Source organism: Zootoca vivipara, chromosome Z1 (genome assembly GCF_965207765.1).
Source record: "Zootoca vivipara chromosome Z1, rZooViv2.hap1.1, whole genome shotgun sequence".
In the NCBI taxonomy this organism is placed as follows: Eukaryota; Metazoa; Chordata; class Lepidosauria; order Squamata; family Lacertidae; genus Zootoca; species Zootoca vivipara.
The window spans coordinates 45,833,320-45,902,976 of record NC_142583.1 but is presented as its reverse complement, the minus strand read 5'-3'; the positions used below and the strand labels follow the sequence as shown (position 1 = coordinate 45,902,976).

Here is a 69,657-nt window from a genome sequence, read left to right as displayed (position 1 = left end):
CAAACCTGTGCATAGGAAAGAGGGATGAAGAAATAGAAGGAAACCACATGTGGGTGCTGTGCTTGAGGTAGATTGAGCCCTTAGAATTTAAGGGTCTATTCCACATGGTTGCAATCCAATGTCTCCTGCTTTGATGACTCAACAGTATTTCGCCCAGCTGATATCACAGCAAGCAAATAGGACTGAAACAAATATTCAGAATTCACCAGCAATCTCACCACTCAAATTGCGAATGTGACACTTTGAATTTCAAACTTAAATTTACATTCTAAATATGAAATGCCTCCAAATAACAGAGTTCCGTGCATGCTAGTTATCAAATACAGTGAAACACTGGATACTAATTGTTATGAAAAATGTACCCCAAAATGCGTTGCCTTTTAAGAAGGACAGACGCGGGTCGGAAGCTCCAAAATTTGCACTAAGTTCAGCTCCGCCGGGAAAATGACAGAGACCACACGATGCTGTCAGGAAAAACAAACTGATCCCTTTATTGCAGAATGCAAAGCTACAGCTGTAGGGTCCCTGCCTCTGGAAAGAATGAAGGAACCCCGGGAAATGGTAAAGTCCCCTTATATACCCTCCTGTTCCTGCATGGAAATCTCTGGACTGGGACCATTTGCAGTCGTTTGCGGTCATCAACAGCTATCAGTCAGTCAATCACCCATTTCCACCACCCTTCTGAGTGATCCCCCCTCCCCATCCCCACCCCTTCTCTACATAAGTGCCTGGAAACTTCCATTTCACTGTATCTGAAGAAGTGTGCATGCACACGAAAGCTCATACCAAAATAAAAACTTAGTTGGTCTTTAAGGTGCTACTGAAGGAATTTTTTTATTTTACTTCGATCCAGACCAACACGGCTACCTACCTGTAACCTTTCAGATGGGGAGATGTCAATCGCTCTTCCCCTGTCGTTGATGGCATTTCCCTTTGTTTGGCAGGAGGGGCAATCAGTCGAGATGGGTGCAGAGGTGGGGCAGTTCCTGGCAATTTCCGTGGGGTGGAAGTCCACCCGGCAGGTGTTTTCCTCCAGGCCATGGAAGGGTGGGCTACGTTGAGGATGGCAATTTATTTGAATAAAGTTGTTCCAGCTAATCCCTCTATTGTCCATGTGTCCTTGAATGGGTATAGGGTGGTAGTAGGGCAAGGTTCAGGTGGGTTGGGATCATACAGGGTTCATACAGAAAATATACCTGGAAAACATACCTGTTTGGGCGGAAAATATACCTGGAAAACATACATGTTCTGGGCGGAGGGGAGGTGGAGAGGGGAAATGTGTGAGTTTATGCTAACTGTTGTGCATATGCAGATCCTTAAGCCTTCCTTCAGGCAGGGTCGCGTCCTAGCGGGAGGGGTGGGGAGACAGGGAAGATGGCATTGAACAGGATTCTGGGTATTGCAGCTGTCAAATTCTGTCACCCCTCTCTGTTCATTAATAATGGTGTCCTGCAATCCCCCCCAATATGATTTTATAACACTAATAATAATAATAATAATAATAATAATAATAATAATAATAATAAATTTATTATTTATACCCCGCCCATCTGGTTGGGTTCCCCCAGCCACTCTGGGCGGCTTCCAACAAAACATTAAAATACAGAAATCCATCAAACATTAAAAGCTTCCCTAAACAGGGCTGCCTTAAGATGCCTTCTAAAGGTCTGGTAATTGTTATTCTCTTTGACCTCTAGTGGGAGGGCATTCCACAGGGTGGGTGCCACTACCGAGAAGGCCCTCTGCCTGGTTCCCTGTAACTTGGCTTCTCGTAGCGAGGGAACCGCCAGAAGGCCCTCGGTGCTAGATCTCAGTGTCCGGGCAGAACGATGGGGGAGGAGACGCTCCTTCAGGTATACTGGACCGAGGCCGTTTAGGGCTTTAAAGGTCAGCACCAACACTTTGAATTGTGCTCGGAAACGTACTGGGAGCCAATGAAGGTCTTTCAGGACCGGTGTTATGTGGTCTCGGCCACTCCCAGTCACCAGTCTAGCTGCCGCATTCTGGATTAATTGCAGTTTCCGGGTCACCTTCAAAGGTAGCCCCATGTAGAGTGCATTACAGTAGTCCAAGCGGGAGATAACCAGAGCATGCACTACTCTGGTGAGACAGTCCGCGGGCAGGTAGGGTCTCAGCCTGCGTACCAGATGGAGCTGATAAACATCTGCCCTGGACACAGAATTGACCTGCGCCTCCATGGACAGCTGTGAGTCCAGAATGACTCCCAGGCTGCGCACCTGGTCCTTCAGGGGCACAGTTACCCCATTCAGGACCAGGGAGTCCTCCACGCCTGCCCGCCTCCTATCCCCCAAGAACAGTACTTCTGTCTTGTCAGGATTCAACCTCAATCTGTTAGCCGCCATCCAACCTCCGACCGCCTCCAAGCACTCACACAGGACCTTCACCGCCTTCACTGGTTCTGATTTGAAAGAGAGGTAGTACATTCCAACAACCATGTTAATGCCATTGTATGTCAACCAGCAATGACTTGTGATGGGGACAGAAGGGTAGAAGCAGTGGCATCCTCCTGGCAGTGATCAGGATGAGGTCAGGTAATGATAGCAAGATCAGAGTAGCTTTGGGGTGGCAGTGGTGACCAACCTGGGACTCAGTGGTGTCCAAGCTTTTTCAGAGAGGGCCAGATTTGATGAAGAGGCTTGACAGGCATATGTCAAGAATGCTTTGATGGTGTTTCCTGCTTGGCAGGGGGTTGGACTGGATGGCCCTTGTGGTCTCTTCCAACTCTATGATTCTAAATGAAGGGCCGTGAAGGCCGACCAAAGGGTCGGATTGAAGTTGTTGAGTCATAGGGGCTGGATTAAATTGACCGGCGGGCCGGATTAGGCCCCCAAAACAGACTTTGGACATGCCTGCCTTAGACAGATCTCCCCAACCTAGTACTGCTTCACACTGCCCCATGCCTTTTCTGATGAACACACCTAAATAAAACTTCAACCAGCAAAGACGGTTGAAGGTTTACCTAACAAGTAAACTAAACTACAACTCTCATTTAATGCTGAGCCAAAGTAGCTGAACAAAGTGTATGAAAAGCTTTCCTTTTCTGAGAACTCCCCACCCCCACCCTGCACACAGGGACTGTAACAGCTGCTTACTATTCTAAGCAGCAATCAATAGTATTACCCTGGGTTTGTTTTCAAGAAAAATAATCTCTGCCTTTACTGCAAACATGACTTTGAACAGATCTCTCAGGATTAAACTGGCATTTTGAAAGGTGTACATGCCTTGGTTTGGTTCCTCCAAAACAACATAATGACAGGGGAAATGTTGCCAAAAGTTGATAGCTAGCTATCCTCAAAAGAACACAGAGAGAACCATAGTACACACCTGTCTTCAGAGATACAGTAGAGAAGAGCTAGTTCAAAGTCACTCTTTCTCAGTGGTTGCTGTGTTTTTTGATCATGTGACTACCGTAAGTATTTTTGCCCAAGGCCAAGCGCATGATTGAACCCTGCTGGATCAGAGCAAAAGCCCATCTAGACTGGCATCCTGTTTTGACCCTGGCTGATGACATGCCTATGAAAATCTCATAAGCACAAGAACACTCATCTCACATCTGAACCCAGTAATTCATTTTTCATTTGTCACTGAGGCCTAGAACTTCATCTCTTGCATCCACTGTTTCGTCCAATTCTTCAGACTCTCTTCCTGAGAAACTTAACTCAGGTGCAGGGATCTGTCTTACTCAGCAAAAAAACAGATGCAAAGAATGAACATGAATGTATGAAGTTACTTTACCCTGAGTAAGAACATGGGAACATTAACTCTTACTGGCAACAACTTCCTAAACCTACAAGCAGGGTTCCCTTCCATCACCTACTACTTGTGATTTTTAACTGGAAATGCTAAGGGTTGAATCCAAGACATACTACATGAAAAACATATGCTATGTTAATGAGTTATTGCTTTTCTGGGATTCTTCATGAGGTTGTGAGGATGAAATGGGGAAGGGGGGGGAGGAAAACAGCAACAACTATGTATGCCACCTTAAGCTCCTTGGCCAAGCTAGCATGGCCAAGGGCCAGAAACTATGAGAGTTGTAGGCCCGCAGTATCTGGACAGGCCACAGGTTCACTGCCCTTGTTCTAGACCAGGGGTAGGCAATCTAAGGCCCAGGGGCTGGATGCGGCCCAATCGCCTTCTCAATCTGGCCCGTGGACGATCCGGGAATCAGCGTGTTTTTACATGAGTAGAATTTGTCCTTTTATTTAAAATGAATCTTTGGGTTATTTGTGGGGCCTGCCTGGTGTTTTTACATGAGTAGAATGTGTGCTTTTATTTAAAATGCATCTCTGGGCTATTTGTGGGGCAAAGGAATTCGTATATCTTCTTTTTCAAAATATAGTCCGGCCCACCACATGGTGTCTGAGGGACGGTGGGCTGCCCCACGGCTGAAAAAGGTTGCTGACCCCTGTTCTAGACTATCCCAATTACAGCAAAGGTACAATATGATAGACTAGGCAGGATGACGGGAATCAGAGCTTTCTTTTTCTGCTATTTCATGGATCAAATTTCCCCGTCCCATTATGGTTTTTTTTGGGGGGGGGGATATGAAAGAAAAAAGATAGACCTGTTGCACTGGTTTTGTTTCCCTCATGGAGGTAACAGCAACTTGGTCAGGAAAATGGTGTGGGGGAAAAGTTCAGTGTTTCCATTGAAACATGTAGTTTGGCCCCATCATCCTGTGGTTCAAAATCATGTCCTCTTATCCAGTCTTGCCCTTATGATACCTTTCGTAAACCTTCAATGCACCCTACTTTACAGGGCTACCCTATTCAAGAAATATGGCCCACTGACTTCAATGAGAGCTCCTCATAGATAAGTGAGTATATGATTGCAGCCTAAATATTTTTCATTTCTGACCTGGTGGATGATTTCTTATATGAAAGAACTACCGTAAATCATGTCACAAGAACATCAAGGGGCTCACATGAACTGGCAAATTTTGTGCCCCATAATCATTTCCAAAGCCCAGGCAGCTTGGAATAAAATGGAAATATTAAAAGCTATCAAAGGAGATTATGTGGACTAGAGAGAGCTTTCATGGCAAAATGGGAGCTCAGAAAATGAAGAATATCATAAATCTTGCAGACAACTACCTCCCCCCCCCAAATCCCGTGTGTAAGGTGGAAAGGACTCCCTTGTTCCATTTGCATCTGCACACCGGTCTCCATACAGAATTGCACCTAGAAGTCAATTTCCCACACTGTGAAGGCTGGTGTTGCATATCAGGTAATTTAAAATAAACAAGAAGTGAATGAAGCAGAACTTACATTTACCCCCAGTTTGTCCCTCCACCGCTATCATTGCTTGGCTCCGTTTAAAGGGAATGATAGCTATGGAACATGCAAGCAGCAAATAACAGCTAAGGAATGTTTAGAAACAGTATATAAAACAAAGCAGAAAAGAACCTGATGTAGCCACAGCTAGGGTGGCCACTTGTGCAGCACCAAAAAGGAAGAGAGGCATCACCCTCAAAGGACAAAAAGGGCACATAAGATCCTATATGATGAATATGTAGATCCTATATGATGAGTATGGTCGCCGATTTAAGGGGAAGGAATGGGCATCATTGAAATATAAATTATACAGTATTGTTTTATTGGATGGTGTTTTGTTTTTAATATTGTGGGCACCCCTTTGGTATTCGTTTTTGTACATGAAAAGCAGTACATAAATATTTTAATGAAATAGTGGTAATTAATCAATCAATCAATCAATTAATTTGTATTGCTATCACAGGGAAGGCTAACCAGTCTCCTCTCCAGATGTGAACTTTGGATGTGTGGCATCAAGACTCCTGCTCTCTCTTTTAAGGATTCTTTAAGACAGACCTCTATTGAGTCTGGCAACCCTAAACACCTTCCATCTCTAGTTGATGAATATATAGAATTATTTTTCCTTTGAAGTTGGGGCATATCTTTGCTGTGCGTTAATAAGGTAGAAAGCCAGTGTGGTATAGTAGTTAGAGCTTTAGACCAGGGCCTGGAGACAGGGTTCAAATCCTCAGCCATCCATAAAACTCACTAGGTGACCTTGGGGCAGCCACTGTCTGATCTACCTCATAGGGTTGGTGTGGGAATTAAACAAGAAGGGGGAGAACCATGTATGCCACCTCTCCTTGGAGGAAAATATTATTTGGTGCTACCATTACAACCACAACATTCCTGTTCTCCTAGGAACCTAATAAACTGCACTTGATAGGTCAAAATATCTAATTAATGGAAAAATCATGCTAAAGAAGTTCAGGTGGGCAAGTGAGAAGAAAGCAGTGTAAGTGCAGTGCAAAGGTTTAAAAAAATCCAATTACTGCAGGAATAAAGAGGCAGTAGAGAAGAAGCAATGTGATCCAGTCATTAAAGATCTAAAAGGCTGCATAGTAAAAAAAAGAAAGAAAGAAAGAAAAGTAAATTGGATTTGGTTGCACTTTTTATTGATTTTGTTTTGCTGAAGTCATCCTGCAGAGCTTGGCTTCAGTTGGGGAAGAAAAGCAGAAAACAAAACATTTTGACTGGTTTTACTCGGGCAAGTACTTACCTGGAAGAGTGTTATACTCTGAAAGCAGCCTGACCAGCCATTTCTTGAACATGTGAGGGAATTATTTACCTTTAGATGCTGTTGCAGCTGAAGTACACAAAGAAAAAGAAAGGTCGAGCCCAAGTGGTAATAAAGTGTGAAATACTAGCAAATTGCAGAACATATCGCAAAACATTAAAATCCACTGACAAACTTGGATCTCACATACATCTGAGACACATGCATCAGTTACCTACCTTTTACCTATACTCACAAAAGAATTTTACATATGGAATTCAAGAGTTTGTCACTCCTTTTTTATGGCATTGCAATGATATGTTCCACATGTTTATCAATACAATTTGTATCCTCCTCATCCTTCAACTATTAGTGAACACTGACCTGCAGCATCCCATTTTAGCTTCATTATAGCCCTGTTAAGACAGTTAAGGCTGAGAGAGTGTGACTGATAGAATATCACCCAACAGGCTTCATGGCTGAGTTGAGATTTGAGCTCTGATTTCCCCAGCCAGGTCCATCACCTGAGTCATTCCATCACACTGACTCTTGGTGTCCCAAGTTTTAGTCTCAATCTGTGGTTTCTACTTTTCATTTGTGTATCAGAACTATGATTTAACCACACACAGCCTCATTAGTCCCACTGAAATCAGGTACTACTACTACTACTACTAAGAATGCTGTATTTTAAGTATAGATCACCCTTCATTTAAAATCACAGAACAGTTTACAGGGCATATGTCAATAGTTGGGTCATTTCCCACTTGGACTTCTGGGATAGGGTTCTTGAACGGATAAATTTATATCCATTTTAAAACACAAGACTCCAAAAATACCTTCTCCCATGCAAGTCATAATGGCTGTGAACTATCTCCAGTATCAGAAGTTCTGATATACCAGTTGTTGAGAAGCATGAGTGGAGTGACTGCTCATATATATTCTCTTAAATTGTCAGCAAAATCAGAAAATGTGAGTGAGGAGACATCTGTTAGTAGATTTCCCTCACTGGTAGCTCCAAAGAGTTCTTGAGATTAGTTGTATTGGTATAAATCATAAAGTCCCACAACACATTGCGAAAAAGTTCTGGATCTTCCAAGCCTCTGGAAACTTTTATATATTGTGGGTTATCTTTTCTGGAACTGCAAGGTCCACACAGACTATTTACAAATCTGACTTCAGCCCAAATCTGCCAGCTTCCAAATGAGAAGGTCTGATCAAGTGCCTATTTGAGAGGTTAAAATTTTCCTTGGAAAACAGTCCTTGTTGAAATTTGAAACACAAAAAGAACAAGTTAAAGAATGAATAAATGGACAAAATCAACAAACAAAACCCAATTGGTTATAATATGCGGGTGGAGCAGCGGAACATCTGTGAGAAAGGGGTTAAAATACACATTGTACTATGATTTAAAAGAGAATTTTTACAAAATGATTTATCATTGATACCTAACTCCTGAGAAGATATTTAGAATGTATTAAAATGCTCCAAATGCTTGTTGGAAGTGTCAAGAGCCTGAAGGAACATTATATCATGCCTGGTGGATGTGTAAAAAAGCTAAGAGATATTGGATACAAATACATACACTGAAACAGAGGATTTTGAAGGTTAATGTTCAACTGAACTGTTCCTGCTGAGACTTATGGATATATAGTTAGAAAGATTATGGGACTTTATTTCAAGATATGATTACAGCACAAAGATGAAGAGATTCATCATTACCTACCATGGATGAATGGTTGTTGGTGAAGTTGACGTGTTTAATCAGAGAAAAATCATTGTCAACTTTTACTAAAGATTGGAGGCTGCTTAGAGACCTTTTGTGTGAAAAAGAAAATGAACATAATACAGTATTTGGGTTTGAGGATTGAAGATAATATTGGTTTATAGAAAGTGGATCTGTGGGTGTTATCTTGGAGTGGATGTGTTGAATAATTTTTTACATATGGCTGACAGATGAAGAATGGGAAGTTCTTTTTCTTTTGTCTTAATCTGCTCCCCTCTTTCTGCTCTATGTTTTTATTTAGTTTTTTTTAGCCTTGATAAAAAATATATCTGATCTTAATCTTTTCATTCCCTCCAAACTTCAGCAACATTTCCAAACTACAGTACCTGCTGTAATACGTATTCCAGAGGAATTCATAACTATGCAAGGCAGGTTAATGCAACCATTTCTCCACCACTTTTCACCTTTTCCTATCACATTATGTATTTGTCATCTACAGCAATTTCCATTTTTAATGAGCACCACTTCTGGAAAGGGCAGATAGTGAACTGAATTTTAAAATATTGTGACTATGACAAGGAGTGAAGCTTCCAGGCTACCTGCTCAGCCTGGATTTCTTGGTGGTGGTAGTTTTCAATACCCTTCACAACAGATCACCAGATTAGCTATTTAATTTTCTTGGCACACACCATTTCCCAGCAAATTGTTCTGTTCTGCCAAGTCTCTGCAAGATTGAGTATGCATTTAGATGAATAATTTACAAGTCACCTCAATCAATATAAAAAAATTAAGTGCAGAGTACTCAAGTCCCCACAAGCAAAACTACCTCACCAAAGAAAATTATTAGCACACCTCTAGAGTCAACCATATAGATATTGATTATTTAATTATGTAAATAAAGCACAGCACACAAGTGAAGTTTAAAAATTAATCAGTGCAAATATTGTAGCTCACCGAGCTGCACATTTAAATATGTCATGGTACAACAAAAAATCATGTAGCTAGGGCAAGCTACTCAAAAAGGATTTGTGCAGCACTTGGACAACAGGCTAGTGACAAAGTTACGTTACCCTCTGCCATTCAGGATATACAGTTGTAGCTTGGTTTTCGAACAGCTTAAGTTTTCAAACATTTTGGCTCCCGAATCAGCAGGAGCTTCCTGTAGCCAATCAGAAACTGCGCTTTGGTTTCCGAATGTTTTGGAAGTCGAATGGATTCCGACTGCACTGGCTGCCAATTAGCTTGTGGGCCTAATTCAAAGTGCTGGTTTTGACATATAAAGCCTTAAATGGCTCAGGATTGCAATACCTCAAGAACTGCCTCTTTCCATATGAGCCAACCCAGACCTTGTGATCATCACTCAAGGCCCTTCTTCATGTGCCTCCTCCACTTGAGGTCCCTGAGGGTGGAAACACAATAATGGGCCTTGTCTGTTGTGGCTTTCCATTTGTGGAATGTTCTCCCCAGGGAGGTTGGCCTGGTGCCTTCAATATATATTTTAGGCACCAAGCAAAAACAGTCCTCTTCAACCGGACCTTGGGCTGATTAATATTCTACAGCCTTTTAAATGTGTCTGCAGAAAGGGGGAGTTATTGTTTTACTGTCTTAATTATTTACTTGTTTTTATCCTGTATTTTATTCTGTGAACCGCCCTGAGATCTTGTGATGAAGGGCCTTATATAAATCTAATAATAATAAGATACCACATTGCATGTCCACATCCCTAACAGCATCCCATTTCCAAGCATGTTGGTACCTTTGTACCGAATATCGTTTTGCAGAGGATGGGAAAGGAGCAAGCAAATTGAAAACAAGTGTCTGCTTGAAAAGCAAATATATTTATTATGCACTTTCATATACATAAGGATTTTTGCTTAATATAATACAAGAAATAAAATAAAAATTTTACAATGTGAAATTCAATGTACATTATAGGCTATTTACAATCCAATCCAGAAAAAAGTCTTAGCTGTGCACCATGTTATTTGAAGAGTTTCAATGGAGGATAACGAGCATGGACAGACATTTGCATAGCAGCATAGTTGACAAGAGAAAACGATGCTTTTAAGTAAAAACAAAGCCATTTCCCAATACTGATCATGACAAGGGTATCACTATAGTGTAAGATGTTAAGGTTTTGACAGGTAAATTTGCCATTCAATTCCCTTTTCAGGTGACTTTCCTGGCACACATATGGTGCAGATATTAATGCTCATCAGCCTTTTCCCTAGTCTCCAATTATGAATTGCGACACTTTCTTTAGTTTCCTCTAGGGATGACTTTGGATAATATAGGGAAAAGAAAGATGAAAGTAGGACCAGAGATACAGAGATTTGTGAAACGAGAAAAAAGGTAAGAAGTCTTGAATTCTGCTGCATTACAGCTGATCAGCCCTGCCAAGTCATGGCTTAGCAGAACTGAGCCACACACATCAATTCACAATTGCAAAGACACACAGACCTGCCAATAATTCAGGGTGCTTAGTTTTACCTTTTTTTGGGAGAGAGGCCACAAAAGCCAATATTATTATTTTTTTAAATCATACATTAAAGCAATGCGGAACAATCTCACACTCTTGTCAAATGGATATTTTTAAAGAGAGAAGAAACACATGCTGCATTCCTAAGCATTTCTGAAAATGTGCAGGAACTTTTATTTTGATTATCTGAAAGGTAGCACTTTTCAGCTGACCTTCCTATAGCTGGTGTCTGCGTTTGGGCATGTTACCACCAGCAGCTCTTTTAGAGACATTAAGATTATAGTCTGCTGAAAATCATGAAGACTTCTGCAATGCGTAGCCTTCTTGTGAAAGTGGCCAGAAATATCACCATCTAGTCACAAGGTACATACTGTAATTTAAAAACACACAAATAAACAAATAAATATAATCTCAGCAACAGCCGAGATCCAGAGAGAAAGACAGCCTTTAGGGATGTCTTTCTACAGATCAATACATCTAACATGAAAGAGCAGCCATATTCTTGTGCAGTGTTGAAAATATCCAGTACTTATGTTCAGAGCAAGTTGGGAGTAATGATTTGACACACTTACCAATCAACATTTTTACCTCTGTACTTAAGGTCAAGAATGGGGAACCTTTGGCTCTCCAGATATTAAGACTGCAACTCCCATCATTCCTGACCAAGATAGGCCTGATGGAGTGGGGGAGATAAAAGATCTGGCCTGCCAGACGCTAACAGTTCCCCACTCCTGTTTTACATGTAGAAGGGTCCATATCCAATCCCTTGTATTTTTAGAGAGGGGATGGGGAAACTTGGCTTCCATATGTTCTTGGACTACACACCATTGGCCGTGCTGACTGGGACTGATGAGAATGGGACATCTGAAGGACCAGAGGCTCCCCACCCCTGAGTTAAAGGATCTCTGTTACAGGGCTGGGAACATACAGTGCTGGACTTAAGGGACCTAAGACCCGATTCCATCTAGAGCTGTTTCATATGCTCATAAGCAAAACCAGATAAGTCACTTTGGGTTGCCCTGGGCAAGAGAAAGCGGCTAACAAATTTAAATAGTTACCATCATTTAAGTGGGAAGTATGAAAACTTGATGCTAAAGAACTGTTCCTTCATAAACCACCTCTAAAACAAGTAGCGGAGACAGGGCCCAATAAATGGCACCCCACCCCAGGCTGAAGGGAAGTACTGAAGTTAGCCAATACTGTCACAAGTTGCTCTTCTTATGAGAAACATTTGAACAACACAGAAAACCAACTGTACATTACAGCAATGCAAATGTGATGTTACGTGTACAGAAGAGTAGCTTGTGTTTTGAGTCAGTTTACATATTCAAAATCAGCCCTACATTACATGTTTGCTGTGGCTTCTGTTGCTTTACGCTCCCACGAGCAGATACAGAATGCAATGCATAAACCAGATTCTTCAGACTCAGACACTGATGTCTGGGACTGCAGTTGTGATTTCTGAGCTACCACAGGTGGTATCGATAACTGCTATGGCTGTTATCTGGGGATGGGCCAATTCACATTATCTATTCTCCATGCAGGAACGTGGGTGGCACTGTGGTCTAAACCACTGAGCCTAGGGCTTGCCGATCGGAAGGTTGGCAGTTCGAATTACAGCGACGGGGTGAGCTCCCGTTGCTCAGTCCCAGCTCCTGCCAACCTAGCAGTTCGAAAGCACACCAGTGCAAATAGATAAATAGGTACCGCTCCAGCGGAAAGGTAAACAGCATTTCTGTGTGCTGCTCTGGTTTTGCCAGAAGCGGCTTTGTCATGCTGGCCACATGACCCAGAAAAACTGTCTGCGGACAAACGCCGGCTCCCTCAGCCAGTAAAGCGAGATAAGCGCCGCAACCCCAGAGTCGTTCGTGACTGGACTTAACTGTCAGGGGTCCCTTTCCCTTTACTCTCCATGCAAATAGTACTCTCTGAGGATAGATGGGGTCTTTTATGTGGATTTTGATCATGGTGGACCCTGCAGCAAAATAAAAAAGTCTAAGGGCACCTAAAGTCCTACATCAAAAGTATGCCGCAACACTTCTAGAAGTGGGTTCAAATAATTAACAGGAACTCTAACTTGGGTCAATGGTGGAGGTGTTCCCTTAGTCTTTGAGGTGATATTGAAAACTCCTTGTCTGTTCGACTGTGGGCAGAGTTTCTTTTGCACATGAATGTAAAATAAATACAAGAAAGCATTGCTGTTTGTCACAAAGTCCACTGTGGCACATTTACACTGATCAAGCCTTCTGGAACCGAACTCAAATTTCTAGCTCTTAACAACTTTCCAGCTGTGTAAGTGGAAATACAATGTATCTTGTTCTGCTACTGAGGAAGAAAAGAAAGTGCTTATTCTGTGTAGTAAGTACAAAGTACACAAAATATTTTTTTTCTGAAGCACAGGAGGTTACATTTAAGAAGGCAGCCTTAATTTTTTTTCTTTAGGCACATTACAGTAATCAAGGTAACTGTACTGCAGTGATCACATTCGTAATTTTCAATGTGGTTCAACAGGCAAGACATGCTTTGATTCCAGCCCGGGTGACAAAACATTCCAGGCAGAAACTCTTCATTTTATTCATGGTGTCATGGAGCTGCCTTAAAAACAAAAACGAAACAAAACATAACATCGTTACATTCTAAGTAGATCATCTCAAAACTATGAATAAGCTGCTGTATGTGGCAATCTATGTGATGTACAGTCGTGATCACCGAAAATCTTGTACCTTAAATTTGCTAATGCATTTTCTTTTGCAGGGATCAAGTTTGAAATGATACACACTCAGGGTCCGATAGCATGTTATTATGCTGCTTCCAGAAACAGCACCATGCCAAGCGGTACAGCTTCATTAAGAATGGTAGCTTGGTCATTCAATATGAGATAAAATTCATTTTCTTAAAAAATATATGTGAAGCATACACACCAAATAACTCGTTAATTAATAATAATATTAATAATTATTATAATTTAAATGTACACATAGCATCCAGAAATTGGTCAGAGGTGGTTGACAAATTGGTGTGCCAGGCAGTTATCAGCCCTTGAGCGGAAACTGAGCTACAGGACCCCACACTTATTGTTGGGAGTTGTGCAGAGGCATTGGAGAGAAGACTACTGATATCAATGTGGATGTGATATGATGAGACTTACATGGGACGCCTCTGGCCTATTAACCCCATGAACATGTAAGGTAATTATTTGGCTGCCCCCTGCCTCCAATCCTATTTCACAATGTTGATTGGTAAGGACATGAGGTCTTCTCCCCCTTGGCTTTTGATGCCCACCTGCATTGCCACCCTGTTGAAAGTGCCTCACCTCTTACAATGGTGTTTCCTTCTTATAGTTGAAGCTTGGGTCATTCCCCTCAATTTGAAGTTTTAAGGCTTGCTTAAGGCTCAGCTCCGTCTCTGCAGAAGGATAGCCTTCCAAAACCTCCTGATGCCCTCGATCCTGTACTGTTCGTGGGACAGAAACTCTGCCAAGAAAAACCTGATTGTTCTGAAGGTGGTATTTTGGATTAGTCATTATTCCATTTCTCTTTTTCTGCTCCCCACTTTGTTGGTGGATCAGGAACTGCTGTTGAGATCGGCAAACTTCCTGATGGGCTGGAGGGACTAAAATTTTACACTGAGTGTCACTAGGCATTGATTTAAGGGGCACGCCGGCCCCACATTTGGCAACAGGTATCCTTTTATCAAACTGAGTCATTTCATATTCAAGGACTTTTGGTTGAGAGGAGGTGCTCTGTTTCACCTTTTTCCCAGCAGACCCGGATTTGTTGGAATTCTCCGTTTTCCCCGTTTTGCTGGCTTTTGTAGATTTCAAGCTGGGCTTCACCTGGCTCCATTCAAATTCACTGTTTGGCGAACTATGATTCTGACTTAAGGAATGAGTTGTGGAGGAAGGAGAAACAATAGACTGCCTACTTCTACTGCGGGGTAACGAATGCTGCTGTATTTGTTCCGTAAAGGACATACTGTGGAAGCTGTCGATCGGTACCGTCTGGGCAGTTGCTGTAGATGAAGTTGTGCGTAGAGAAGAGTTTTTTGAGCTTTTTAATGAATTATTGGATAAGGAGGACTTTTGCCGATCAACTGTCGAATCGGGAGATTCAGAAGGAGAACTAAAAGCATGAGCTGGCCCATTAGACAAGCCACGCAAAGCAGGCTGCATATCTCCCCCACCAGTGCTCCCCGAACTATTGGATTTTATGGTTAAGGATTGCATCTTTGAAGATGCCGATTGCAAAGGTTTTTGTTCCATTGTATGGACCGGAGAAGGAGTGCAGCCATTTAGAGTAGAAGCACCGTATTTTTCCAGTAATTTAATTATCTGCGTGTGTCCATTTTTTGCAGCTACGCGCATAGCTGTGCGCCCAAATTGATCCGCATGATTAGGATCAGCACCGTGCTCCAGTAATATCTGCACAACATCAATGTGCCCTTCTTGGGCTGCAATGCAGAGTGCAGTAGCACCCTGATTGCACGTATGGTCCACTAGGGCCCCACGCTCTATCAAAAGCTGAACTACTTTGACATGGCCCTGCCACGCGGCAGACTGCAAAGCTGAGCGTTTCTCATTGTCTGCGGCATTCACATCAGCATGGTACGTTATCAGCACCTGTACCATCTCCACATGGCCCTGCCAGCAGGAAACATGGAGCGCTGTCCTTCCTTCAGCATCACTGGCTTCGACATTTGCACCATTTTCTAAAAAATACTCAGCCATCGTTAGCTGGTTTTCTAGAGCCAAGATATAAAGCGTTGGCCGGCCATCAGCATCTTTGTAATTCACATCAGCTCCATGACTGAAGAGTAGCTCGACAATGTCTCTATGGCCTTCTAAAGCAGCAACACGGAGAGCATTTCTCCCATCATAGCCCCTGTGATCAATGTTAGATTTGTTTTCCAGCAAGGTCTGCACACAATCATAGTGACCTTCCTGGGCAGCCAATATGAAGGCTATGCGCCCGTCATTATCAATTTCATTTGTTCGAGCACCTTGTTCTATAAGTGCTTCACATATCAACCTGTGTCCTTCAAAAGCTGCCATGTGCAAAGGTGTCCATCCTGCATCGTCTCTATGATTCTCATCCAGCCCTCTATCCAGCAGAGTCCGTACTACTTCAACATTGCCTTGTGCAGAGGCTATACTAAGAACCGTCCGTCCTTCACTATCAATGCTATCCACAGCTGCCCCCCAAAACAACAGAGTATTTACAACTGATGCGTGGCCCATGGAAGCTGCAGCAAGAAGAGGGGTGCGGCCATTGTTGTCCGTATGGTCTACATCTGCTCCGCCTTCCAGAAGCAAATCAACAACATCTACATGTCCTTCGTAGGCTGCCACTAGCAGTGGAGTCATGCCATCTTTGTCACAATGGTCCACCTCGGCGCCCCGCTCAATTAAAAGGCTCACAACTGAAGCATGTCCTTTACTGGCAGGTACACAAAGAGCAGCAACGGAGAGGGCAGTCCTTCCATCCACATCCTCATGGTTTACCTCTGCTCCGTGGTCCAACAGATGCTCCACAATCTCTTTATGCCCCATGTATGCTGCTGCAATTAAAGCAGTTCTACCTTCATTATCTGCTTTGTTGACCTCAGCCCCATGTTGCAACAGATTCAGCACAATATCTTCATGGCCTCCCCAAGCTGCTGCTCTCAAGGCTGTCCGACTGTCAGCATCTGCACAGTCTACTTTTACTCCAGCATAGAGGAGTGCAGAAACCACCTCGGTATGCCCACCCCAAGCTGCCGATCGCAGGGCCGTCCACCCATCATGGTCCGTGTGATTTATGTTAGCACCACACCCAATCAAACAGTTGACAACTTTGGTGTGGCCCTGCCGAGCAGCTAGAGTAAGTGCCGTCTGCCCATGCGTGTCTTCAATCTCTAAATCTGCTCCTCTGGAAACTAGCAGATTGACTACATCAAGATTGCCACTATATGCAGCGTTAGCCAAGAGTGTTCTACCATTCGAGTCACACTGGTTTACCGAAGCACCATTATCCAATAGAGTTCGAATGGAATCCTCTCTTTCCAAAGCCTGCCGTACGATGCAAGATGTCCGATCATCCTCACTGTTGACATGAGCACCGGCTTTTACCAGCAACTGTAAAACTTCTTGTTCTTTGGGGATCAACGTTGACAAAGAGTCTTTGACAGGCGTACCATTCCAGATCATCCACAAAGCCAGTTCAGAGGTCTCCAGTTGCAAGTTGGAATCAATTAGGTGCAAAGCAAATTCTTGAGCCTCCAGAGGCGATAAATCCTTGGCTCGACAGGTGTAACTCATTGCAAGCATTCTGTGCCCTTCTGCTGCGTTGCACAAATATTTTTGTGTACAGTGCTTTACATCCAACAGCCATTCTGCAAAGCTGTAGTGAAAAAGGATCTTTGTGTTTCCGAGACCATCGACAAGAACCTTTGACAGAACATCTAGCTTGCGCTGGAAGTCCTCCATAGATAATGCCATGTTTTTGGTCCATACTGCATGGAACAATTCAACTGTAGTTAGTGGCCTGCAAGCAGCAAGGATTACATTCAGAATGGGTTGGACCTTTGCAAACTGTTTTCTCACAAAAAGTCTTTGACAAAGCCAAAGATAGAGGCCGTTGAGTGTCCCAGGGATATCACGGATTTCTCTTAACATGATAAAGTTTTCCACCACTCCATCTAGGACACGCTCGAGATACAGAAAACATCCACTGCTTTTAATGTGAAGCTGATTCAACATTTCTGCAGTTTCTTTTGTGAGATGTTGTCTCAGTGCTTCTTCTTGATCTAAGCGATGGAGAATATACTGTTGGACATCTTTCACGATGTAAGCCTTTCGGAGATCATCAAGGCTTATCTTTCGAAAGCCTATAAGAAAAAAGGATAGAGGGGAGGAAAGTAAGTTTTTCTGAAATTTAATTGCAAACAAGCTTACAATCACTCATTTTGTTTTTGTTTTTCTTAAGAGGGTCAAAACGTTATTCTCCTAAGAAAGTGATAGGGAGATGCCACTGAAAAGGTCTACCTAGTCACAAGAATGTAGTACATGTGTGTCATCTACATGTTGCTGAACCACTGCTCCCATCAGGCTCTACAAGCATGGACAATGACCAGGAATTATGTGAATTGTAGTTCACCAACATCTGGAGGGCCAAAGATTTCCCATATTTGATGTAGCAGAAGGACAGAATATGGTGTTTGATTTGAAGATATGAGCTCAGTGTTGCTGTTTGCCCTTGGAAATAGTGTCTGGTTTTGGCATTCCTCCCAGAACTTTTTTTTTTTCAGACTTAGAAAACATTACACAGTCTGCACGTACTTTTCTGGAACCAGTTTCAGAAGTAACAGCAAAATTTCAAGTGGATGAATTTAAGACTGCTTTTATATAGCTACTGCAATCTCAGCTCTCTTTTTGCAATCAACTAACTTCAGCTGTTCTGGTTAGTAATTTGCATACTGTTCCTGAGAGCCACCTAATCGCTAACGATCTGTGGGTTTCAACTTACGATGGTCAATAAGGCCAAATTATATTGTGGGTGAAAGCTGTTAAATGATCAACAGTCCACCCCAGTTTAAACCATGTATCCAGGGGGCTATAATAGTTGGGTTGCAATTGTTTTGAGTCACGTTTATTGTCTTTACAGCACTCTGGGATCAAAGTGCTCCACTTTCCAATAAACCTTCTTTTGGGGTATAATAGGGATGAGGGAATCCAGCTGGAACGCTCAAGTCCTATGGGCAAGAGTGCTGCAGTAATACTAAGGGACACAAGAGATTTTTACAGCTGTTGTGCTGACTGCTGGAATTTACAGTGTCCAAACACAGCAGAGGTCCAAGGCTAGTCATACACTGGGTGGATTCACAAACATGCAGCAAACAAGTTATGAAGTGACTATTTGATTCTGGATAGAAACAGGCAATCACTCCAAAATCTTGAGAGAGATTATCAGCCACACGTGTCCACTGTCAGCTGCCCTCTGATAAGCACTTGCTACCTGATAACCACAGCTACTGTACATGGTCTTCAGAGCAGCCCTGTAAGTAGCAATACCTGAGGCAGGTTTTCAGTGTGTGCATTTGGTCAAAGGTTGGGGAACGTCTGGACCACAGGCCAATATGGGCCTGGCAGCCTCCCCAGTTTGGGTAAGCCATGACCACCTACCCTACATGTGACTTCACACAAGTAAGAGAGGGGCTTGCCCCAAACCTAAATCTGTAGCCTAATCTTCCCCTGACTGTGCAACACAAATCGACTCCAGCTTTTATTCTGTTAACTATGATCATGCCAGAAGTGAAATGCAATTAAGCATTTGATTTTGAAAATGAAGATGCACAACACGGGCTACTTATGCAATTTTAATGGCACTAAAGTAGCACTCCGGCATAGCAGAACCATGCTATCACGACCACATTCCAAGAGAAGTCACCGAATCCAGGAGTGGAAGGGGGTCCTTTGAAGATTTATCATTTCTCCCAAGCCCTTTAGTGTTCAATACTCCAAGGACAAGATCATAAATCTAATACCTTACATTAATCATCTAAAGACAAGATAATTTGCTAACCTACTTTACGTTGTTGGCTACTGGAAATCCTTAACAATGTGTGGACAAGCAAAGTGACAGAATGGGCACGTACGATTCATAAGACATTTTCCACGGCATGGAATAGCAAACAGCCACTCCATCACTAAATACTTCTCGGGAAGCACGAGAACTCTCTAACTGATAAATATTCACAAACTGTTTGCCAAGGGCTACTCTGTATACAGCAGGGATGGAGATGCAGCTCTCAGACTCCTGGGATACGCCTGAGGCCACATCCTCTCCCTCTTCTAGGCTGCACACCCCTAACCAGCCTACTCTGCACTCTCAAGTTTCTGCCAGTCTGGAGAATGCCATTGAACTGTGAAAACACTTCTTGCTTGGCAGGAATGTAGCTTATTGAACAAAGTTAAGAGTCACAGCTTTTGTTTCTTTTCCTTTTCAGTAATACAGTTGTACCTTGGAAGTTGAACAGAATCCATTCCGGAAGTCTTTTTGACTTCCAAAATGTTCGAAAACCAAAGTGCATCTTCCTGCAGCCAATCAGAAGCTGCGGAAGCCCTGTCGGATGTTCGGCTTCCAAAAATAGTTTGCAGACCAGATCAGTTACTTTGGAGTTTGCAACGTTAAGAAGCCAAAACATTCGGGAACTAAGCTGTTCGACTTCCAAGGCTCGACTGTACAGACAAGTCACTTTGTTCATGACAGCTAACGGACAGCAAAACCAGAAAACAATAAGGTAACAAGTAGGAGTTGCTGGATGTGTGTGTGTGTGTATTCCAATACTTGATTTGGACTTCACCACCCACGCTAAACCAGCTAGCCACCAGTTTGCCACCGTGATTCAGCAACAGTCAGCATTGGCATTATCCCTATATGGTTTGGCACTCAGATCTAGTATACCTGGAAAACTGAAAATGTGTCCACCTGGAAGCATCCTGAAAATGTATCTTAACATACTGAAATAAAATTGCTTGGTATACACATGCAAAGGCACACAGTCTCTCTCCTACGCCCAGCCACACCTAGCTGTTCTCATGTCACTCAACCCAGTTGATAGCCAGGCAGATTTGAACTCTGAATCAATCTTACATTTTGTTGAATGATCTAGACGCTAAACAAGTCTAAACAAAATTATGCAAGATTCCTTGCCAACTGCTTCTGACTAACTCATAAAACACACACAAAAACACACACACTTATATTAGGCTTGCATGGACAATAAAGATAAAATATTATGGGAAAACTCATTTATGTTACAAAGCCTGTCTCACGAATTCCTGAACTCAGCAAGTCAGGAACAGCAGAGACAACTTACAATCTCATGACCCAACTTCTGCATTGTTTAGATTTTTCCTACAGCACATCATCTTTTCCCCAATAGGAGCTCAAAAATCCATTTCCTTGATTTATTAAATTTGCTTCCAGCTCTGTAAACAAATCAATACCAAATTTAGCTTCTGGCATCTCACAGGGGTCTTGGGTCGTTGTAAGAAGTATATGGGCAGTATGCATTCTATGAAGAACAAAATACCTCCTTTGGTCCTTAATCTAACAAAAATGCTTTACCACTGAAAACAAAACAGGAGCCTTGTGGCACCTTGAAGACACACAAATTTATAGCAGCATAAGCTTTTGAGGACATGATAAATCTGTGTGTCTTCAATGTGCCACAAAGCTGTTTTCCTTTTTACAACAGACTAACAAGGCTACTTTTGGGAACTACAATGCTGAATTTTATTATCTTGGATCTGTTTGCCTCTTAATCCTATGCATTATGGAAAATTCCAAAACAACCTTTGTTCCTATTTCTCCTTCACTCAATGCATCTTAAATATGTAATCTAAATGATGAGGCAATATTCCAGTGCCTTAAGTATGAATAATTTACATTGCCAAGCTAAGCTGATCTAAGTAGAATTAGACATTCATAATAACATTTTATGCATACCTACTCATAAGGAACTAATCTCTCAGCAGTGAAATATTAATCAGAAAACCAAAGCCCCTCCTTACACGAGGCCATCTGAGTGACAACTGAAGTTAAAACTGCCTGAGCACAGAGAACATTCACAGAAGCAGAATACGAGAGAATTTAATAGAACAGGGTTAACTGAGTTTTTGAATTGTGTACAGAGGCTGACATTTATACCTGGCACAAAACAATTAGAATGCAATTCCTTTGAAATATGGTGCACTTCCCAGCCTGCTATAACTTCTAAAAACCAATTCAAACACAATTTTTTGAATATACAAAATGGCTGCTTGGAATGCATTTATCTGTAAAGTTTCATTGGAGGCAACATTTCATCGGATGAGGCATCCATGCAACTTGTTCACCAAAGGAGAAGGCTGGTGTTCTATCTGTTTTGAGGGTGCTAAAGGGACTTATCGTAGCCCAGTGTTATATTTCATATACACTGGTTGGATAATTTGTCATTTAAGGTAAGAGTGAGCTTCACAACTCAAAGCAGCCAGGCTGCCACTTTCAAAAACAAGCATCCTGTTTTAAAGCCCTTGTTATTAAGATCTTCATGTGTTCTTCATGTGAAACAGAGTTTATCCAACTGGAGCTTGCATTTCAGCAAAACATTGTAAATCAAAGTATCTCTATCTATATATTTACAATACATGCCTACTCTGAAAAAAAAGTTCCGGGGCAGAGCAATGCAAAGAGCATAAACCTCTTCCGCTGCACATCAATACTTCCATTCTAGAGGTCGAATGCACAAGCCTATGGAAGTAAGTTTCGGGAACTCTTTTCCCTCCACCAACCTAAGTACACAAGAAACCTGGTGGACCAGACTCAAAGTCCATCAAACCAGCATCTTGTTCTCACAGTGGTCAGCCAGATTCCTGCAAGCAGGACATGAGTGCAACAGCACTCCCCCCATTTGTGATTCCCAAAAGCCGGTATTTAAAAGCATATCAACTGACATGGCAGGTAATACATAGCTGTTACGGCTAGTAGCCATTAATAGCCTGATCCACTGAGCGTTCTCTATATGTACATTTAGTGGCATTCTAATCAAAACAGCTGCAAACAGAATGAAGGCTACTCCAGTACACAAATGTTCAGTGCAACTTAAGGCCACACAGTTTAAGATAACAGTGACCCACAACTAATATACAGTGGTACCTCGGTTTAAGTACACAATTGGTTCCGGAAGTCTGTACTTAACCTGAAGCGTACTTAACCTGAAGCGAACTTTCCCATTGAAAGTACAGTAATGGAAAGTGGATTAATCCGTTCCAGACGGTCCGCAGAGTACTTAAACTGAAAGTACTCAAACCAAAGCTTACTTAAACTGAGGTATGACTGTACCTCTAAAATAGATACTGTTCTGCAAGGAGAACAGAGTGCGGTATCAATTATCTTGGGGAAGGAGTCACCGTTCAAGGGCAGAGCACATGTGCTTTGTGTAAAAGGTCCCAGGATCCATGTTTGGCACTTCCCAGTAATGTGACAAGCTTGGAGAGCCACTGTCAATCAGAGCAGACCAACACTTTAAGCAAACAGTCTGGGTTGATATAAGACCCTTTTGCTTTGTGCTTTCGAAATAAAGTGAGCCAATATGATTTAATGCAGGATGTTGTTTCTGGGATCCTTATTAATGGTAGCACTTGATTCACCTATCAATAGTTAATCTTTCCAATGAAAAGAAAAGGGATGTGTGGAAGGATTTGCACCGTCTTAAAACATTCCACTGGTGAGAAACTATATTTGCCCTTCAGCCCTGGAGATGTGCCAGTTAGATTAGATACACATTAGTGAGGAAATTGCTGCCGTTTTAATGTTACAGCCAGAATAATACGGAACACTTCAGGCAATAGTGCTGTTTTCAAAGTTTGTCATTGTCATAATTGAATTGCAAAATTTTAGCCTTCTCCTACAGTAAGCTTTAACTTGGAAAATCTCCTCTTGGCTTCCGTAACCATTCTGTTTAATGCATCACAAAACCTCCAAGAACCGTCTGTCTACATTTGCAATTTTAATTTGCGTTCTTTTCTGGGTAGATTAGATATATTGCTCTTCAAGCAATGTTGCTACCATGCTTTCTTATGTCTTTGTTTTCATCTTCCAGTTTATCTACTTAGCTCCTGCCATTGTCTGAACCAAACAATGCAGCTGGCTGGAACAAATTTCTATGTTATGACTTTTGTGTAGCCAAATCACATTTAACTGGTGATCAGCTACCCACGTCTACTATTGCTCTCTGTAATTAAGATGTAAAGAGAACCATATATGTAGTTCTTGAACATATGTGCTTTATTATGCATACCCCAATGACAAACCTTTCCCCTTCCTGCAGAAAAAAGCATTGAGGTTGTATCCAATTGTGTGTGGCCTTCCCTTTGAAGAAAGCAAAGGCTGGACATTTTACAAGAACTCTGGGGAGGGAGGGAAATCACATGGGGGAGCATAGTCCTATTGTCTGTAGAGGTCATCCACCAGGGCAACCAAAGCTGACTCAGTCCCATGGCCAGGTCTGAACCCAGATAATAACAGACCTAAATAATTATTTTCAAATAATTAAAAATGTTTTGACATTAAACACATCAACATATTTAATGTATCATCTAGACCAGGTCTACAGGAGAAAAATATGCAGCACCACACCGTTTCCCCACAAAGGTGCCAGAAACTCAACCACAGCAGCAATCCTATGCATCTGAGATTTAAGTTTATCTCATATAATTTGGCTGCAGTGAGCCAAGGCATAGTCCTAGTTCCTGCAATAATTCCACATTTGTGCTTTGCACTTCTCCTTTTTGAAATCCAACTGTTTTGAATGCAACTGATCAAAACCTGAACACAGTACAGTAGTCTTAAAAATGACCATCAATATTTCCTATTGTTGAGGGACTCTATCAACCTGATTTCATGACATCATCCTGTTTGTCTCATGTTTGTCGCATGATCCTTCTGAACTGATACTGCAATGCAACTTTGATGGATAACATATCCCTCCCTGCCTCCCTCCCAAAATAGTAATGAAAATTTTGAGTGAAAGAGTTTCAAAGAGCCTGTGGGACCCTATTAATAACTTCTCTCAAATGTGAATGTTTGCCATTTAGCAACATTCTTTGTCCTCCCTGCTTTATTTACATGAGATCTTATCTTGGGATAACAGCCTCTGACCTTGCTTCAAGTCAGCCTAACTTGATTAGGAGATGCAGACACCATCCTGAAGCCAAGAATTCAAAGCAAAAAGATCAACTTGGAAATAATCAAAGTCTCTTGATTGGCCTTGCTGTTCATCTCAAGATAAGTGAGTATGTAAACAACAGCAGAGTTTATCTCTGGTAGAGGGAGCATGCATTTCCACAGGGATCTGGGAATGACCCAAGAGAGTCTGCAAACAGCACACAGTAATGTTTTGTTTGCATAACAGCCTTAAATTCTGTACTGTGTGCTATACTTGCCCTGGAGACTTGCTCACAAATCTTACCTCCATCCTAAGTGCAGTTGTGTAGCAAAGGGCAGCTGAATGAGAAGGATGGAACCCCTTCCTGGCTCAAAACAGTTTTTACACCAGTGTTGGCAGATCATCATTTGTCACTTACAAAGAAAAATGTAACTTACCAAGGATTAAGGTAAAGGTAAAGGGACCCCTGACCATTAGGTCCAGTCATGACCGACTCTGGGGTTGCGCGCTCATCTTGCATTATTGGCCGAGGTAGCCGGCGTATAGCTTCCAGGTCATGTGGCCAGCATGACAAAGCCGCTTCTGGCAAACCAGAGCAGCACATGGAAACGCCGTTTACCGGATTCTCACAGTAGCGGTTCCTATTTATCTACTTGCATTTTGACGTGCTTTCGAACTGCTAGGTTGGCAGGAGCTGGGACCAAGCAACGGGAGCTCACCCCGTCACAGGGATTAAGAGCCACAGGCAAAGTATAAACTCAAGAAAGCCCATGATAATGGCCCATAAACATACTAGCAAAAACAATGGACAGGAAAAAAAAGTTTCTCATATAGTATGTCAAATGCCTGGGAAACGTTTTGTGTTTTAGCCTGGCACCAAATTGTGAATATTTCACAAATGGAGAGCCACAACAGAAAAAGTCTCTCACCCCGCTTTCTTTCCCTCAGGTGGGGCACCCAGAGGACAGCTTCATGTGAAGACCAAAGAGTTCATATCTGAAGTTCTCCCAATATACTAGAAACCTCTACCACACCACCATTCTTAAAAACGGTCAACCCTGAAGTAAGTGCCCCATTAAAACAGCCAGGATTTCTGGTATATGGGCAAAGGAATGAAAAAGGTCTTATAAGTCATGTAAAGTGGAACCCTTTGATACATGTACACATAAGAGAATGCTCACTTCCTCTCTTCTATACAGCTTTGACAAACACCCTACCCACTCGAACTCAGGACACAAGGGAGAAACTTGCTAAGAGGAAGGCATGCTTGGCAAATCCACACCGTGATCAACTCCTGCCCAGAAACCAATCTCCCCACTATGGAAGGATTTGTGGATCCAGAATTGGCCGCCAAAGTCACCTACGGACTCATTGTTAAAGCCGTGTTTATGGAAGACAATCTTACTTGGCTACGAGTGATCGCCGAAAAAGAAGAAGACAATCCACATGATGGTTTTGTAGGTTGGCTAATTTGCTCCCATGAAGCTCCTGTAGATCAGCTGAATGAATTACACAGAGGACCACATGACTGCATCACACTGAACAAGCCCCTGAAAAATACCTGTATTGCTGTCTCTCCTCCCCATTCTGGAATTTAACAGTTACCAACATAGTGGAACAGTACCAATGCTTTACTAAAATGTTTTGTCTTGCTTCCCAATACAGTGCTAGCTAGTTTTAACTGTTAAATCTTTTTACCGTATATTCCGGCGTATAAGACGACTCCCGACTTTTGAAAAGATTTTCATGGGTTAAAAAGTAGTCTTATACGCAGAAATTACTGTACTTATCAGGAAAGTTGTTAAACATCATTTGTTGCCACTGCTAAGAAAGATTTATTTTAAGTTGCTAACACGCAGCATATTTTATGATGTCCCTATTAGTACGGCTGAAATGTGAAAATAACAATAGTTTTTTAAAAATGCATCTGGACAGTTTAGAAATAGTCTAGATGCAACTTTGATTATTTTTCCAAAATACAAGGCAAGCTAATAACAGAAATATTGTAAAAATGAATTTGCCTGCTAAAAATGTGTTGCATGAACATCTAAAAATAACTTCCTTTGAGAAACCTGACACTTGGCAAGCAAGCAAGTATACCATGATAAATTAACAGCTTCAGGTATTTTAGAATCAGACGCTTATTGAAGCTACTTGGCTTTGAGGCACAGGTGGTATTTTAATGCCTTCTTTAAAAAAATGTAACTGTTTATAAACACAGTCAAGTACAAAATGCTTTTTCTAGCATTCATTTCAATGGACATATTTTGAACTTAATCATTTTTTATTCATAACGATCACAATTTGGAACAAAATTGTTACCAAGGGTTACAGATGTTAATTGCATAATCTCAAATTGAATTTGCTGCATTCATAGTACAGTACGTAATTTTTTAATAAGAATGCAAAATCAAGGAAAGATAAAACACTCAAGCCCCACTGATATCAAATGGACAGTAAAGTGCAAATCCTTCAATATAACTTCTAAAAAATTTTAACATTGGCTATAGCTAATGTTATTAATGAATTCCATAATAATTTTAATGTAGGAAGTGTCTTCACTTGGAATCCCATGCATTGCCATAAAACTCAGGGGGGAATTGTGCTTCTCAGTCCATCCATAGTGGTAGTTCATATGCTTTCTGTACCTGAGACACTGAATAACACTTGTCAGTCAGAGCAGATGATACCATGCTCAGTGGGCAGATGTTCCAATTTGATATGACAGCTTTTTTTATGTTCACATCATAGGTGCTTGGGTTTACATCCCAAATACTGAGAATGTGTCGTCTAAAACTGTCACTTCTTGTACATAGCTATCTTCCTATTTGTAGGTGACTTTTCAGCCCACAGGTTGTTTTGATTTTGATTTTTGTTTGTCTGTACATTTCCAACATTTAGGCAGTGTTTTATGGTGGTGACAAGAATCTGGGAAATCTAGGGGTAAAGTAAGTGGAGCTGTACAGGCCACTCTGTTCCATTTGGTCTCACGGGCACTCAATAGTAGCTTCATTGTGTTCTTTTTCAGATTCCACAAATGGCATGCATTTTGTAAGGACTTTCCCCCCCAGAAAATATGCACCTTTCAATGCTTTGAAAATAAATAAAATGCATCTACTTGCATGCACTTTTTGCACACCAAAACTGCATTGCAAAAATGAGAGAAAGAAGAGAGCAAGGTGAATAGGAGTTGCATTCCGACCCACAAGCAAATTCAGCACCATCATATCAGACTGGTCTTCTGAGAAAAACAGACCAAATTAATCCCTCCCTCCTCCTCCTCCTCCTCCTCCTCTGTTGCTGAACTATGATCCTTTCCTCTTGCAGGGGACAAAATGCATGCATGCTGTGAAATACATGCTATGAAAACTATGCAAAAGTTATATTTCAAATTGCTTTTGCTCTGCAATTTGCTCACTACTCAAAATTATGAGCATAGGTTCCAACTCCCAGATTGAAAAATCCGGGATTGGCAGCAGCGTGGCACCGAAAGTCATGCTGCGGCCATTTTGGAACTGGGCAGAGCAGCACCGGAAGTCGCTTCTACGCAGGCTCTGCCCATTTCCAAAATGGCCACAGTGCCAGAAATCGCTTCTGCACATGTCCAGAGACTCCAGACATGCGCAGAAGGAGCCTCCCCGGGCCGGTAAGAATCCAGAGGATTTACGGGGGGGGGGGGTTTAAAATCCGGGCTGCCAGCAGGAAACGGCTGGAAAAACGGGGGTTTCCCGGGGAACACGGGAGACTTGGCAGCTATGATTATGTGTTTTATTTGCCTATAAAGAAGGGGAACCTTCCCTTTCCATCTTCTGAAAATAAACTGCTCCGCCCAGTAACCAACTACATACTAACATACATACTTCTGGAAAGTTCTCAACCTTCAGTTGTCTTAAACAAAGACACGTGTACACACTGGATGGAAGAAGCAACCTAACTGAAATGTTACCTACTTTTTTGTATCTAGGAAGGGGATGGATCGAGGGAAGGCAGGAGAGTTATGCAATACGGGAGCAGCAGCAGGAAGAAAACAAAAAAGAAAACATTGGAAAGAGGAGAGGACAGTGCAAATGCATGTATTTATTCTCAGGCTACAGAGGAAAGCAATCATGGCTGCTGCAGCTCCTTACAAGAAAAAGCCTATTGTGTATGTATAAAATTATACACAAGACACTGCACATGCTCCATTAACTTGTAAATTAAATTAAGTGAATCAACCAAATTCGCATGCCTCATTTTTTAGAAATATATGAAATAGCGAAGGGGGGAAAGATTTAAATCAATTATGAAACAAGACCTTTTTATCAGAGAATGAAAGATCAGCTGCAACCCTGAATGATGCGCCTGTAGCAAGTATCAGGAGCAACCAGATTCAATTGGTGAGGCTGTTATACGAAGGTTGAAGAAATGAAAGATGCACCCCTAAAGCATAATTCAGTCATTTTCCCCCTGTAACCTTTCATACTTTGGGGGGCAGGGGGAGTTGGGGGGGAAAAGAATACTTCAAAGATGAAAAAGTGAAATGAAATGCAAAGCAAAAATGCAGTAGCTGTATGCTTTCAAGTTCACATCTTCTTTTCAAACATCCACATGGGCTAATAAAATATTCCATTCAAGGAAGCTGTTATCAGATGAATTGTGGGCCCTGCAGAAGCTACTATGCTTATCAACAAGGTACGATTGTATGCCTAAACAGCAAAGGGGAATCTGTCACTTTTCACTGAAAGGATCTGAAACTGCTCAAGAAATTCACTCAAACACAGTGCCGTTCAAAAGCTCTTGCCATACAGGAACTGATAGCTCAGGTAAGTTTGACAAAAGTCATTCATAGATTCAGAACTCCTGTTATAGTAGAGCAAGCCCACCTCACCACTCAGAAGCCTTGCCCAAGACTCCTGCATTGCTGCCAACCAGTTGGCATTGACCCGGGACAGGGCCTTCCTTGTGGTGGTTCCTCGTTTGCGGAATGCTCTCCCTGGTGAGGTGTGTCTGTCTCTCTCATAACTGATTTTTTTTTTTTTAAGGAAACAGGTGAAAATATTCCCATTTACGCAGGCATGAGATGGCCAAGATATAGTGGTTATGGCAACCGTGAAATAAATGTCAGGGTATGTGATTGCGTTTAAATGTTTTGATTTGATTTGAAATTGCACCGTTTAAATATTTTGCTGGGCTCCCATGGGAGGAAAGGTGGGGTACAAATTTAACAAATGATGATGATAACAACAGACTGCTCAGGACTCTTTATGATAGCAAATCAACCTAAATCATTGATAGCCAAAGCACCATTGCACCCTCTTTCCTGCAATGTCCAGCCAGTGACATCCATGGAGAACAGGCTGGCATGGCACACAGAGGCCAAAGAGGAGATTCTAGGGTCAAACTAGACCAGTGTTTCCCAACCTTGGGTCTCCAGCTGTTTTCGGACTACAATTCCCATCATCCCTGACCACTGGTCTTGCTAACTAGGGATGATGGGAGTTGTAGTCCAAAAACAGTTGGAGACCCAAGGTTGGGAAACACTGAACTAGACAATATGGATGAAACCCAATAATGCCACTGCAAGAACAGAACCAATTTCTGCTAACACAATGAACTTCCTCTCACCATAGGTTGGGAGGGGAGAAAGGAGAAGTTCACTCACACAACATTAGACTTCACCATATCTAACACCGGGGCTTTTTTTCAGCCAGCATTCACTGGAACTCATGTGGGTGCCATTGCCATTATAAGAGAACAAGGGTGGCATCTGTGATGAGTTCCAGCACCTTTTTTCCTACAAAAATAGCACTGTCTAACACCCTATGTTAACTGTGCGATTGCACAATTAAATGCACCTCAGTTTTTAAGAGACATAGGGAGGCATTCTTGATTTTGACTATGGTGCATTCAGACTGTTTCAACCCTTCTCCTCTCTCCCACTTCAGACCTTGTGTATATACACAGCACCCCTGAAGTTCTTGCTTGCCCCAGGGGGAAAGCTGCCAGCGGTGTTACTAATGCCTTTAAGATATTAATAATAATAATCATTATCAATTCTGGAAATCAAATTATCATAACCAAATGCATCAGCTAGTTTTGCTGTAAGGGTGAAGAGACCAGGGTTTTTTAATCTATTTATTCTTACTGTTAAGGCTTTATTATAACTGCAGTTTTATTTCACTCATTGCCTGGTTTCAAGCTGGTTTCACTTGAAGGCTTGGAATCCAGAGTTTATGCTTCTCTACGTTTAAGAAAAATCCCACAAACAATAGCAGCGGAGTGATGAAATGAGCTCACAATTCAGCAAAGACTGGAACAACAAGTTGTAGAAGATTCCCAATAGTCTGCCAACAGCATACTCCCAGGATCAAATACAGCTACACCCATACCATGAGCTTGCAAAAGGTAATCCTCAACTGCCAGAAAAGAAGTTGACAAATCTAGATTTTTAGACAGAAAAAAATAATTGCTGCACACACACCAGAATAGTGGATTCAATTCTTCAATGCTGTCATGTTTCATGCACTGGGGAAAAACAGGACAATAAACCCCATATAATATATCAGCACCCATGCAGCACTATTGTCAACTGGGTAAAGGCTCCAAGAAAATGGAGATTCCAGAAAGTTAATTGCTGAAATTTAGTGATCAGTAAAACATTTCAGAATAGGATTTGACACATGAGGATCCAAAAGTGAAGGAGGAGCTAAGTTTTCATTGGTATTTGTACTCACCGGTAAACATTTTTGTAACAGCTTTGCTCTGCTTCCGGGCAGAGCACAGGAGCAGCAACCACGGAGGGAAAAACTCATAGTGACTAGCTAGAAGCTCAGCTATAGTTCCAGATAAGCCTGTAGATGTCTGGTCGCCTTCTCCAATGTTACATCCCTCATCCACAGAATCTACAAGGAGGAAGAGACTTTGCTGAGGGGGCTTGGCTCCGAGAAGAGGCAGCAAAATGCACCTGCAAGGAGAAGCAGGAAGGAGAATTATAACACACACACATAAAATCCAGAAATATGTTCTATATGGGTACTTTTGTTTTTTAGCAATGGAACTTGTGTGTGTGTGTTTGCGTGTACACAAAGAGGTGCTCATAGTATGTACTAAAAGGAGGTCGCTAGGGAATTCTTTTCCCAGTGTTGGTCAGGGAGTGCAGACTCACTTGCAGCCACTTTAATATTTGATTAAGCCTTTTAACATGTAAACAAATGCAGCAGTTCAAGTGCTGAGGACAACAACAAGCACGTCCGGATTACGCTTGTGCAGCTACCCAATACTGCCATAAACAGGGAATTTCAAGCTGGATATGCCCAGCAGAACGTATGTGAAATCTGAATAGAGGCTTTATTAGTACAAAGCTCAATCCCAGCTAAAGTTCTAGTAACAACTATTCACAGCGATATTCCTGGTCTGTACAAGTCCTATTGGAAGGTACTGCAGATACACAGACCACAACTGCGCTCTTGTGCTAATGCCATCCATTTCCATGGCCGAGTGCGCAACAAGTGGATGCTCTCATGATGAGACAGTACACAATCACAAAACCACCCAGTAAGAGCCTCTTTGCATGATCTCTGAAATAACATTCCTGGATTCAAGTCAGTATCCAGTTTGTTTACTCTAGCAAGCAGTTAAGTCCAAAGCTAAAGTGAACTGAACGTGAACCAGCAACTCTTGGCAAGATCAGAGGTGCTGGCTCACCTCTCGTTCATTGGAGGTTACATGATTATTCACTGTATGAATACAAGATATTGCAGGACCATCTACTCAAACCAAACCAGATTGCCTACCCCATTTGCCCCCACGCAAAATGTCACAGTTGTAGATGTCTGAGTCCTTGCATCAGTGCTAGGAAACAGGCCATCACCTCCCCACCCAAACTGGTTGGGGGGGGGGGAGCATATATTAACAGCAAGTACAGCAACAGAGCTATGGAAGCTTCAGAAGTAAAGAAATAGCCCTTCAGGAAAGGCAGCTCTCCCCTCCCCCAACAGCATGGTTCTCTCTGATCACAAGATTTGCAATTGTATTGGGGTGGGGTGGAAGGAACAGGCAAAAACCAGAACCACTTAAATAACTCAAGGATGTGTCCGTGCTCTGGAATTCTTTATGACAGCATTTTATCAAAGGATGTGTCATGATAACAACCTGGATAATCCCCTCAGAATATAATTATAATTATAAATCCCCAATAAATGGGATTTAAGTAAGGTGTGAAGTAAAAAAAAGTACATGCCAGAAAAAACACACACAAATAGTTCAAAGTCTGTACAGCCAACGAATAATTAGGCATTAGAGTTGCAATCCTGGTAACATTTGCATTCTAGTAAGTCTCACTGAACTCAGTAGGACTTGCTTGTGAGTAAGTTTAGGACTGCACAGCAAACCTATGAAACTCAATGTTTCCTTCATTATCCAAAGACCCTATGCATCTAATTGCACTTTCTGCCATCATGAAATGTGAGAAAGTCTTGGTAAACCAGTGAAAAAAGCATGCTCAATTATCCAAACTTCTGATTACTCAACACAGCTATTGGGATGAATAAGGCTGTAGTACTATTTTATCAACCGGCAGGGATGGGGGCGGGTAGAACATTCAACGCAACTTGCATTTTTGCCATACCAAGGAAGTGATTCACCAACCGCTTCCAGTAATGTAGCCCCACTGACTTGACCAGATGAGTGAAAGGCCTGACACACTTCTGAAGTGTCATTTTGTATTACTAACCATTTGCCTTTTTGTGTGTGTTTTTGGACTGGAATTCCCCCATCACCTCTGAGAATCCATAATTTCCATCATACTTTTTCTGCGTGCAGTTCTTTATGTCCCTATTTAAGATGAATTTTATCATAGAGGTGATTCCTAATTTATTTGAAATGGGTTTAAAAAAATTCATTGGTGCATATTTAAATGGAATAGATGACCACCACTTTCTAATAATTGTAAAGAGCTAGGCATTCCATATGTAAGGTAAAACACATTCCATGCAAATTCACCACAGTTCACATTTAGAACAGTTTGGCTATTCCCCATTTCCACCAGTGCATTCTGACTAAGATTTTTAAACACAAATTTAATTCTACCAGGGGAAAAAAAAGAATGCATTACAACGCATTACAGCTACCATTAACTCCCCAAGGCTAGAGCATCATTACAACAGGAGATATCACACCAAAAATCAGACTCTTTTAAGTGTCTGCTTCAGCGCATCCAGAATTCTCTAACCTCCAACCGCATCCTGACCTCAGGCCTATTCAGCAGATTCTTCAATAAGGCAACTGTTCCTGCCATGAAATAGTATTGACTAGAAAACAATCCCTTTATTTTCAAAAATGCCATCTTGGTTTCAAAGTAGAATGAACTGTGGCTCTTTGCCCCTTTCTCGCGCCAGCCAAATGTTTTGTTATCTCTAGAGAAGGTGAGCAGTCATCTTGAAGACCGTTTGAAAATAATCATGAGCTCTGTAAAATAAGATGGAAACAATATGCCATCAAATCTAATTATATGTTTTGAGTGAGAAATCGATCTTCAGAATGACAATGAGTGGAACAAAGGGCTGGGAGCATCTGAAACTTCTGCATCTTCACATAACACTGGCTTTACTTCCAAATTCAGATGTGTAGCCGACCTGTAGTTAGCCCCTCTTTATTCACTTGTTTCTACTCTTTCCCTAGATATTTACCTTAGGTAATCACGCCTACCCTTCACTCCTCCCTTCAATAGCAAAAACACCTTTATGAGAAAGACTCTTCATGTTAATCAGACGCTCTTTAAAAATATGTCACAAAGAGCCTTCCTTTCAAATCCACAGCACTAAACTTTCCCAACTTTTGCATCTTTGCGAATTTGCCATCCACACCATGTAGGAAAAAGGTCTCCACAGAACACCATGAAACACCAGCCAGTCATGTGGCCTTGGTTGGGAGATGCAACCAAGCCACACCTTTTATTTTATTCTCCCCTCCCTCCCACTACATTCACGCTTGTGTAGTAATTTGTGATAAAATGTTCATGGCAGCAGCAGCAGCGACAGGAAATGCCTTTCATCTTGGAAGCTCACACTAAACACGTTTCCCTAGAATGGCTCGTTTTGGGACGATCAGCGCCAACTCTTCCTGCAACCTTTGCCAATACTCCTGAAAGTGCTAAAAACCTGCACTGCTACACCAGGAAATGGGAATCTGTGGCCTTCTGGATTTTGATTGACCCAGTCGGTATGGCAAACAGTGAGAGGTGATGGCAGTGGGGTCCAGCAACACCTGAAGGTCTCTGTACAGTGGTACCTCGGGTTACAAACGCTTCAGGTTACAGACTCCGCTAACCTAGAAATAGTACCTCGGGGTAAGAACTATGCTTCAGGATGAGAACAGAAATCGCGCTCCAGCGGCGCGGTGGCAGCAGGAGGCCCCATTAGCGAAAGTGGTACCTCAGGTTAAGAACAGTTTCAGGTTAAGAACGGACCTCCGGAACGAATTAAGTTCTTAACCAGAAGTACTGTACTACATTTTTTACACATGGTTTTCTTTATCCTATGTAAACTGTGCTAGCCATGCAGGCATCAAAATTGGACCTAAGAAACAGTACAAATTGGTTTGTGTGTTCATTGATCATTTAGATGTAATTTCAGCCTTATCTCACCAGAAGAGGTCTATAAATCTGAAAGACCATATTCCCGCATACGTACCTGCCTGAGCTCTGAGATATTCAGGGGAGCCTTTTTATCTTGGTCCCACCACCCTCACAGGCATGTTTGGTAGGGACGCAGGTCAGGACCTTCTCAGTGGCTGCTCCCAGACTTTGGCTGCTCCCTTCCTAGAGAATTAGACTGGCTCCCTCCTTGTTGACTTGAAGGGGCTAGTGCTGTCTTGGTTTTATTGCAATGATCTATATGTTTGCATGTGTATGTTTAAATGTGTTTTTAGATGAAAGCTTTCCCCGCTTTGTCTTACCTGTTTCTATTTTAGCTGTAAGTTGCTTTGGGTTCCTTTCAGGGGAAAAGGCAGGATATTAATAATGATATAAATTAAGAAATAAATGAAGATCACCCACAGGAAACCTCAATATACTTTTTCCAGCAGCACTTCTCCATTTGTGATTTGGTGCCATTTTCAAACTGCTCAACTGCACCAATGCTATACAGCTTCTGAATTCACCTGAGTTGACAATTCATTTCAGCGCTAAGAGAAGTCTCTTGCCAGAGATATCCGCTGAGTGTTCGGACTTACAAGATTTACAGTTGCCTCTGGATCCCTCCTTTCCTTTCCTGAATCTATATCATACAAACAAGGAAGAAGCCTGACAAATCTGAAAAGAATTTCATGTGATAAAAAGAGGATGCACTTCTGCAGCAATCCAAGGATTTCCCTGGATAGATATGAAAAGGAAGCTACAGACAATGGAGGAGTAGAGACTTCTACTCGCAAAGGCTTCCTCAAAGGACGCAATAATTCTTTATAAGAAGTTTAAAGTAACAATACTGCATTTTATTTTATTTTTGCTCCAGTAAAGCCACTGGTAGCTCTCCCCACTTCCTCCATATATTTCAACTTTCACCTTAATAAATTTAACATAACTTTCATTGATCTAAGTACTTGAGGGGAAGTGTAAAACCACAGAGGAACTGCACTATGTCTGGATAGTTCAGTGCAAGACTTTGTAGTCATTCTTCGGAATTAGCAGACTGTGAATGCATCCTTTTTAACACAGATGACAAGAACTGGTTGTAGCTTTCAAAAGGAACCAGTGCCATCTACGATGCTATCAGAACTTCCTTATCCCTGCAAAAAAAAAAAAAACCACCCCTACCTAACATTCAAGAATTTCCCTCATCTCCTTTACAGCCACACAAAACTGCTGGAATCCCTAGATCCTCTCTCATTTTTCCACTGATACAAAATATGCTTTAGCCCCCAACACATATGACACAAACACTAGATTGCATTCCATTTCTTTTATTCATCCTCATGACATCATTCCAGGCATCCTGCACAATTCCTCAATGTCCATTTAAGTTAACTACTTCATTGGCAACCCCCCCCCCCACTTTCCTTCCTAAAGTTGCTAGCAAAAAGAATGAATAAAACAGGTTTCAGGACTATGGCTGCAACCCTAACTTTGTCTGCTGAAGTTCTGTTGAATCCAGTGGGACTTATTCTCTAATACTCGAAGGAAGGACACTAATTCCTACTTGATCGTTTATTTATCTACTTATCTATTTCATACACTGCTTGATTGCAACAAACAAACCGACAAACCTCAAAGTGGTTTACAAAGAGATTTTGCCATGTAATATTTCCCCACCTTCACTTAAATAAATAAATATACCCTGCCCATCTGGCTGGGTTTCCCAGGTGACTCAAATAAGATCAGGGTCTGCTATCCTATGGTCACGTGTGCTCGGCCTTTTGGGGGTGAAATTGAAAACATTCTTACCTGGGAGCAAGTCCCAATGAATTAAGTAGGACTTACTACTGAGGTAGATGTGCACAGGATTACACTGTTAGCCTGCCTTTTCTAGCTGCATTATTATAATTTATGAGCAGGCAAGCAGAAGGGACTGTAGTTCATCTTTCCATAACCACTGACCTCCTTCTTCATAGCCTTTTTGACAGCAGCAGTGCTCTGAATGGTAACAACAAATCCAGCACTTTAAAGGTTGCAAAGGGAAAGTCTCACACATACCACCATGTCACACCCCACATTTATCTGTACTGACTTTCATCTTCCCTTTTCAATTCCCTTAGTTAATCCAGCCAAGCAATGAGTTCAAATGGATCACTGTATCATCTTGTAGCTTACACTTGGACACCAGCACAGCAACCATAATTATGAAATTTCAGTGTCTCCTCTTTCACCGTTACCGAATCCTTATATAAATCTGTTTTAGCCAGTCTGCTTTAGACATAGCTATCTTTGTTTCATCATTTTACAGATCATTAATATGTTAAGCTCATGTCCTCCAGGTTTATTAAATGCCCGAAATCTATACTGTAACAGTCCAGGACTAATACAGAAACAGACTATTTTGACATGAGCTTAAAATTGTAAAATTATAGCAAAGGTAATGCCTCTCTATTTTTGGTAACATGCTCTGTAAAATCAAGCTTTCCCCCCTTATTTGTTCTCTTCTACTCACAAGCTAGTTCTCTAGGTCATAACATATGCTAAATCAAGCAGGATTCCTTCTCTACACCATCTTGATTTATAACTAAAGCAGTTTGTAGCACGACCATGTATGGTGGTTTGTTCCATCTCTCCTAAAGAGTCCGTTAGAAAGAAGAGAGAGAGAGAGAGAGAGAGTGCACTATGTAAAAAAGATTCAATTTTTGAACTGACTCATACATAATAGAACCAGTAACAAAAACTTTAAGAGTGAAATTCTGCACCAACAGAGCTGAGGGGAATTAAGAGTCCAACAACATCTGAAGAAACACAGGTTCCCCACCCTTGGTGTCAATTTTTAAGGACACTCAGTTATTTCAAAGAAAACAACTATATTCCCTCAGTCCCTTCTATACCCTGAAAATGAATTTTCTACCTCTTTCCCTTAACTTCTGGTATTATGCATTGCCTATTTGTCAACAACAACTGGAACACAGCAAAATTAACCTACGTTCACTGTATGTTTGTCATGACTGTATCTTGCTGTAGTCATTTTTGCTTTTCTAACGTTAATTTCTTAACCTTCTGCAGGTTTCAAAAATTATGTGCAAGGACCATTCAGCCTTCCAACTTTGCCCCTGGACAAGTTGCTTCTTTATGCCATTCATCCTTTCTCCTCTGATTCTTTTCTCATCTCCTTTGAAGTAGTTGGGTTGTCACAAAGTGACTCACCTCAGCACCAAAAGAGGCATAAATCACACTAACGCTGTTAACAAAATCTATTCCACAATTTATGTCTTCAGCCTCTTAGATATACCATGATTGCAAGAGGAAAAGGAAGACTTTTAAATAGCACTGTTCCACCTGTGCTACCACCACCGCATATTTTATCTGGCAATTTCCCCCAAAAGTCCTACTAGTGATTTAATGCAAAAAGTTCTCGGAAGTCCCAGAAGTCTGGGTTTGGAGATTTAGTAAAAATGACAGACAAAGCAGGTTAAGAACACCAAAATGAATTGAAAGAAAGATTGTTCAATTTTCTCTGCACTGCGTTTTAAGCTGTTTATATCTGTCCACAGCAATGGATGTTGGGGAGGGGCGAATTCTCATGACATTAAGTCATACTGAAAGCAGTATGTCCAGCTGGATACAGTGCTGGCCCTGTATGGCAAGGGCTCAAATACCAACTCAGCAATGGGTCACTTGAGGTCTGGGGTAACTGGCAAGCAACACGGAGTTGCTCATGAATAAACACAATAGGGACAAAAAAGCCCATTACTGACATAGGAGTCATAAAGAGTCAACAAAAAAACCCTGCAATCTAAAACATATGTAAATTCTGAATGCTTATGACTTAGTTATTTACTTTGTTGCTTCAAAACAACAGAATTCTTGTTAAAGGGTGGATTGTGAAGTAATCTAGTTCACTCCTATTTGTTCAAGTTCTTCCTTGTGCCAAATGTACAGACCATGTAGATAGTGGGGAAATGCTGAAACCTAGAAAAATGAAAGAAAACTGTCACTTGGTGCAACTACTAGAATCTCCAAAGGGTGAGAGGCCAGCTCATTTTTAAAAGCCAATTAATGCACTGATGAATTAAGAACAGAAACGTGTAGCTGAATTAAAAGGCAAGGATGAAAAGCACAGTAGCAGGAATGGCAAACAGGTCAGAACAAGGTTGATAATCATGATTTTATTTATACACCCATGCATTTTGATCAAATGATCTTCAAGGTGGGTAGGAAAGCTGGGGGGGGGGATCACATCTGGCAACCAATGTGCCCTCTTGGTTTCAGACAGCACATGGGTAGCAGAGTCTACAAAGCCCGGGGCACAAAGTTTCATGCCCCTCTAGCAGCTATGGTGGCTCATTTACAATAAGTTATGTGTTTAGTGTTAATTATGGAAGTGTGTACTAGATTCCGAGCAGACTCCTAGAGCACAATATACACCAGGAGGCTTAGTTTGGTCAGAATACATTAATTTGCCAGACATGAAATATATTGACATTATTTTCAGCTGTCCATAGGAGATCTGATTTGTCTGGCTGGTGGCAGAGGATGAAAGATCCCCAACCCCTTGCTTCTGCAATCCCAGGGCAACTGGGGCACAGGTTTTGGGGGGGCTGGCATGGAGTCTGCAGCTCTTCATTCACTGTTCAATGGCTGGTGAAAGGTTAGTTCTTCCAGGATTTAGAACAGCTGGTGCACAGTTTGATTACATACTCATCCTATTCTGTGTTCACATCTGCATTGACATGAACAAAGGGAAAAAGCATTAGGTATGGACTCGGTACAGTTTGCATACCTCGTTTGGTGCAGCGATATATTTCCTGGTGATGTTAGGTAACAATACTCCAAGGCTAAAGGTAAAGGTAAAGGGACCCCTGACCATTAGGTCCAGTCGTGACAGACTCTGGGGTTGTGGCGCTCATCTCGCGTTATTGGCCGAGGGAGCCGGTGTACAGCTTCCGGGTCATGTGGCTAGCATGACAAAGCCGCTTCTGGCGAACCAGAGCATCACAGGGAAACGCCGTTTACCTTCCTGCTGTAGCGGTACCTATTTATCTACTTGCACTTTGACGTGCTTTCGAACTGCTAGGTTGGCAGGAGCTGGGACCGAGCAACGGGAGCTCACCCCATCGCGGGGATTCGAACCGCTGACCTGATCAGCAAGCCCTAGGCTCAGTGGTTTAACCCACAGCGCCACCCGCATCCCCAAGGCTACCATCTGCTTAATTTTGGTCTCTAATGGGCACCTATAAAGGAGATCCCTGAGAAAGGGACATGTCTAGTCAGGCAAGGTTGGGATTAACTTTAAGCTGGATACAAATCGCCTAGCCAAACTGCAGAGATTGTGTTGCTTCATGTTCATCTGTCTACAGTCTACATCCATTAAGAAAGATGGCTTTTCTCAGCCAGGGAAAATATAGTAAGCCCAATTCCCAGCACTCAGAAAACTGTCACTCAATCCTGGGTGGCTCGTGTAAGTTTATCAGAACCAAAGCTGGTTCTGAACTGTGCATAGTTAAATTATGGAATTTGTTTCCACAAGATGTAGTAATAGTCACTAACATGGATGGCTTTAAAAGAGTTAGGAAAATCTGCGGAGGATAAGACTCTCAAGGGCTACTGGCCACAATGGCTATATTCTCCCTGCATTGGTTGGGGGTGTATTCTCTGAAATAGCAGCTTCTGTGGGCCAAGAGGGAGACTGTGCAGCACATTTCTGTGGTAAACTACGTAGATTTTGCATTAGTCTCACTCATCTCCTGAACTGCTCACCCAATCAAACGGAGTGGACTATTCTCTGCTTATTCCCACGAATAGCCAGCAAATATGAAGCACAAAGAGTTGAAACAAGGGAAACATTTGCTTAAAAACAGCCTTTTTGTTTGAGCATGCTGGTAATGATTCAGAAACCCAGTGACAGAGTAATAGCATCTCATTTCTCTAAAACATCTAGAACGATTGTTCAACAAGACAGAAAGTGTATCCTGGTAGGAAAGCCAACATCCTTCCCCTTCTCTAACGCCTCAGGCTTCTCTACTGGGATTTCTTCCAGTGAGTTATCCTCTCCCCCCCCCCCCCACACACAAACAGCTTTCAATTATTTTGAAATAGCAAAAGTCATCCTAAAGGAATTAGGGGCTATTGCCTCAGATCTAGTGCAGCATATTTAAAGGAGGGAAATTGAGCCATGACTAAGAATGCTATCGCTCAAAGGAGATACTATAAATTTAAAACAGAAACAAAAACAAATCACATGTGCCCCAACCATCAAAGCAAGCAACTGGTCGACATCTTTGATACATTCTTGACAAATAATTTCCAAACTTTATTTTAATCATATTCATTCCCTCTAATAGTAAACTTTGTGTTGATCAGAAGGGGAGCCAAAGTCAAACTGGGACAGAGACAAGGCAGAGAGGGCTCTGTATACATTGGACCTTTGCCAGGTATGCATTTCCTTTCTGGTTCTGGGTGTTTTGTTTTTTGTTTTTCTTAGAAAAGCAAAAACAACAACCAAGTCCTTCTACAGGAAAAGAATTTGACGTAAGGAACAGTTAAGAAGTCTGAAAACAGTCACCTCCATCAACAAAGACAGGAGGCGGGTGGGTAGACATAAGATGAAATAGAAAATACAAAACTCGGTGGGTTAAATGACCATTAGTTCCAAGGGATGACACTCACTTCCCTTCAACCTGAGGGCTGATGGGAGGGGAGAGAATTAGGGTTGAGGCCTGCACACCGGCTGATTTGCTGACCCACTCTTCTCTGTCCTTCAAGTTCAATCCCAATACGGATGTGCCCTCTTTGCAACATAAATTGTCCTTTGGGAGCAATTAATAAGAAGGGGAGGATAGAGGAGAAAGCACTTTCTCCAATCCAAATGCACTGGTTCAATACAACAATTTAACCCAGGCACCCCCAAACTGCGGCCCTCCAGATGTTTTGGCCTACAACTCCCATGATCCCTAGCTAACAGGACCAGTGGTCGAGGAAGATGGGAATTTTAGTCCAAAACATCTGGAGGGCTGATTTAACCTCTAGGGTAAAGATTCTCAAATGGGGAGCAGAAGAAAAATTGGGAATTCAGGCCATCATGGCTTTCCCAGCGCTCTCCCATATAGCACTAGCAGAGAGACATAAAACTACTCTGCCCAACACTGTATCACTCAGGAATGTTGCATGGGGAACCCCAGTACTAACTCTATTACCACATGATTGAGCCAGCAGGCAAGGACAACGTTTTCTTCTATCTCATTTTCCCAAAATCTCCTACCTCCAATCCTGTCATACCACACCTAGCTCTGGGATGGACTATGGCAAAATACTTGTGCGTGTAAAGGTAAAGGTAAAGGGACCCCTGACCATTAGGTCCAGTCGTGACCAACTGGGGTTGCGGCGCTCATCTTGCGTTATTGGCCGAGGGAGCTGACGTACAGCTTCCAGGTCATGTGGCCAGCATGACTAAGCCACTTCTGGCGAACCACAGCAGCACACAGAAACACCGTTTTTGTTTCCTTCCCGCTGTACCTATTTACAGTATCTACTTGCTCTTTGACATGCTTTCGAACTGCTAGATTGGCAGGAGCTGGGACTGAGCAACGGGAGCTCAGCCCATCGCAGGGATTCGAACCGCCGACCTTCTGATCAGCAAGCCCTAGGCTCTGTGGTTTAACCCACAGCGCCACCCGCGTCCCTACTTGTGCGTGCACCCACTTATAATAATTATCTCTCTCTCTCTCTCTCTCTCTCTCTCTCTCACGCACACACACACAAACACACACCAGGATGGAAGCTTAAGTGGCTGTTACTGCCATAAACTGTCCATGCCATAAACTGCCCATACCTGAAAGCACAAAGTCATTCACTGATGGAATGTCAAGCAACTACAAGATTAGCATTGCAATGCTTGATCTCTTAAAAAAGAACACTTTGGGAATTCTTTGTGAAAGCCAAGTAACTGCTTTGCGACAGACAAGGCCTGCTTTGTCAGTACAAGCTTCCTTTTGCTTCCCACATCACTGATTTTCTATATGGTCTAGGTATATACCAGGATGGCAGTACTTGTGTTTTCCGAAGCCAATATATTTGCAAGCCATTTCCAATTAAGACAGTAAACCTCTCTCCAAGGTTATATTGCTTTCTGTCATATTGGTCTCTCTAACCAGCTCTAACTAGATATATACAGAGCGCATTAATATTTAGCACCTCAGGTGTTCAGTGCTCACATACATTTTCTCAGTTATTCTTACAAAAGCCTTACAAGCTCGTTTTATCAAGACTGGAGAACCTCCAGCCCAAACTAGACCCAACAGGAATCCTAATTTGGCCCACGAAGCAAATCCTCACACGCCAAACCCAATCACCCAACACTTGATGTCATCTATGACAGCCATTGTGTGGCAGGTTGCAATGAAATGAGCGGTGTGGAAATAATCCACTGTCTTATTTTTGAATTGTCTTAATTTTGAAAATTACATAAAATAGCAGACAATGAAATGAAGAACTTTGTATTTGTCAGAAATCAAATTGCAGGAGAACGGAAACGGCACTGATTGTGACAGAGATGGGTTGGAACAGAAATCCCTAGTTACCACTGCAGCTAAATTCTTTAGCACTGTTATGATGGAGAGGAGAGATGCAACTATGCCAAAGAAGAAGGGGATCTGGACTGAGCTGGCCCCTTCTGATTCTTCCTCACTGCGCCACAACTCCATTGTTTCTCTCTTCTTTCCCCATCATCTTAGCTACTGCCACTATGCGAATTTAAACTTGCTCCAGTGTATCATCATCATCATCATCATTCTTCTTCCTAGAAGTTAGGAATACATTAGCACTGCCATAGGGGATTTATCTGCAGCCCCACCCTCAACCAGGTAGCATAATGATACGAGTCATGTAAGAATTGGTAAAGTAAGTCATGAAATTAACCGCTTCTAAGCAGCTTAGAAGAGAGACGCAGGTGGCGCTGTGGTCTAAACCACTGAGCCTCTTGGGCTTGCCTATTGGAAGGTCAGCGGTTCAAATCCCTGCGACAGGGTGAGCTCCCGTTGCTCAGTCCCAGCTCCTGCCAACATAGCAGTTCGAAAGCACCTCAAAGTGCAAGTAGATAAATAGGTACCGCTCCGGTAGAAAGGTAAACAGCGTTTTCGTGCGCTGCTCTGGTTCTCCAGAAGCGGCTTAGTCATGCTGGCCACATGACACAGAAAAACTGTCTGCGGACAAACGCCGGCTCCCTCGGCCAATAAAGCGAGATGAGCGCCGCAACCCCAGAGTCGCCTGCGACTGGACTTAACTGTCAGGGGTCCTTTACCTTTTTTAAAGCAGCTTAGAACTAAGAGTTATAACAAAGTAACACTCAGTCCCTTCCATCACCAACACAAGGCAAAACCTTTGCAATAATCATTTAGCTAAAACTTTGGCCACAATGCTTAAATCACAAGACAATCAAAAACTGTCAGCAACATATATATTGGGATCACCAGGTCAAGGGATAATAATACATAGAGGACTGTAAAGACATTAACAGCACCTGCTGCTATGGCAGATCAACTTTTATGTTTTAATCTGGACCACAATGTGTGGATGTATTTCAATCAATTTGTTCATATCAAAAGTTTCCTATTAAACTCTATTCCTACGAAGCAAATGCTGGTCTGATATTTACAAACCTACACACAAATTGATGATGCACAAATTGTATAAAGCCCAAAGAGACCAATGGCCACACAAATTCTCTACCATATATATTTAAATCCATGCTATAAGACATATATTCCAACTATTTAACCACTTGTTTTCAACAGATATTGTGCTGGCTTCAAGGCTGTCTTTTATCTCAAGGCTTAGTCCAAGAGTAGCCCATTGTACTCCACATCAAGCTGCTCTCGAAAAGAAAGGGGGATTGCAGGACTTAAGTACCAACAAATGATAAGGACAGAAGGTGGAAGGTGTGAGAGACAGGAAGACACCAGTACAGAAATGGAAGGTATGTACTGCACCCCTAAGGGCAATAAAGCAAGTTGCGTAGGGAGCAGAAAGGAAAGTTCTTGGACTAAATTAAGGACTAAAAAGAAAAGGGGACAACATACCTTGATTGTTTCAGAGAAGTGTGTTATTTTGTACCTTGTAACAGTTGTTTGTAACTATTTTAGGAATGTTTCCAGTAAAGCGCTGAAATTCATTATTGTGGTGGAGAGCTTATTCATTAATATTCTGTGCAAGGTCCAGCTCATGGACTCGGTTGCAACAACATACTAGCCATGGCACCTATGATTTGCCTCCACAGTCAGAGGCAGTAATGCTGCTGAATACTGGTTGCTGGAAACTACATGGGAGGGTAGGGGTGGAGGAGAGTGTTCTTTTGCTCAGGTCCAGTTTCAGGTTTCCTATGTGCATCTAGCTGGCCACTGTGAGAACATGATGCTGCACTAGATGGACCTTTGATATGAACCAGCGGAGTCTTATTGCCCGTAAGAATTTATGTTTGCAATCCTAAAAAAACATTTACTTGCAAGTTCCACTCAATCAATAGGATTCACCGTATGGCTAAACTGCTGGTTATAAACTCATGCCCCAACCATCTTTAATTACAATCTTGAGAGCAACCGCCACTAAAATGGTCCCAAGGAAACATGCATAGGAGTAGGGTGCATGGCATGCCTAATTTTCTCTGATGTGTACCTGCTTGAAGAGGCTTGCATTTTCTGGAAACTCAAATGAACAGCTGTTAGGGATGGTACAATCTGATGCACTTTTGCAGCTGTATTCAAGTCTATTAAAATTTAATTTTCATGGCCTTTGAAGCTTAGGAGGCTTGAAAGGGAGTCAAAGGGAAACATGCAAAACAAAGACTGGGAAAGGACAACATGAGATGTTTCATGCAAATAAAACCTCTGTGCACCGCAAACAGGCAATTATTTGCCTGGACTTTCATCAGATACCTTTGCTAGACAAGTACCGGTAGCTCCCTTCTCTGCTACAGATGGAGAGGAAGCAGATAATAGACAAGCAGCAAGTTCTAGACAGCACTTCCTCCCGTTTCTGTTACCTCTCCCCTTGCATATACCTCAGGCAGAATGTAACAGACATTTCTCTTTTGTAGCATGAACAAAGGCAGTATGATTACTAAAGGATTTGCCTGCTTTACAGCAAAGGTGAATCCGTATCAGGCTTTTGATATGATAACATTTGTAGAGTAATAACGCCTAGGCCCAATTACAGCCAGATGCCTAACTTGTATACATGTGGCAGAATTCTGCGATTCGCCCTCCACATGTTTATAGGCTCCCAACTCCTCGGCCCCTGTGAACATCAGTTATGGGAATTGTAGTTCAAAACATGTGCAGAGTGCCACGTTTGCTACCTTTGAGCTATAGCATTCCATGGCTTGTGCCACCAAGCTTGATGTATTTCAGAGCACAGAGATGCATCAAGCCACATTTTTCTTTGACATGATTCCAGGGACAGCTTTTACTCAACCTTTAGGAGTACAGTCCTTAAATGTTTTAAGGCACACAAAAATGTTTTTCTTGAGTCAAGTTTGTACTAGGGAGCTTGTGTTTCCTCCTTCGCATGCAGCAGGTGGATTAGTTCACCTGTATAAATCTGGAGATCTACCCTATCAGCATGTTTCTTCAACATTATTTAGAAAAATCTATAAACCTAATAATAGTAATAGTAATAGTAATGCCTATGTGATATACATAAAATATACACACTCCCATCCTCAGGATATATAATGCAATCTGGACTGCAGAAGTAGATCTGCAGGAAAGGTGAATTGCTGAAAACTATTGTACCATAACAGGAGTTGGACACTCATTTTCCAATCCCACAACCACCAGCAGCAGCAGCTTGAGGCAAATATTGCAGGTAAAATGAAAAACAAAATAAAAATACTTTGCTTTCTTTATGTGCACAGGAGATAGAAGATGCAGTTTGTGTGCAGTGTCGAGGCAAAAGATGCTCTGCTTGTCCCCAGGTTCATTGCTTTTCAGGCTCGAGTGCACCTCTGCAGCTGAGGACCAGAAAAGCAAAGCCTAGACTATTTGCTCACCTTAAGACCCATATCATGTATCTGGCATATGCTGTCTATATGTTAAAGGCCACTGAGAAAACAAAACACATTTCAGAAGTATATTTATGGAGGTATTAGGTGTGCAATTGAAGCATCTTTTCACAGCTGTGGGTAGATTCATTTATAATGCACATGCATCTCTTGAGGACAGCACAAGTCTTTCGGATTCCTTCCAAGAGTGCTTGGTTTTTTTCAGCCAAATTGCACCTCAGTTGTTCCACAGTAGTCATGATACTTAACTACCCACCTTTTCCGGCTGGCCCTAAACAGGTTCAGAATCTAAGCTGTTACAGTATTATTATGCATACGGTCTCTCCAAATGTCCTAAGCACATACAGTATTTCAAGTAGTGTGTATCCTTTCAGAGTCAAATAACTTCAATTAGCAATGCACAGGCTCAATCCTGCATCTCCATGTAGCCTTATTACTGTAATTCTGCCTGTGGGCCTAACACTGGTGTCCATTTCAAAGGAAACCTCTTTACATCCTAGTTTAATAGCAGTTTTTTATTAAAAAAATAGAGCTACAAGTTAAGAGTTGAGGCAACAGTATTTTCTCAAAAGGCAGAATGGCTTTCAATGACTTCCACTATTTAAATAATAATAATTGAGAAAAGACACTCGTGTAAACACAGTTTATTCTCCACAGTACAAGGCCTGCTTTTGAAACATGAACACCATGTGGGGATCCCTCCACCCACAAAACAGCTGGAAGTCTTACACTAGGTGAATTAGACCTATCAAACAGGATCTCCAAACATTCAGGCATGAAGTCTCTCCATATGATCAAGTAGAGATGCTTACAAACATTACACTGTCATGCACAAGTACACTTAAGGGCTAGAACAAAATCCCTAGAACTTTCTCTCAGAAGGGCCGAGTCCAAAGTTATGTCTCTTATCAAGAAAGGTGCAGTAAATCCTGTATTTCCACATGGCTGAAAACCAGCCTGTAGAGTTGGGCTATCAAAGTCAACTACTGTAAAACATTTGACAGTCAGTCCCCATTATGGTGCAAACATCCATTGCCTCCTTCATATAGTTCCATACTTTGTGAGATCTCCTCACAAATGCTGCTTGTGACATTATTCACATTTAGACTTTAAAGCACATGAGTTTCAGGTTTCTAACAAGTCTGTGCAGAACACATACTAATTCTTGTTTTCAATGTAACCAGATTCAAATCTTTTTTTAGTATGTGCTCCCCCCCGAAAGAACTTTTACAGGCATTCCAACAACAGAGCTTCAAGCTGCAGCTTTGTTTACAGGTATTTAAAAATGCAGTTATAGCACTTATACTTGAGCAATAGTTGCAGCCAACAGATACTTCTCTTAGCTTTTAGAGAGACTGTAGCCCTTGAAATACCAGGGTTTCAAACAATGATAACCTCCATCTCGTGTTTTATTAGGCATAGATGCTCTCAAATTAGCTTCCTCATCATTACTTACCAATGCTATTAAGCTGATGCAATGACTGCTACTTTCATCCCACTGTGGCTTGCAGCTGTTTTATCCAAATATTAAAAAGCAGAGCTGAAAACTTGCATAACTTCTTTGCAGAATGGACAAGGTTCCACTTCCCATTCATTTTAACCAAAGCAACAGAACAGAAAAATGTACTGCTGTTGTTTGACATTCATTTAGCACCAGCGTGCTAGGTGCTGCATAAACATAAGCAGCAAGTCACTTTCCAAGAGAACGGTTGAAGAACAGTAATGTGATTCTACAATGGTTCAGAAAAGGGTTACAGACGGAAAATGCCTAGCAAATGAGGAGTGGAAGATACTTCTAGACATAGGAATGTGAGATAGCAGGCACTTGAAAAGGAGGAACTAGGAGGAGGTCTAAGAAGGTAAACGGGAGAGTTGAAGCCAGCTGCTCCCTGGTGACTCTGCACAGATCTGCACAGTGGTTCTCTCTATTTCTGTGGTACAGCTCCCAACAACTTGGCAGATGTTTCCACCCAAAAGTGATACTGCCCCTCACCCCATCCAAAACTGAATCAGTTTTCTGGATACTACAGGTGGATAATTACAGGTGGAAAACCATTAATAGCCCAATCTGAGCAACTCACATAAACCCACTGGAATCAACCACATAAGAGATTTCTAAGTGTAAGGCTGAGGCAGAAGATGACATAGAACCAATATAAACAATTACTGAGAATAGTATAAAAAGGGAGAGATGGGGGGGGGGAGTTTGCTTTACCTTTATATTCCACCCCACAGTCTACTGAATTACCTCTTATCAGTTTCTTAAAATATGAACTATGGTAATATACAATTTTGCCTCCATTTTAACAGTGGATGCTAGTACCCCCCCTCAGCCCTTCCTATCCAATTAAAGTGTTCTTTTTATAGCACTAAATTAGGATCCCTCAAGAAGCCTGAAAATGAAGACAAAGGTAACAGGCTTTAAACACCATTAGTAACTTCCAATGCAGCATATGAACACTGAAAAATTACAACCCAGCAGTAAGTTTATACCAGCCTTTGCCAAACAGATGTTTTGGATGGCAACTCCCATCAACTCCAGGTAGCATGACCAATAGTCAGGAGTGGTGGGAATTGTAGTCGAAAATGACTCAGTTGGTATGAAAAGTTGGACCGACCTGAGTTAGATGATTACCCACAAGCCACACAAGGGAACCTCTTACTACAATAACTCAGTGACAGCAATACCAGCCAACATGGTGCTCTCCAATGCTGCTGGTACACATCTCCCATCATCTCTCAACACTGGCCATGCTGGCTGGAGCTATAATAGAAAACATCTGGAGTACCATGTTCGTGACCATTGGCCTATACCACCTTTGTAAACCAGCCATCAGTAACACTCCCTGCAGTAAGGAGGATACTACCTTTCCTGTATTTCTGATCAGGTGTAGATGCAAAGTAAAGTTCTCTTCCATCAGAGTGACATCTTAGACATTCAATACATACCATGCTAAGGTGCCACTTGGTGAATAATAACTTGCATTCATCACCCACTATTAAAACGGCTTTTATGAAATTATGAGTGCTGGGCCTCAAATCAAGAATGCATTTCTTTGTGTGGTTATTTACACAGCCACCTATTTCACAGAAACAGTTTAACTAAATAAGTGTAACTGGACAACCGCTGGAACTTTAAAAAACAAAACATTGAAACTTTCAGCTTTCATAAAATACTCTTGAGAAACTAACCCCTAAAAAAAACCTCTTATGTAAGTCTTGCTTATTTAACAGACATCATACTAAATTAGACACGGGTGGCGCTGTGGGTTAAACCACAGAGCCTAGGGCTTGCCGATCAGAAGGTCGGCGGTTCAAATCCCCACGACTGGGTGAGCTCCCGTTGTTCAGTCCCTGCTCCTGCCAACCTAGCAGTTCAAAAGCATGTCAAAGTACAGCGGGAAGGTAAACGGTGTTTCCGTGTGCTGCTCTGGTTCACCAGAAGCGGCTTTGTCATGCTGGCCACATGACCTGGAAGCTGTAAGCCGACTCCCTTGGCCAATAATGCGAGATGAGCGCGCAACCCCAGAGTCGGTCACGACTGGACCTAATGGTAAGGGGTCCCTTTACCTTTTATACTAAATTAACTCTAATTAGATGAGCTTGGCAAGTTCATGAGCAACATTTATTCTTTTCACACATTCCCAAGGCATTGCTTCTCGTCTCTTCTCTCCCCCTGCAGGTTACTCTGTTTCTATATTCCCAAAGGAATAATTTCAGGTTTTAGACCAGGCTTCCTCAACCTCGGCCCTCCAGATGTTTTGAGACTACAATTCCCATCATCCCTGACCACTGGTCCTGCAAGCTAGAGATCATGGGAGTTGTAGGCCAAAAGCATCTGGAGGGCCGAGGTTGAGGAAGCCTGTTTTAGACACAAGGAAAGGCTTCACACATGGGAAAATGAAACCCTTGTTGAATCCTCATGTCAGCTCTTCAGCCTCCTTCAAAATCCTAGTTCAATTATTGTTTCCCAGGTACAAGACCTGGAAGGTATTGTAGTAAAGGACAAAAAAAAAGTGAGCTCAATCTTTTTTTATGCTGGCCAATATGGGATTTCCCATGTTGCATAAAGCCTAATCTCTTTAGAGGCATGGAAGTAATTCATGGCATCACCAAGATGAAACTAAATGGATTAAATCCCTCCATAACCACAGCCTCACACATTTTGTTTTGTTTTTGATACTCGTTTCTAGACTTCCCCAAAAGTTCAGTCAGAAGTAGTTTACAACACTAGCAAAAAAACTTTTGTGTTTAAAATCAGGGCCTCTTGTCAATACAACCATGGAATCAGTTTCCTTTTTGGTATATTAAAAAGAAAAAAAAGAAAAAACCTCTTCCACTTTATTCCTTCCTCCTGCCCCTTCTAAAGCCTCTGTTTCCAATTACTATGAAATCTTTGGAAGATGCCAACCTGGAATGTGTTTCAAAGTATATCTTGTCTGGAAGCATCTGCTACAAATGGGTATTTTCCATACGGGCCATTGGAACAATTCATGCAGAGACACAATACCATGTGCGAGATAGGTTTTACCTGTTTTTATGGCGGGCTGTAATTTTATCTGATCAGGAGATATGAAGCAGGCAGATACAGGGTGGGAGGGTTTTTTGTTTTTTGTTTTACCTTTTAAATGCTTCAGCTGGGTTTCTCTCGCACTCCCCAGGCTGCAAGAGACTTTGAACAGCAGGATCTCTCAGTTTGTCCTCGAATCCCTGAATCAGTCCACTGCGACAGATTTGGGCCACTAACCCTCTGATAAAGCCTCCCACACAGAGAGTGTCCGAGTCCTGAGCCCTGCAGAAGTGGAAAGCCAGGGCTTGGTGATGTAAACCCCTTTGCAGACTGGCAGGTGAGCTCGGCCACAGTAATTCAGTACAGAGGGCCGTCTTGCCACTACCCGGCCCTCCTACCAGCAGCACACCCCAGGCAGCTCCCTTGCCAGGGACGACGCAAGTATTAGTCCCAGAGTTCAGCACAACGGATGGTTTGTTGGCAGTGCTGTTGCTGCAGCTCGACTTTTCCTGCAGGCAGTGCTGAAGCTTGTGAAAAACCCACTCTCTACAATAAAACTGTTTCCCCTGCAGCAAGCTGGTCTGAGCCATTTTACAGACTTTCTTCTCTGGGACAGGTCAGAAACGACAGCACATCTTTAAAAGTTGCATTCAAGGCAGGTCCTTAAATCCAAGTCGACACATGCGCAGCATGGAGCTTGGTCACTGGGCAATGCAATCTGTGAACCTTTCATCCCCTCATATAATGGTCAGTAGCATCTTTGCAAAGCCGAGAGGCATCTTTCCATCCAAATGCTCTCCTGATTAGCACATGGTGTATTGCCGATCATCCGATTTAGAAATAAAGCTACGTTTGATACCAAGGCTCAGAAATACTTCTCATATGGCTTAAAAGGTCATGCAATGCCATGGCTACAGCTGCAGCTTAATAGTGCTGCATTTGCCTCTATTACAGATGATACATCTAAAAAAGCTGAGTTGCTAACATGCACGGTTCCTGCATGTTCTTTGTGCTTCTCTAGGTTTCCAGTCATTCCAAAATATGTGGCTTTTATAACTCCCTTCAAAATGCCGCCCACATCAAGATGCAACCCTTGTAAAAAATAAAAATAAAAGGCTTTTCTGTTCCGTGAATGTATGCTGAAAACGTATGGATCTGCCTTGTTTATCAAGAAGTGGTTCACTGGAGTCTGTGCAAGCTTCTGTGGTCCAAGGAAGCCCTTCAAATTATGACGCACCGTGTCTCCAATGAGATGGAAACACTCAAACTTCTTGCGCAGGAGACATTCAGCAAGTGCTTTCTTTGCAGTCTCATGGTTTACTCTCACACTCCAGGTGTCTCAACTGCAGGTGTCAAAACACTGCCATTTCTGCCCCAGACCTGAAATTAAGCACCAGAAACACTTGTTAGCTGACATGCACAAGGATATTCCACTCTTAAGTAAATCAACTGAAGCCAGTTGTTTATTAGGGCACAAAAATAAGAAAGAACCTAAGAATTCACTCACTTCATGCACACTACGTCCTGCTTTTGTTAATATCGGAGGAGGAAAAAAAGCACAAAAACCCCAACAAAGCCCTACTAGCACTGCCTAGATTCACATTTGTGCCCTTTTCATGCAAGATATGTGACCTTGAAGCCACAAAAGAGCCTCCTATCCCATTCTGAAAACTGATATTCATCCAAGGACCCTCCTATCTCCTTCTTCCTCCCCCCCTCCAAAAAAAAACTTGGTCATCTGAACCTCCCTTGTACCTGCTTCCTATTATGCCTACTGGTCCTGCGCCCTCCAGCTTTTTCACAGCCTTCTTTGTTCAGGGCTCTGGAGCATCAGGAACAAGACAGGAGCCACGTTTCCACTTACTGTCTCTCTCCCTCCGCCCCCCTCCACCCCAAAAGTCCCCCGGCATTGTTGCTGGGCAGCGTGCTGTCGCTGTCATCGGCTCGGCTCCCCGCGGTTGGATCCAGCAGCCAGCGACGCGCTCGTTGCATTTGTCCTCGGCTTTGTCTCTCCCCCGACCCCCCCCCCCCGGCCGTCCCGCACGGCTGGTCTTCCCGTTTCAGCCGATAGCCAAAAGAGAGAGAGAGGAGATTCAGCAGGATGCAACGATCCCTTTCCTAGGGAAGCTTCCCTGGTTGCAGAGCCTTGAAGTCTTTAAGCTTAGGAGGAAAGAATGGGAAACCAGGAAAAGCGGACTCACTCGAGCCAGCGAGCGCTTGGCCCGCTTGCTTGCTTCCCAGATCCTCCGCTCCGGAGAGACACACGCCCTCCCTTCCTCCCTCCCCTGCCCACCCCACCGCCTGAGCCAGCGCAACGGAGGGGACACGCACGCAGCAGCGCCCCACGGCACAAAGATATCCGCCCGCCACACCGATCGCTTCAGCCCCCACCCTCCATCTCTGCACGGGAGTTGCATGCTCCGGGAAGAGGGCGTCCCGCCGCGGCCTCGTTCTTCTCTGCCTGCCGGTCAGGCTCCCAACTCGGATCACACGCTTCCCTCTCCCCACCCCCACTCCCACGTTCGCGGGGTTCAGATTTCAAACACTCGCAGACCCAAAGAGAGGAGAGTTCGGGCAATCCCCGCCCGGGTTTCCGACGACGTTGCGCGCTGGCCCCTTCTTCACCTTTGCCACTCATGCAGCCTTCCATGAATCGGGAGGGGAAAGTTGGGGAGGGGGCGGGCGGGCGGGCAGGCAGGCAGGCAAACGCGCGCGCGCGCGCGCCCCGACCAAAACAAACAGAAACCCCGAGAGAGAGCGCTCCCACGTTCCCAAAAGCCGCACCAGCGCCTCGCACAAGTCCGGCGGGCCGGGGCTCTTGGCGATCGCGATCGCAAGAAGGCAGGCAGCGGAGGCAGGCAACGATTTGTGGCGGTTTGAGACAGGGACACCCCCCTCCCATTCACACACTCACACACACACACACAAAACAAAGACCTTTGCACGGGGCGCGGCAAGCGTGCAGAGCAGACCCGCGCGCGAGCCCACCCGCTGCACACGGAGCTTTTTGCACAAGGCAGGCGCTCATCCACACGGGACGAGGCGGCGATTCGCCGGGCAAGAAAAGGAAGAGCCGCGTATACCCGGGCGCAGCCCCAGCAAAGCTGAGACAGCTGCCCCGCCGCGGAGACTGCCTAGCCCCTTGCAGAAAAGAGGGTGCAGGCAGCGGTCTTCTTAGCCGGGGTTGACACCACCCCAAGGGAGGGAGGTGGACGGGTGCGTGGCTGCAGCTCCTTCCCCAGCCCTCCACCCACCCTCTCACTCGGCGAGAAAACCTCCCTTCCCCGGCTGCTGCTGCTGCTCAGTTACCTCCCCTGCTTCCTCTCCTGTGGACAAGGAGGCGGCAGCTGCTGCTGCTGGTTGGCTCGTTCCCCTCCCGCCGCTGCCGCCGCCGCCGCCGCTGCTTTCCCCAAGGCGGGCGAAAGCCCAGACAGGCGTGTCCGCGGAGCTTCTCTTCGCCTCGTCCCTCTTCTCTCCCCGCAGGGCCGGCCTTCCGGCCTCGCTCTCCCTGTGCGGCGCAGCCGAAGCGCGGCCGCCGCCACCACCAGAGTTGCCCCCGCCCCTTTCCCCCTCTCCCCGATCTGATTGGTCGGTCTCGCTCAGGCTCCTCCTCGGCGCTTGCCTCCTTAGGCCCCGCCCGCCGCCGCCTGCTGGTTTGGTGTTTCGACCGTGGGCGTGGAAGGGGCGTGGCCAGACGCCGCTCAGCATCGCCCGAAGCGGAGGGAATCCTCGGTGCGTTGCGCTCGATCCTCACAGCTGGCCGATGACTCTTGAGTCGCTCCTTTGTTTTCAGGAACAACAGGCTTTGCCCTACACCTGGCTCTTGAGTAGGTTTACTGTGCTGGTTTCTATGAGGCTCATAGGAGAGCCAACTCCTTGTTGCCGTGGTCCCTTCATAAAATATTTGAGGGGGTCTGCCTCCCTCCCAAAGCTAATGGGCATTGTCATTCAAATACAGTAGCTTAACCCCCAACTCCCCAATATTTTATTCAAATTGGCACCTGGGATAAAGCAGGATATAGGATCGCAGCCCTGGTCACTTGCTATATTTAATTGAATTGTAAGGTTGGAAGGGATCACGAGGGTCCAACCCGCTGAGGTGTAGGAATCTTTTGCCCAACATAGGACTTGAATCCACAACCCATGACCTACCAACAGCGATTTAGAACCTCAAGCTCAACCCAGACGCTTTAAAAGAAACACACACATCCCTAACAAAATACTACCACTTCTTCCCAGGGGGAAGCCCATCCAGTTTCACCTCCTGAGGCCAATGGGGCCAACTTGAATAAAATAGGGAGGGGGAGTAAGACCCACCCGGCATAATCGGTCACAAGACACGGCACATAAACTATGTGAATGGCAATGCCCATCAACTGGGGGGGCGGGCGGTCCTCTCAAATATTTTTTTTTGGGGGGGGAAGAGCCTTTATTCCCATTCCCAATGAGTTGGCTTCTATGCTCCTCATCAACCAAAACCAGAAACTGCTGCCACCGCCTCTCCTCGTTTCTTCCATGGCAGTGGCAGCAGTGGGTGGGTTCTACGGTATTCAGGCACAGCAATGGGATCTGTTGTCTCTGGATCCCTGCAGGATCCTATCCTTGCAGGAACCCACCACTTGAGGCAGTCACCTCAGTATGCTGCCTAATGGTAATGGCTCTGCTCCCTCCCTACAACAGCATCCTCAAGGCGGAGCTTTTCTTCCACTGAGAATAGAGGTCTGATTGTTAGCATGAATAAGGGCAAGGCTTTTTGCACGTTTCCTCATGTTTTGCATCATGTTATCCATGGCCCTTGACTCCCAGGAAAGTGGGTATGGAGTTTCACAGGGCTGGCACAATGTGAGCTGGAGCAGCATGCCCTGTTTTGAGGCGAAATAGGAATAGGAAATAGGGACGTGGGTGGCGCTGTAGGTTAAACCACAGAGTCTAGGGCTTGCCAATCAGAAGGTCGGCGGTTCGAATCTCCGCAACGGGGTGAGCTCCCGTTGCTCGGTCCCAGCTCCTGCCAACCTAGCAGTTCGAAAGCACGTCAAAGTGCAAGTAGATAAATATGTACTGCTCCGGCGGGAAGGTAAACTGCGTTTCCGTGTGCTGCTCTGGTTCGCCACATGACCTGGAAGCTGTACGCTGGCTCCCTCGGCCAATAACGCGAGATGAGCACTGCAACCCCAGAGTTGGTCATGACTGGACCTAATGGTCAGGGGTCCCTTTCCCTAGGAAAGTGCCCAGCCCCTGCTGCTGCTCCTGCCACCACCAGTGCTGCCACCAGCTTCACCCTGCCACATCTGCCACTGGCAGAGAAGCACTGCCATCATCATCATTTTGGGTGAGATCTGGTATGGTCCAGGTAAGGTACTGCTTCACTATTGATGGAAGCGACAGTGCAGGCTGTTGCCTCAGACAGCAAAAACCCCAGAGGCAGCACCCCCTTGTCCCCCCACCATCTCTTTCAGTGGCAAAGCAATACAAGCATCAACACCAGATTAAGGCAAGATCGCATCCATTTGGGGTGACATCTCACCTGAAACCAGTACCGATGGTGGCACCACTTCTCTACCAGTGGTGGATGTGTGGAAGGGCATGCTGGGGTACCAGCTATAGGGGGCAGAAGGGGCTTTATCCCCCTGAATATTTCTAGGCAAGGAGCTGAGCCCCTCCCCCAATACTGAGGAGGCTGCCATCCCCCTCTGCCTCCAGCGAGTGCCGGCCCGCCGGACAGGAGGTGTGGAGTGCAATTTTCATCCTCCACACTCCCTGCCATAATAATCAGAGCCCTTTCCAGGGAGGCACTTCAAAGGGATGCCCAGGTGTCCCCACAGGCCTGGCCAGATTGGGGGGGGGCTGTCAGGTGTGTGATGTTATGCATGGGCAATGGACCACCCCAATGTTGGGCCCAATTCTGCACGACTGGGCCATGTACTGGCAGGCAATGGCAGCAGGTATGGCAGTGGTAGTGGCGGCAGTTGCAGCAGGGGCTGGGCAAGGCAGCACTTCCCATTTCTCCCCCAGCTGTTCTCCCAGCTGTTTCCCCCCTAGGTTCCTTATGTTGGAAAATTCCATTCCACATTTAGTTGCAGACATGGGATTATTACATGTCTCATGTCTGTTTACATTCCAGCACTGTTTGGTGGCGTAAGCGGAACTTCCGCTGGGTTGTTTTGCTTTTGCTTTTCTCTCTCTGTCTCGGAAGAGATGGCAAGGAGAGAGACGTCATGTTTCTTTGTCCTGATTTATGATTAATAAATCCATAGTTCCTAGTATGTCTCCAAAAGCTTCAAGCCTCTTTTGTTGCACAGTTTTGCTCTGCTAAGTAAAGTGTGCCCATGTCCGCTGACTTGGGTCACTGATTTATGTCTCACCAGAGGTTGAGGGATCTTCGCAGCATACCGCCTAGAAGGAGACGATCCAGCTGGGGGCTAGCCAGCTGGCCGTTCGACCCCCAGATGCCGACACCTTATACTTGCCCCAGGACTTGTGTCCATCAGCATTGGTGTAGCCTAAAGTAGACCTGTGGTGTCCACTGAAACGATTGGGACCGGTGTGGGAATTAACTCGTGTGATTTGAGCTCCACGCATTGGCTAATATTGCCAATGAAACTTTAGATACAGAGTTGATACGTAGGGTACCATGCTGACCTCTTTTAGGTGCATCAGTTATGCTCAGGAAGAAGGAGGGGAAGTTCTGTGGCCATCTATGTTAGTCTTGCAGGTGCTTTGAGCTGCAGATTGCATAGCATTTTTTGACCACATGTGAAGTTTAAATGTAAGTTATAAGCTTTGGGCTTTAGAAAAAGTGGGTCCCTTGCTGGCGTATGCTATCAAACCACCTTTAAAATAGAATCATGTGCCAAAGTATTAAGTGTGAGTAACGCTGCTTTTGCAGTGATACCTTCGTCAGTTCATATCCTGTTTCTAAACTTAACCTTTTGGGGAAGTGAGTAATCAGTTACTCTGCCTTTATGGGCATCCCTGGGTAGCTTAACTTGTGTAATTTAAGGCTGTTCAGAGGGATTTTGATACAGAGAAACTGTATTTTGTTTTATAATAAAAACTTACCTTTTCTTAGCAGCCACTCATATCCTTGCAATTTTCTACTCTAAATTTTCAAGAACTTTTTTTTAAAAAAATCATTGCTGTTCTGAGTGCACTTTTCCCAAAGTAAATCAAGAGCTTTCAATAGAATTCACAAGTGACTGAGTTTAGGAATGCAGTATAACTTCAAAACACATGCATTTAAGGTGACTGTACTCTTTATTCTTGCTTACGATGACGACACAAAATAACATGATATTTACAGTGATTATTTGAAGAGCTTACAATAGTCAGTCACAGTAATTTGAATCAGGCTGCATCAGGTGAAGGTTGAGTCCTAAGCAATGCCGCTGCAGAGTATCACAGTGGCAACGAAACTTGAAAAGCAAGAAAGGAAGCTGGTTTAGTTATTAAGTGCTTTGCAATGGACTTAAAGCATGCTAACTTACACACTGACATGAATGCCACAATATAAATAATAATGCCCAAATATGATCTGCTACAAAATGTTGCTGGTGTTCAGTATTCCGGCTGGTTAGCCACACTTTTCTACTGGACACAATGTTTACAATTGACGGTTTATGCCTTTTTGCATCTCTTTCCCCTGAGATTTGAAGGTTAATCCTGTGTAAAACATGCATTCAGTTTGAAAGTGCCTATCTTTCATTTCCTGTCCCACTTTAACACTCATAGGGGGATGAATCCCAAAGTAAGATAACAATCTGAACTCCTGATCTGGACTGCTTGTGGGCGGTAGGATTCAGCAGAGGTGTCTCTTTTCCTAGGCTCTTGTCAGCAAGGCAGTCCAAGGCCTCTGCACCTGCCGAATGCTGAGCACACTTTTCAGCGAGTTCATACCTGTTCCCCATTTTCCACGGTGAGGGAGCAAGTGTACATTGTTTTGCATGTTTAAATAATAAAGGAAAATCTGAGAAAATCCCATTATACATTCAGAATTGGATCTTATCAGAGGCAGGCTGCGAATGTCTCTGTAGCTGACAGCTTGCAGGAACAAATAAGTATGCGGAGGTGCTTAAAGTGAGCGCTCACTTGGTCTGTCATGAGTTGTACATCTGTATTCACATGATTACATTTTCAGTAGAGAAATCTTAATTACCCGTCTCAAGTTTAATTCACTAGCTGGCATGCCTAATTTATTATAATCTTTCCATAAACCACTGTGAGGTGTGGATTTCTCGTACAGATTAAAAAGTGAATCGTTTAATGTCAGGTTTCTCAGATACAATCAACAGAATCTTATTGGGCTTTCCCAGGGTGCAAGTGGAGGTTTGCATGTCTGAATCCTCTCCTACCTCGAAATATGCAAAGGTCCACATACAATTAGAGAAAATGCACATTCGGATTGTCCCCCCCTTCAAATTTCATTTCATGCAAATTGGTCCAAACTCTTTAACATCTCTATCTTTTCCCTGTTAAACTTGAGGAAGCTTGAATCACTTATTTATCATTTGCTTTAACAACAACAACAACAAAAACTTTTGTTCTAATGGATTGCCTTTGTTAGCCTTACCCAGTTGGTGCTCTCCGTATTGTGAACTACAAATCCTATCATTCCCACCCAGCATAGCAAACGACCAGAAATGTTGCAAGGGCTCTAGCTTGGGGAAGACTGATCTACAGCACACACTGATGTTAATAAAGCAAAGAAACATTGCTGGGAATGTTAACAGGAGCATTGAATGTGTATTAAATTTCATTTCAAAGGGCAAGGAGCCTGCTGACTTGAGTCAATTATAGAAAAGCTGTGTTTCAATTAGATTGTGGCTAATTGAATTTTATAATATGGAAACTGGCGGTTCCTTGGGAAGGCTTTGCCATCCACATCAGAAACCACAGAGAATTCCATTTTGAGGTTATGATCGAATGGGCCAAGGATTTGGGTCATAATGTAATGATGTCGGATTGGGAAAAATTGTGGAAGAAGGGTATGAAGTTTATGGCATGTACTGTGTTGAAGGAGAATTTGATGAAAATGATGTATAGATGGTATTTGACGCCGGTTAAGTTAGCGAAAATGTACCACAAAAGTGATAACAAATGTTGGAAATGTAAAGAGGATGTTGGCTCATTCTACCATATGTGGTGGACATGCCCTAAGGTAAAAGGCTTCTGGGAAATGATTTACAATGAAATGAAAAAGATTTATAAAAATACATTTTTGAAGAAACCGGAAGCCTTTTTACTCGGAATGGTAGGGGAAGAAATTCCCAAAAATGATGTTAGTCTGTTTATGTATGCCACCACAGCTGCAAGGATTTTAATCGCAAAATATTGGAAAAAAGAGGAATTGCCCTCGTTACAGGAATGGCAAATGAAAATGTTGGACTATATGGAACTGGCAGAATTGACAGGAAGACTCTGGGACCAAACAAGTGACAAAGTTGAAAAAGAATGGAGGAGGTTTAAAATATATATAGGGAAAGTTTTTGAAAATTAGAAGTCTGAATATCCAGGGAAATAAAGAAGTTAAGGCAATAGGGAGAAAATAGGAGGTTAAAAGGTAGGAAAATTTGGTGAATGGTAGAAAGATGAATATAAGAAGAGTTAAAGGGATTACATGATAACAGTAAGAAAGATGAAGTAGAAACTGCTACAGATGTATCTAAAAAGGAAAATCAGATAGTGGGGAATTGGGGAAGCCAAAAGACAATGGTAACAAAAATGGACTGAAGATGATATGTTTTTATTTTGTTTTGTCTGTAATGATGTATTTTTGTATTTTTTGTATTCTTGTATTTCTGTATTTTTGTGTTATTTTTGAAAATTTGTGTTTTATAAAACGATCAATATATATATATATATATATATATATATATATATATATATATATATATAAGAGAATTCCATTTTGACAGGGAAATCTCCTTATATTTTGGTCTGCTGTATTTGAGATTCATCTGAACCTTGACATTGAACAGTAGCTAAGCTGATAAGGAGGCAACTGAATGAGGGAAAGAGAGTGGGAGGACCCATAGCTCATTGGTAGAGTGCATGCATTTTATGCAGAAAGTTCCTGGAAATACATCCTATAGAGTTACTGATAGGAGTTGTATCGTACTTGCCAGGTTAGGGAAGGACGGACCAGTTGCCTTAATTGGTATAAGGCAGATTTTTATGGGTCCCATTGCCACAAGATCCCTGCCTGTAATTGCTCCCTGCTCTTTCCCCCTTGACTGGACTTCAGACAAACTTATCTGACTAATTTACTGCAAATACAGCCACTATAAATGCAACCACTATAAGCAAGGTGGTCCTGTGTGTTAGCCTTATTTGTATGCCCAGGTATCAAAGGGATGGCTCTTGAAGCATTCCAGGACTGGTTAGTATCAACAATGCCTCCTGCTGAAACTCAAAATTGATCAGTTGGAGAGCCAACTTCATAGTTCTTGAATACATAGTCAGCCGTGATTTCAATTCAATGAATTTTAATATTTTCATAATTCTAACTGACATTGGTTATGAGTTAATTTTTATTTTCTGCATCTGTATAGTCTGTCTGTCTGTCTCTCTGTCTGTCTGTCTGTCTGTCTGTCTGTCTCCGTCACTCTCGGTGTGTGGAGGTAGTTATTAGTGAACATTCAATGATATAAGGTGGTCCAAATGTTTTATTATTATTATATTTGCAAGTATAATATGTTGCAGATATAATATTGTGGAAGTAATAAAAGTTATAATTGGGTTTCCGTACAATTAATGGAAAGGCATTATCTTTGGCAGGCTGCTCTTCCCTTCTATAGCTTGGATAGGCAACTTGTTCAACATTGAGGACTGCAATCATAGTGATGGAGGATGGCACAATACATTTCTATTGAAATAGTCTGCATTTAACACCATCTGTATATTATTTTTATGAACCTGGTGGAAGGCAAATGGTAGCTGGTAGTGTTATGATGAAAGCGTTCTGCAATAATCTTTTTTTCTTTTCTTTTCTTTCCTGTAGGTGATGCAAATGCAAAACCTTGGCTCAGACTTGAGAAAAATCTAGTGGGGTGACTAAGAACATAGGGGATATTAAAACCCATGCCTCCTTCATTCCTGCTCTCATTTTGAAATCAATCTCCACAAGCATAAGCAATTAAAAGAAAGCTCCTTCAAATAATTAAAATGCTTATGCTCTGAATTCCAATAAGCTGCAAAGAGAAGCCAGAGAGTGGGTGGAGGAGTTTCATTTCGCCCTGGCTTTCCCGCACAGTTTATTATCCATTCTCTGAGCCACTTAGTGAGAGGAGTCCTCTTTTCTTACTCTGTAGCTTTGTCTCCTCTTTTTCTGAGTATTTCTCTGCAGATGCACAGCTGTGCTTCTTGAGTTGTATAGATTTAGATGCTCACTCACTTGTTGTTGTTTTTCTAAATGAGACTATAATTATTCTGTCCAAAATAGTTTGTCTCCTCCATTCTAAAATATATTGTTATGAGTTTGTGGGTGCCAGACTCCTATAATCCCTGGATCCAGTAAGTGATAGAATTTAATCAAGACTTGGGGTCTCTAATCCCTAGATCAGGCACCCCCAAACTGCAGCCCTCCAGATATTTTGGCCTACAACTCCCATGATCCCTAGCTAACAGGGCCAGTGGTCGGGGAAGATGGGCATTGTAGTCTATCAACTGTGTTGAGGTGCGTGCCTGGGTAATAGGCCAATAAGAGAACAAAGGATCAAGGGGGCTCAGTGTGAGAAGACAAATGGGTGGAGTCCCCCACGCTCAACAGATAAACCCAGAGTTTAGTGTAGAGAGGTTAGAGCAATAATGTGACTTAGGTGTAAGGCAGCAGGCCAGAGAGGCAGAGCATGATGTCTGATGTCTGGTGTCTGTTTGAATCCAAGGCTGTGGTTATGGGAGAAACAGGACCCTTTTGGGGTGTGTTAATGCAGTGAACCCCTCCATCGTAGGCTCAGGTTGCATATATGTGTAAGTAAACCATATATCCTAAAGACACCACAGTCTGCACTGTGCCTCATTCCCAAAAGGAAACATGGAGATTGGCATGGCATGGCAAGTATGTATGAACATCTGCATGGAATCTACACACTGAAGAGGCTGGTGGAACCTAGACCTGGTGGGGAACCTAGGAGGTCATATGGTTGGCACCTAAGAGGTCTCACTCCTCCCCTCTCGAAGAAGAAATAGTGGAGACATAAGCAGTACCATTGTACAAGTACTTAGCACTTAAACTGTCTTACTTTGTTTCAGAAGGGGGTCTCTGCACTCACAATAGCTTCTCTTTTGGAACGAAGGTTGTGTGTTCTGGCACAGAGGAAGCCCTGTATGCATAGGAGCCAACTCCTAGGGTCCATGGGGGCTTCAGGCCCCACAATAAAATATTTGAGGAGGCCGGGGCCTCACAAAGTTGATGGGCATTCCCATTCAAATGGTGTGTGTGAACTGTGTCATGTGATCGATTACGTGGGACGGGGCTTTGCTGGGCCCCCGCAACATTTTATTCAAGTTGGCACCCCAGCCTGTACGCAAGTAGATTATATGCAGCCATTTAACAGCAGGCATAGCTATCTCAGGTGATCCAGTTCTCCACTCAGTGTGCATTCATTGTCTGTGAATATTTCAGGAGCACAGACTCTGGATTGATAACTTCTTACAGCAGAAGCCTATTTGTGCACTACTGAGGGTTCATCCATATTTCCCCTTGTGCCATGTCTAGAAAGCATGGGTCCAAGCAGTTTTCACCTTGGCCCACGCCTTTCCAAGGGAAGACTCGCTCTTGAGTTATAGATCCGAACAAATGGCAATGTGAGGAAAATGAGGAAAACTGAGGAAAACAATTGTTTGTTCCAACTGAGTGCAAAAGAGCAGTTTTCCCCAGGGGAAAAAAGCAGCACAAGAGGAAGTGTGGATAAGCTCTAGGTTAAATAGGGCTTACTCTCAAGTAAATGCACATAGGAGCGCAGTCCTACACTGCTGTCTACTCAGATGTGAATCCTATTAAATTCAATGGGATTTCCTTTCAAGTACAGTAAGTCAGGTTAGGATTGCAGCCTTTAATTTCTCTGTCAGATAATGCCTTTTCACAATAAAGGTCACACACAGACCTCTATTCCTTTGTTCCTATTGCACCGGCTTGCCTTACTTCAGATCAGAGTCCTACCATTAAGCAGGTTTAAAGCCAGTATTTATTCAGCTTGAGTGACAAGAGCACAATTAGAGCTGCGTGTAATCGCAGTTGGTTATACGGAGGTAAGCCAAAGTTGATAATAAAGGCTAATACTCTGGAAAACAGGTGTCAGAGCTGATAACTAGCCGAGTAAGATTTTTTTTAGGGAACACATGACTTCACATGCCATTAAATAATATTATGAAACATAATATAGGCTGGAAAATAAAGTCAGTCACCAACAACCCATTATAGAAATTAAATTCCAAAACTGACCTTTCACATGATTTTGGCAATAAATATATCCATTATAACTCGTTGACCGCAAAAATATAGTTAAGTGCTTAAGTCTGAGGGTAAATGCATTTATGATTGATAAAATGGACTATATAAGTTATTAAATTATGACTTCCAGAGGTGGCAGTATTCCCATAGGTCAATCCTATGCACATTATCAGTTTTGAACCAAGATTCAGGAATTTCAGAGAAGCTTCTGTAATCTTGAAAGTTCATAGGTTCAATCTCACAATAATATGTTCAGAGATAGTCTGCCTCTGACTGCTGTTATATATAAATTAAGGCACCAGACACATTTACTGCTATTAGCATAGAAATTGCTCCATCTTTCCACACCAGGCTGTTAAACACTGGAATGCAGGAATCACCTGGTAAGCATTTAAACACAGGACCAATTGAATGGCCCCTTCACAACTAATGGTTGCCTGACCAGGATTGAGCAAATGAGGCTGAGGAAAGGGATGGACCTGACAAAGATGTGTCACTGCCCCAAGCAGCTGGACAACATGATCTAAAAATATGCCTTTCAATATCCCTTGATGCATCACAAAAAGATGCACAGCATCAGTTTTGAAGCACAAGCCCCAGCACTCGATCTGAGGAGTATCAAAGAATATGTCTTTGGGGCATTGCAAGCGATCTTGTGGCCACACCATTTTGGATCCCACATTGCCTCATTGGTGCCTCAGCTTGGGCTGCTGGTGCAACTGGGAAGGTGACTACTATAGAAGAGGGCCTACCAGAGGGCACTTTGGCAAGTACCTCCTCAAACCACCAGCCTACTTTGGTGACACCTATTATGTATATATATGATAAACAATAAACACGTTCAGGCTCGCTTGTGTGAAGTAAACAAATATGGTGGCAAGAGGCTGCCCCACAAATCGCATGGTTCCTCTTGCAATTGTCGTATTGGGGCATAACTACTGAAGTGGGGCCCCAGATATATGTATGGAGGCTCCCAGTCCCGCATAAAGCAGGACATGGGGTGAATCCAAGTTGTGCTCCAACACAGTGACAGTGTGGGAACAGGAAGAGGAGCCACATGACTTTGTGGCTCCATGCAACCCTACAGCCAAACTTGCTCCCTTTGTGCAAATAATGTCTGAAGAGGGCTAAATGGCAGAGTTATTTTAAACATTGTTGTGCCATTTGAACTAAAATCTACGAATGTATGCATGATTACACTGGCAAAGCTAGGACCACGGTGGTTGAAATGCATTTAGGGCAGTTTTGAGGCTCATAGGATTGGGCCTTTTGAAAACCTCACTACCACCCAGTTATTCAGTGTAATTCAAAATTGTCACAGAGCTATTTGCTTTCAAGGAACCAAATTGCAATTTACTGCATCATTCTAATCAGTCAATATCCACATTATGAAGCTTTGATGTTACAAGATATAATTATTCATGTCAAAGTATAGTAACAACAAAAGCAGGCATTTGACATTATATATGTGTGTGTTTATCTTCCATAACTTTCAAAACAGAATGCAAGGCGAATGAACGATAAATCATAGGGGAGGTTTGGCTGGTTTTAACAAATGCGTTTTAAAAAGAGCATCCAATCTTTGAGATGTCAAGTGAGCAGCAGGGATAGATTCATACCGGTAGAATGGGTGGTGAGCTCCACAAATAGGATTTTAGCCATTAAGAATAAATTAGGAGAGCGCCAAATTACCGCTGCATTTATTGGAAAGTGGGTAAATTATAAAGCGACACTTCTAGACAAATGACATGTTCTACTTGCTGCTTTTTACTTGTTAACTAAATGCTACCAGTTAGAGAATTCCACTTCATGGGATAATCTGCATACTTTTGATAAACACGTGCCGTACTTTATAAAAATAAGCCTATACTGTCAACTCATATACAGCACCAGTGCACTGTACAACAATATGTACAGGCATAATAAGACACAAATTATGATAAAACACACACATACAAAACAACCATTAAGAAATGAATGGCCTGCAAGCATAAAAAACAGCCTCCAAGAAAAATCTCCTGAGAGCCAGTAGTGAGGCTGCCTGCTGAATCTCTGCTGGGAAGAGAATTTCACAACATGGATCCAGAATTTCTAAATTCCCAACTTGAAGCTAGTCAAGCTTCTGTGGCCTGCGGAAAGACTAACAGTGCTTCTTCAGATGATCTGGATTTTTTAAAATGATCTGTTTTGCATCTTCTAGTTCTCTGGTTTGAGTAATAAACTACAAGTTTATTGTCACATCTAGCAAATAATAATAATAATAATAATAATAATAATAATAATAATAATGTCAAAGTCTGCATGGTGATCATCTTCCTCGGTGAAATGAAGAGGAGGAGGAGGATGACGACACATGAAGATACTTAGCATTTCCCCACCACAAGTATCTGCAGGAACTTGTTTCACAGAACAATTTATCTGCAATGATGCTATGCCAGTCTACAAAATTAATATTGATAATGCATGTGCTGCAGTAGAATTCCATATGTTACAGTTCAGTAATTTTCAAAGAGGATAGGATATGACACATAGTTTGAGCAGCAGTTCAGGTTCTACATTAGGCTTTCCTCTATGTTTGCAAGTTTGAACTAGGGGTTTTAATGGGAAGATAGCAAATTCACAGCTCTATAAGGAGGAAACTGGGTTACAAGTGCATATAGTTCTATTATTGTTACTATTTATTTATTTACTGCCCGTCCTTCACTGTAAAGTCCCAGGGTGGGTTACAGCATTAAAAACAATATTAAAAACAATTTAAAACAGCAACCATAAAAATGAGGTGGATCCTAAAACAGATGCTTTTCTACAGCACAAACTTATAACAAGTCTGTTCGATCAAGACAGAAGTCCATTCAGTTCAGCAACCTGTTCTCACAGCGGTAAACCAGATGCTAAAACCAAGTCCTGAGAGCAGCAGCACACTCCTCCCATGTGATTCTCAGGTCCTGGTATTCAGGGGGCAAGCAGCTTCCATCAGTGGAGGCCATACCCAGCCACTGTGGCTAATAATTATAGAAGCTTGCAGTAAAAACCTATGAATTATGTCAATCCTATGGAGCTGTACAAGGTGTTATGGCACAAGTAGTGAGCTGTACAGGGCATTCTGGGAAACTCTGTAGTCAGGTACTAGAACATCTCCCCCCCCCACCTTACTTGTTCAAGCATTTTCAGAAGCAGAATGTGTTTTATTAGGCTGTTGTTAGCATCCATTTGTACCATGAAAATAAATAAAAACAGTTTGAGAGACGACAGACAGACAGACAGACAGACAATGGATTGTGCCATTGACGGGGTGTGAAGTCAAACTGCTGCATTAGTGACTGCCCCAGGGCGCAAGCCTGGGCAGTGTGTATGGAGGTCCTGGGCTGCCCACACAAGGCCCTCCTCTCTGCCTCGTTGATGTAGTTCAAAAGTTAGCAGAGGAATATATTTGGCACCAGCTTGGCTGAAACACTTGCCGGAAGGATGCCATCCAAGCATCTTAGCAATTCCACTCCAGATTTGTGAAGGGTCTACTCCTTAGCTTTTCTTCGCCAAAGATATCCCACAAGGCAGCAGAGGTTTAGGATCAGAGTTCTCCTTCTCCTTAATGAACTACCTTCCCAGGTTGACAAGCCCCATCTGCCTCTCGCTTCCCTCTACAGCAGGAGCAGAAACCACCTTCTTGACCAATGGATCCACTATTGGTCTTGTCCACTCAATCCGCTGGAGCTTGTCTTCATATCCAGGGGAAGTCCCTAACTCACCGAGGGTTTGAGACCATTTCCTGGAGTGTGGCTGCTGTCGCATGCTGACAGCTTCTAGGAGCCAGAGGTGAGAGCTGAGTGCAGGGATGGGACCAAAGGTGGACAAACTACCCAGAAGCAGCAGCACATGTCCCCACTCTCACCCCTCCCCTAACACCCCACTGGACTAGGCTATACATTATTGCACTGACCTACTATATTAAAAAAAATCTGCATTTTAAAGCAACTTTAAGTTTAGACCAGGTTGCTGCTAGGTTCTTTGAGCTGGTAAAAATTAACTACCTTTCCACTCTATCTGATGAGGAGTTCAGCATAACTCCTAAATATAAACAGAGAAAAAATGCTTTTCCCACTTTGTATTTCTTCATTCTCGTTAGCTTTCTATTCAATGGATTATGTGGTTAGGACCGACAATTAGCACTTAAAATATTTCACAGTGCCTTTTCCCACCTACACTTAGCCAGAAGACGCGCTACACTGACACAAATAGGCTGAGCCATGATATATTTGTAAACCTCAATGTTGCTTGTCAGCAATAAAGACATATTTGTTGTCAGGCATCTCCAGATGGAGGAGAATGTGATGACGTGTCCCAAGCACAACATGTGAGTTGATTAGTCCTAACACTGCATTGATAAGTGACTGATAAAAGTAAAAAATCCCCGCCAGGATCTTCAAAGCTGTAAAGGAGGTGGGCTTAATGATATCTCAAGGACAGCCTTTTCTCTGATCATGAAATACCATGGCAATTTCTATCTTTAGGAACAATGGAAATGTCAACAGGGTTGAGACTCAAGAGTGGAGATGAAGATTTTTTGGCAGCTGGTTCACAGCTGTGGATGATCCTGCC

General features: G+C 42.9%; 1 protein-coding gene across 2 annotated transcripts; it reads right to left on the bottom strand.

Moving 5' to 3' along the window:
- Window positions 1–10,094: 10,094 nt before the first annotated feature.
- Window positions 10,095–55,149, bottom strand: ANKRD50 (ankyrin repeat domain 50). 2 transcript variants are annotated; one of them, XM_035112182.3, is made up of 5 exons: window positions 54,924–55,149; window positions 51,726–52,994; window positions 31,154–31,383; window positions 14,068–17,618; window positions 10,095–13,349 (listed from the first exon to the last, which is right to left on the bottom strand). In XM_035112182.3, the coding sequence occupies exons 2-4, from the start codon at window positions 52,202–52,204 to the stop codon at window positions 14,071–14,073; spliced, it is 4,257 nt and encodes a 1,418-aa protein (XP_034968073.3). In that variant the 5' UTR covers window positions 52,205–52,994; window positions 54,924–55,149; the 3' UTR covers window positions 10,095–13,349; window positions 14,068–14,070. The 2 variants fall into 2 exon arrangements, with proteins under 2 accessions (XP_034968073.3, XP_034968074.3); XM_035112183.3 differs by lacking the exon at window positions 54,924–55,149 and adding an exon at window positions 53,370–53,785.
- Window positions 55,150–69,657: the final 14,508 nt, after the last annotated feature.

Bases quoted from the DNA above. Each gene is read 5' to 3' on its own strand.
- ANKRD50 (XM_035112182.3), bottom strand. From the start codon at position 52,204: ATGGCTCAGACCAGCTTGCTGCAGGGGAAACAGTTTTATTGTAGAGAG. The intron at 31,384-51,725 runs GTAAAACAAAAA...TTCTCCTTGCAG, and splicing joins CCAGCTGAAGCATTTAAAAG to GTGCATTTTGCTGCCTCTTC. The intron at 17,619-31,153 runs GTGAGTACAAAT...TTTTTCTTATAG, and splicing joins TGTTACAAAAATGTTTACCG to GCTTTCGAAAGATAAGCCTT.